Here is a 72,089-nt window from a genome sequence, read left to right on the forward strand (position 1 = left end):
TCACTCAACAGCGTCATCCTTCGCCTCCTGTGGGGAGCCAGGCAAGGCTGAGACGGGGGATCTGGAGGCAAGACCAGGTTGAGTGGCAAAACCACGTCTACCAGAGGAGCCTCACTGTCTCTCACATCACACAAAGCACCCGACGGTGGTACAAACTTCCTGGAGCTCTGGGAGCAGAGGACAAGCGCCCAGCCTGGCCCTTGAGCTCCTGGAGCACTGGGACCCCACAACCCAGCCCAGCCCAGCCCTGCTTCTCCGAAAGGATGCCCGGCCACACGTATCTCATCAAGGCTGTTGCTCCTGTGCTTGCTCTCCTTGGCCAGGTTGCTCCTGGTGGGTGTGGGAGGGCAAAGTGTGTGGATCAGGAGGTCCACTCCTTCTCCATGTGAGACCTGGCTTTGTAAGCAAAGCATCCTCAGCAATAGGATGGGAGACCACCAGGAGAGGCCAGGAGTTGGGGGCAAGTGAATGCCGAGAGGCCATCAGGGCTGCTGGCGGCCAAGTGGTAGGGCAGGACTTCCCTCAGAACTTCCCTCTCATTCCAATCTCCTTCCTTCCTTCCTTCCCTCCCCATGGCTTTCCCACGTGGGAGCGGCAATCGGGCAGGAGCAGGAGTCGTCCCAGTGAAAGGGAAGTGTTTACGGGCTGTGGGGCCACCGGGCAAGGTTCACCCAGTTGCGAACCGGTAGTAAAGGTAAGTAGAACCCACCCCTGCATGGAATCCTTCCCAAGCTCTAAGTTTGTTGAAATCGGCTCTTTTAAAATCTAAGACATTAGTCTGATTTTGTTGTATTGCAACTTCAACCCTCTATCATTTCTTCTCTGTTAGTAAGAATTAAGTCCAGTATACCTGACCCTCTAATTCTCTACCTTTTGGATGCCAAAATTGTCAGTTAGGCTTGCCTGTTTGATTTCCCACTTAATGAAGTGTCTCCCAACTGATATCAGGATAGTTGATAGATAATTCTCAATGTATGACAATTGAGCCCAACATTTCTATTGCTAAGTGAGATAGTTATTCAGTGAACTTTGCCCCATTCTTTGATCTTTCTTGCCATTGTTGTTAAATGAATAGCTGCAGTTACTAAGTTAGTAAACCGGTTATTAAGTGATTCTGGCTTCCCCATTGGCTTTTGTCAGAAGGTTGCAAAAGGTGATCATGTAACCCCAGGACACTGTGACGGTCATAAATATGATCCAGTTGGCAAGTGTCCAAATTTTGATTATATGACTATAGAAGTGCTGCAATGGTCATAAGTATGAAAAATGGTCATAAGCCACTTTTTTCAGTGCCATTGAAACTTTGAACAGTCCCTAAATGAAGTCAAGGACTACCTGTACTGTGGTATGTTTCCTGCACAAACTGATTGGCAAAATGTTCATCTATTTCTTCTGCTTGATTGGATAGCCTATAGTATACACCTATGGCAATGTCATTCTTTTTTCCCTTTATATTAATCCATATGCACTTACAAAGCTTTCATTGTTAGTTTTATGTGTTTCTATAGATATATAGATAAAAAGGGACTCCATTCCCCCGAGAAGTGAGTCTCCTATCACCAACACTTGCCTTTTTTTTTCTTGGGAAAGTCTGGGTTATTTTTCGTCTTGTCAGAGAAACACTTGATGATGTCTTTTCCAGGTGTCTCCATGCTTTCTTCCAGGGGGAGGATATGAAATTGATTGCTCAGCTCCAGTAGGGCTGCACTGGACTGGGTTGCACTAGATAACAGGGATGTTGCTCTTGGTTGTTGTTTTCTTCTATGAGTGACATGTTGCCATCAGTCTATCCCTAAAGGTTCTTTAGAGATAAGATCAATATCCATCCTCTTGCCTAAGAAGATGAGATTTATCTTATGTTGGAAACTACTGATTGAATTTTCAGGCTTGTTCTAAACAGGATTAGTAGCATAAAATGAGATGAGCCAATAACCGTAATTATACCTAACTCTAGCTTCAGAACTTGTTATTCCCATGGGCACATCAAAAGAACAACTATGACTAAAATAACAGGAAAATTGCAAAATGTTTTATTAGCAGCAAGAAGGTATCCCATCATCTAAAAAACACAAAAAGTTCCAAGGATTCTCTTACAAAAAAATGCCTATTTATGTAACACATTAAGCCCAAGCACATTTTGGTTTAGCATAAGGCGTGAACTTAGGCAATATGTGGGTTGACTTAGTGAGATAGCCATAAGGCTAGCTAAACCAGCAGTTATCCCAGTCAAGGGAAGGGAAATACAAAAATCCTTCACTTTATGAATTCAACTCCATATTTGCTAAAATATTCACCCCTAAGACATGTGAACAGCCTATGGTCTTTGGCCATCTCATATGGTTCACTAATCTCTTCCTATTGCCTGGACAATGGGAAGAATCACTGCATTGGAAGAACAATTTTCATGATGATTGCTAGATGCAACATAAAGATTCCCATAAGAATAAGAATAAGAATAATTTTATTTCTATACCGCCCTTCTCCTGAAGGACTCAGGGCGGTGTACAGCCTATTAAAAGCACAAAACAAACATCAATTAAAATAATTTAAAATTATTAAATAATTCGGCTCAATTTAAAACCCCAGAAATTTAAAACACCCAATTTAAAATTATGTTGATAGCCCGGCCTGGCGGAACAACAGGCTCTTGACCAACAGGCTCTTGACCATAGCCAGCAATTCTGACCAAAAAATACTGAGTGATGAGAATTGGTATCCTGAGCCCATTCACTGATATAACTTCAAAGAGTTATACTTGAAACCAAGGCAGACGCCCCTCAAAAAAAAGTGGGGCAAAAGACATGAAACTCATCCAGAAAGCTGCTTTGCTAAGCAGTTTTTTTCTCAGCTGGTAAAGAAATAACATAAGTTTAAACTGCACTGTCCTCACAGTATGCCCTGAACATGCATGTGAGTCTCTGCTATGTGATTGTCCATGGAGCTCTAATCACCAACATCTAAGAAATCATTATAATAAAACATGTATTGGGATGGAACTTGTACACTCCAGGTACTCTAACCATTATTTTTTCCTAATATTTTGCCACAGGATAATCAATTTACTCACCTTCATAACAGCAATATTTGTATCTTGGTAGAAATAAAATAATGTTCAGAAATAACAAAAACTGCAGTGAATAGTATTCCTCTGAAACATTTTCACATACATATTTCCATCAAGAGGTCATCCAGTTTATGGCAGACTAAAATTAGAAGTCAGAATTCTAACCTGGAATGACTCTAGGAGCCTCTAAATGATAGCAATAGAAACATAGACATACAAAAGTAAAAATGTTAATTTTATAAACGTTAATTTTAATCTTAATTATATTCAAAAAGTTGACAAACATTTACTGCTACTCAATCAAGAACCACTTGGGATTAAGTTCCACTAAATTTGGAAGATATAGTTCTGTGTAGATTTATTTCAGTGTCTATTTCAGAGCAAGCTGAAATTGAAATAGTATACTTCTATAGAAAAATAAGTAAAGATTAAGTGGATTTTATTTGATGTCCAATTTGTATTGAATAAATTCCTTAAAGCACACTATAAAAATATATAAATAATTAATAGAATCTGGGTAAACTACAAATATGTATCACATTATATATTAAATTATATCAATTGAACAATTTGTCAAAATACTTTGGAAATTAAGAGCTACAAAACTTCAAAATATGCAAAACACATATAACTAGAAATATCTTAACAAAATCACTCTCAAATTTGGTCAAACTATAATTATTATTTTAAAAAAACATTCAAAGATCATTACATTTACTCTTCCGGGTTTAATAAATCATCTAAAGGAGAAAATAAAACTGATTAATTGATTTTGTTCATTTAAGTTGCTTTGACAATTACATTTAATTTTTCCCAACTAAACTTCAACAAGTATTTTGACATATTTTAAATGACAACTTTAGTTCTAATATAGTTTGAATATATGGTCACACATTTGTATTATTTTTATCACAAGGTATTTTGAGTATTCACTGATATTTGCACTATCATTCTATTGTTATTAATATACTCTCTATTTTTTCATATTCTGAGAAATAGATGTAAAAGAAAAGAATTAAGTTCCCTCCTTACCCACCCAGGCTTTTTCCATTAGACATAGACATTTTTTCTGATTGGCAAGTCAGAATCAGTCAATGAGGGTTTACCAAGCTAAACATACCATGTTAACAAAAAGAAGCAAAGTGAGACAACAGAAAGACAAAACAGAAGGCCTCAAAAGCTTACTAAGTGTTAACAATAGCTAGCGATTCTGGCTCTCAGGGTGACCCAACCCCTAGCTTAATGACAATTCAACAGAGCCAGAGCCTTCATGCGAAGCAGAGGTTCTACTCTTTATGTAACTCTCAGGTACTGCAGCCATAGCCACAGCCTACATAGCAATGGAGCCTTCACGGAAGGTTGTTTTCCCAATCAATGCATTGAGAAGGATGGGCTGTCCATTCCTGCATTTGGATTGTGCTGTCCGGATGATGTCATCCATTTGGTCCTCATTCTTGCGTGTAAGCAACAAACCTTTCCCTCCTAAACCTTCTACCACCACATGGTAATCTGCAAAGAAAAAATCATCACTCATTAACATGGGAGAAAGCATGTTTTATGCAAATCCAACAGGGAACCTTCTCTCTAAAAATTTAGATTGGGAACTAAGTTGGCAACAGCCCCCTCCTCGACAAGCTTTGCTACTGCAGATCAGCTTTAAGTATCTATCCACAATAATGTCATAACATCTAACTTAGAGGTTTTAAGCACTGCATAAAGAAAGGGATGGAGAAAGGAATTGTGTGCATTTTTTTAAAAATACAAAGTAACACATGATACATGGGAAGAAGAGGAAGCTGGATGCAGGTAGTCCTCACTTATTGGCTGCCTTATTTAGTGACCATTCAAAGTTCGGATGATATAGAACATAGCTTTGAGACCAATCCTCATATTTACAATCCATTGCAGTTGCTTGAGTTTATGTGATTACAATTCAGGTGCTTTGTGTTGTGACTCCGACCCCCGAGCCCGTCTTATCGGAGGGAGAAGACTCCGAAGGTGAAGGAGAGGAGTTGGCCAGGCCTCCCTCTCCAGAACCCTCCTCTCTGGCAATGCCTCAGGTGTCTCCCGAGGGAGAAGAGATTGGCCAGGAGCCAGGTATCTCCGAACAGTCGCAGTCGGACAGTGACGGAGATAAGTCTTGGCTGGACCCACGCCAGCGTTGGAGAGACAAGCGCATGCAGCAAAAAAGGAGGTGTGCCAGAGATTAAGCTGAGTCATTGGACCACACCCCACAGGGGATAAAAGGGGGTGTGGTGGCCATTCAGGCTCTGTGACGGACAAAACTAAATAACTAGCGAGTCACGTTGTATCTCTGAAACTACGTCATCTGCCTGCCTTGGATTTAATATGGACTGGACTTGACAATTCTTTGACTTTGTGTATTTGTTTTGGTTTATCTGACGGAGGAGGAATACCTCCCTCTGTGAGTAAAGTTCTTGGCAAGTAGCTACTGGGTTGCTGCCAATCCTGTTATCGAAGGAGTTTATTGTCTGCAAGTTTTATTTAACCCCTGGCTGACTGTTTGTGTGCATGTGTGAGACGGGGACAGAACACTTTGCAACTGGTACACATTTACAACTGTTGCAGCATCCCACAGTCACAGGATTGCCATTCACTTGCATCCCAACCAGCTTGCAACAAGCAGAGCTAACAGACCACGGAAGTAAAATTGTAAGTTATGATCACATAATATTCTTGCTTAACAACCTAATGGAAAGTGACATCATAAGCCCATTATGGTCATGTGAGCTTCTACTTAGTGACTGCAACATTTAGCAACAGAACTCCTCGTCCCAATTTTGGTCGCTAAGCAAGGATTAACTGCATCAGATTGTTTTTATTGAATAAACAAGCTTTATAAGTATTATTTATAAATTATAAATAATACAAATTATTTATCTGTAAATACTCTAAACAAGGATGTACATACTTTCTATATTATAGGATGGAAAGCAGAAGCTTATCTCTGTAGGTGCTTAGAAACTTTTATCAACTTGGACAAAATACATCAGTGGTGAAATCCAAATTTTTTTACTACCGGTTCTGTGGATGTGGCTTGGTGGGCGTGGTGTGGCTTGGTGGGTGTGGCTTGGTGGGCGTGGCAGGGGAAGGATACTACAAAATCTCCATTCCCACCAGGGGTGGGTTCTACTTACCTTTACTACCGGTTCACAGTGGGGCCATGTGCGGAACAATTTTGATGACATCAGGGTTGGTGGGCAAAGCCTCCCACCAGTTTTACTGCCGGTTCTATAGAACCAGTGCAAACCGGGAGCAACCTACCACTGATTCCCACCCCACTCCAGGGGGAAGGATATTGCAAAAGCTCCATTCCCACCCCACTCTGGGGCCAGCCAGAGGTGGTAAATGCCAGTTCTCGGAACTACTCAAAATTTCCGTTACCGGTTCTCCAAACTGCTCAAAATTTCTGTTACTGGTTCTCCAGAACCTGTCAGAACCTGCTGGATTTCAACCCTGAAACACACGGTATATATGAAGCCAGCCTGGGAATCTGATATCCTGGTATTCATTCTAGTTTTGATCCAATAGATGTACTTAGCAGGGATCACTTCCATTTGAAATCAGATCAGAAATTTGTGACAGAAGCAGGATTTGTTTCAAGCCAAGAGGCTGAACTAAATGTTCTTTTGCTGGTCCTTCCTGAGAGCCCAGGCTCTTTTGCCTTCACACTACCTGTATTTCTAAGTAGTATAAGGCACATGAGATTATGCAGGCTATTAACTCACCTAAGTAATCCAGAGCGCAAGCTACATTGCTACCCAACAAGGGCATTTGCTCCCTGGAAATTTGAGTCCAGCAGGCATCATTCCCCACAAGGGCAATAACGGGTATCTGAAAGAGTGGAATAACTATGTTAAACTGAAAAAGTGATTAAGGGAGGAAGCTATTCTCTACTCCAGTGGTTCCCAACCTTTCTGGCTCTGTTGACCAGTCACAGTAGCAGTGGGCAGCGGTGGATGGTTTCACACATGTAACCTAATCCCACACATACGCAAATGGAGCTCTGCACGCTCAACGTCTTGCGTGGCCCAGTTACCAACGGGCCATGGACAAGTAGGCAGCCGTGAACCAGGGGTTGGGGACCTCTGCTCTGCTCTGCTCTACATTTGACTTTATTTGATTATAACTGTCCCCAATCCTGAAAAACTCTTGGAAGCTTACAACAAAATGCCAATGAAAATAATAAAATTAAACTCAAAACCCAAAGAAAGTGCTGTCTGCCAATCAGCCGAAGATAAGGTGTACTGGAATTATCCAGATTTAATTTGTTGGCAGAAAGTAAATAAGGTGGGAGCCTTACATACTTCTGGAAGGAGAGTGCTCTACAAAGTGGAGAAATGTCTACTGTCTTATTCACATCCCTATACCTCTTGAGAAGGGGAGACTTTCAGCAGGTTCTCCCGAGATGACCAGACCAGATAGGTGGTCAATTCTGGAAAGGCACTTCATGATGTATCCCAGTGTTGTTTCTATATATGATTTTAAAGATAATGACTCCTGTGTTTTCTACTGGGGCTGTTGGGTCTTTTGGTTTACTCAGGATGTTTTGGAGGACTTTAGTTGGTTTGTATGCTATGCTGATGGCATGTGGTTATAATAGTCTGTTGACTCAGCAGCCCAGAAGAAAAAACAGGAGTCATCTATGACATACAGTATAAAAACTGCAACAGCCACTACACAGGACAAATTTCATGGATGTGTTCTGCTAGCCAGAAGGCTAGCAGAACACATCCATGAAATCATATAGCAATCAGAAGACATGATGAGAGTTCTTTAATTTCACAATTAAAGACTTACCAGTAATTGTCAGACTTAACCATAGTTTAAAGTGGGAAATCATGACCATCTTAGATCAAGTCTAAAAATGCTAAAAAATTCCTGGAAGCCAGTACTCTGACAAATCAGTCACCAATAGACACACAGACATAAACAACATCTATATGTGTGAAAGAGACAATCAGCAGCCAAAAAAGAAACAAAAAGATCAAAACACTACCAGCAATCAACAATCAGATGAGCATAAATTAACACCAAGATCAACATCAAACGAATAATCAAGAAGTACACAATACACCAATTAAGAAACTGCCAAACAAGCTAACAGTAAAAACCCAACCAAAGAACCAAGACCACTCTCACCAACACTGACAGGGCAAGCCACTTAGAATATAAATTGAGAGCAAACTCCACTTCCTACTAGCACTGATGATGTTACCTAGTTTGGGTAATGAAATGTTTGCAAGAAAACCCTGCAGAACACCTGGCCTGTGGTGCATAAAGCATTGGCACATGCCAGGGAGGAATACAAGAAGTATGCACACAAAAAGAGATCCCCACAAAAGGCATTCAAAGTGGGGGATAAGGTATACCTGTACACCAAGTTCTTACAATCTCAGCAGCCTTCCAAAAAATTGGGCCCTAAATATGTTGGCCCTTTCTTCATTACTCACCTCATCAATCCAGTGACTGTGGAATTAAAAATCTCAGGTGGCTCCACCCAGTTTTCCACTGTAGTTTACTAAAACCTGCAGTCAACTCTCCTCTCTGCCCAACAACAAATCCCCTCCATTTTGATTGAGGGAGCACACTTTGAAGTTAAAGAAATCCTGGATTCTTGTATGCATAGGGGAAACCTCCAATATCTAATCCTCGTTTCTTTCTGCCCAGGTTTAGCCACGTTCCAGGAGGGGCAGAATGTCAGACCTGCCATCCCATTGCACCGACCCTGCTTAGCTAGATGCCAGGCTGTCATGAGAAATGGGGGGAGACAGCTGAGGGGTAGGATGAAGGGGAGGAAGACAGAGGAAAATGAAAGTCTTTGTGCTATCCTATGAGCCACAGGCTGTTCCAAGGTCACCCAATGGAATGCAATACCCTCAAGGTTGCGCAACTAGGGATTGTTACCAAAATAATTAGTTTGAGTATTATTGGATACTTATCAATGTCCATGGGGGGATGGGACCCAAAGGGGAATATTAACTATGTTTTGGGCATGAAACGCCAGATTCAGCTTGTTACACTGTAACCACTTGGCTTTAGTAGCCATGAGTCAGACAGTCTTTTTCTTCTAAATGATCAAGTTGGGACAGTTGACACACAATGAAATCACCCAACAGCTTTGGGGGGAAAGCACTCTGCACATGACCAGAAACATCATGAAATCATCCACCTAGCTTTGGGCGGAAAAACACCCTACACATGACTAGAAACACCATGAAAGCACTCTGCATATGACTAGAACTGCTGTCAGATCTGCCCCAGCTTGCACCTTTAAGTAAGAACAATCCTTAACTCAATTTATTGAGAAAGATATAGTCTACTATAGAGGGACACGGTGGCTCAGTGGCTATGATGCTGAGCTTGTCGATTGAAAGGTCGGCAGTTCAGTGGTTCGAATCCCTAGTGCCATGTAACAGGATGAGCTCCCGTTACTTGTCCCAGCTTCTGCTAACCTAGCAGTTCGAAAGCACATAAAAAATACAAGTAGAAAAATAGGGACCACTTTTGGTGGGAAGGTAACAGTGTTCTGTGCACCTTTGGCGTTTAGTCATGCCAGCCACATGACCATGGAGACGTCTTTGGACAGCACTGGCTCTTCGGCTTTGAAACGGAGATGAATAGCACATATGTGCGAGGGGAACCTTTACCTTTACCTTATAGTCTACTAGAAGTCAAATGAATTATAGTAATGTATTGAGACTCGCGTGCCAAAATCTCCAAGTCTAACTTTTTCCTCCCTTAGTCGCTTCTCATTAACTGGGTCCCCCATGTCCAATCAAATTCAAACAAGATGTTTTCAGAATGGTCATTTCAGGAGTAGGTTTAGTATGCAGCTGCATTCTGTTCCCAGACGGTTGTCCTTGAAGCCCATATCAGAGAGATATGGTAAAGTTTTGTTTCCCTCAAAGCATCCCACCTCCCATCTAGCCCTCTTGAGTTCATGACAGCTGATACTGAATGGTTGCAAAGCACAAGCGTGAGGTGGTAGCTGACAAACACCCTGAAATCATCCACCCAGCTTTGGGGAATGAGCACTTGGCACATAACCAGAAACATCATGAAAACACGCTGCACATTATCAGAAACACCATGAAATCATCCACCCAGCTATGTACCCTCAAATATTAACCAACATGGTTTTTTTTTAAAAAAAAATTGCAGAACAGTGGCGTGGTCTTCCCATTTTGACACCCCACTCCTTGCCTCCACGCCATTGCCTCCCACACCACTCTCCACTTCGCAAAATGGGAAGCCCTGGTTGCCACCACAGCCAAACTGTTCAATCAGTGTTTGGGCTGGAGCCAATCCACTGCCAGTGACAAGCTGATTCGCTTCCCTTATTGGCACTGTCCCGCCCATCACTGTGCCCCTAACAGCCTGCTCACTTGCCACCTGCCCAGCTCTCCATCCAGCACCCACACTGAGTTGTCCCCACAGCTGATTTCCAGTGTTGAGTGTCATGCAATGAGACAGCAGCAGGAAGTTGGCAGAGTGGACTTGGTGGTGGGGAGAAGGCTTCCCACAGCTGACCATGCCAAGCTAGTCATCAAGTCATCCTAGACCTCATAGAAACTGGGCAAGCTGATAGTTACCCTGTGTCGCACAAAAGTATCAAATTCCATGATGCTGAATCCAAGTGAGCCATCTCCATATAAGATCCACACCTGTTAACAATTAAAAAAAAGAAGGCAGACTTAGCAGCTAGAGAAACATGCTGCAAAACAGACCTAGCCTCTTATCTGCTTTTCCATGACTTATCTTCCACACTTAAGCTTCCCTCTACAATATACTAACCTCTGATTCTGGCCTGCAGAGCTTGGCTCCTAAGGCAAATCCACCCCCAACTCCCAAAGTTCCAAAAGCTCCTACAAAGAGATGAAACAAAGAAATCATGATTAAAGAAATTCCACAGGTTGTGTGTACTGATTCCCCAATAGTAATTCCTTGGCTTTCTAAAAAGAAGTGCATTTCATCTGTTTATGATTGTTTACTACATACTGTATCTGTTTTTCAGCTTTGTTGATATCTGTCATGATTGGTATGTTACACAGAACACAGAAAGGAAGGATACATATAGATTAAAATAAATCAACAAACTAATTCATGTCTCTATAATAGGACAAAACGCATACTGGAGTTTATTCATTGTACTAAAAGTCTAGCCTGTTTTACCCACAATTTAATCAAGCCATAAATTAATTACTAATTAAGGAAATATACTTTCTGAACGGGTAAAAAAAATACGATGAAAGATATAGATAAGAATGCTAGAATTGTAGAATTGTTTAAGATTGTTGAATAAAGTTTATGTTATATGTTTAAATAAAGTTTATGTTAAATGTTATGTTATGTTTATGTTATGTTATTATTCAGGCTAAAAATAATTTAAGGACTGATTATTTATTGACACTCTAGTGTAATGTTTCTTCTCTCTTTTGTGTGATTTATTTCTTTGATCCATGTGGTAATATAGCAAAGATGAAGAGCCCAAACTTCATCTGATACTACTTGGGGGATAAACATTGCTTTGGGTTGGGAGGTTTTACTGAGTGGGATGCACATTTGGAAACCAAAAATATATTTCTGGATATTTTCTAGGATGGAACATTTCTCCTGTTTCAAAGGCAGTTGAGTACCCTGTTTCCCCGAAAATAAGACCCAATTGGAAAATAAGTCCTAGCATGATTTTTCAGGATGCTCGTAATATAAGCCCTACCCCCAAAATAAACCTGAGTTAAGATTGTCAGCCAGATGGGTGCATTTAGTACCGTATTTTTCCCAAAATAAGACCTAACCAGAAAATAAGCCCTAATCCATCTTTTGGAGCAAAAATTAATATAAGAACCAATCTTATTTTTGGGGAAACACGGTACAAAGTGGAAGGCTGTGGTATGAAGTATCAACCCATTCTACATCCATGAAAAACAATTATGTCTAGACTACTGCTTTAGCTCATACCTGGATCCAGCCAAGATAGAGGTCCCCTTGGCTTTATAATATAGGCAGCACTTGCTACAAAATCACCTCCATCTGCAACTAGTAGACTGTCTTCGGGAAGCAAGTAATCTATGTGATGCAAGAGCTTCAGTGGGTTAAGATGCTGTTCTGTTGGTTCTTCTGCCTTCTCTCTGGAGATCACAAACTGATTTTATTTATTTATTTATTTATTTATTATATTTCTATACCGCCTTTCTCCCGTAGGACTCAAGGCGGTGTACAGTCAAGAAAAATATAGACACACAAACATCATAAAATTGCTAATTAAAATTGTTACTTAGTTTGGTCAATTAAATAAAACCCAGAATTAGATAACATTTAAAAAATCATTTGCATGTTTGTATGTTTAGCCCTGCCTGTTGGAACATCAGGGTCTTGAGGGCACGGCGGAAAGCACGGAGATCAGGGATATTCCGTATCTCCGGGGGCAGTTCATTCCAAAGGGTTGGAGCCCCCACAGAGAAGTCCCTCCCCCTGGGAGTCGCCAGTCGACATAATTTGACTGACGGTACCCTGAGTAGTCCCTCCCTGTGAGAACGAACTGGTCGGTGGGAGGCTATTGGTGGCAAAAGACGGTCTCGTAGGTACCCAGGTCCTAAGCCATGGAGCGCTTTAAAGGTGATAACTAACACCTTGAATCGCACCCGGAAGACCACCGGGAGCCAGTGCAGCTCGCGTAGGAGAGGTGTTACATGGGCGTAATGAGCTGCGCCCATAATCACCCGCGCGGCTACGTTCTGGACCAGTTGGAGCCTCCGGGTGCTTTTCAAGGGGAGCCCCATGTAGAGAGCATTACAGTAGTCCATACGGGAGGTAACTAGGGCATGAGTGACCGTGCGCAAGGCGTCCCGATCCAGAAAGGGACGCAACTGGCGGATCAGGCGAACCTGATAAAAGGCACCCCTGGCCACGGCCGTCAAATGATCTTCTAAAGATAACCGTGAATCCAGGAGGACACCCAAGTTGCGGGCCCTCTCTGTGGGGAGCAAGATCTCATCCCCTATTGTCAGTGATGGTACCAGCTGACTATACCGGGACGCCGGAAGCCACAGCCACTCGGTCTTGGAGGGGTTGAGTCTGAGCTTGTTTCTCCCCATCCAGATCCGCACGGCCTCCAGGCAACGGGACATCACAGCAAGGGCATCATTGGGGTGGTCTGGGGTGGAGATGTATAGCTGTGTGTCATCAGCATACTGATGAACACTCACCCCAAAACCACGGATGATCTCACCTAGCGGTTTTACATAAATGTTGAACAGAAGGGGTGAGAGGACTGACCCTTGCGGCACCCCACAAATAAGGTGCCTCGAGGTCGACCTCTGCCCCCCTGCCAACACAAACTGCGAACGGTCAGAGAGGAAGGAGGAGAACCACCGAAGAACAGTGCCCCCTATTCCTAACCCCTCCAGCCGGTGCAGTAAGATACCATGGTCGATGGTATCAAAAGCCGCTGAGAGATCTAATAGGACCAGGATAGAGGAGCAACCTCTGTCCCGAGCCCTCCAGAGATCATCCACCAATGCGACCAATGCCGTTTCTGTGCTGTATCGTGACCTGAAGCCCGACTGGAACGGATCCAGATAGACAACTTCATCCAGGTATCGGGGTAGTTGTCGCGCCACCACACTCTCAACAACCTTCGCAACAAAGCGAAGATTGGAGACTGGACGATAATTTGATAATATAGCCGGGTCCAGGGAAGGCTTCTTGAGGAGGGGCTTCACAACCGCCTCTTTCAAGGCGGCGGGAAAGACACCCTCACTCAGGGAAGCATTTATAATCCCCTGGAGCCAGCCTCGTGTAACCTCCCGGGAGGCCAGTACCAACCAGGAGGGACACGGGTCCAATAAACATGTGGCAGCGTTAAGCTTGCCCAGAATCCTGTCCACGTCCTCAGGAGCCACAGAGTCAAACTCTTCCCAGATAACGCTCTCAAGACCTGCCCCCGTCTCCTCCCCTGGATCTACCCAATCGGAGTCCAGGCCTTCCCGAATCTGAGCGACTTTATCATGCAGGAATTGTACAAAATCCTCAGCTCGACCCTTTAAGGGATCTTCCCGTACCCCCACCTGAAGTAGGGAGCGGGTCACCCTAAACAGCGCAGCTGGGCGGTTCTCTGCAGATGCAATAAGAGCGGAGAAGTAGCTAGACTTCGCCGCTCTTATCGCCACTAGGTAGATCTTAATATAAGATCTCACCTGTGTTCGGTCAGATTCAGATCGGCTTATCCTCCAATCACTCTCCAGGCGTCTTTTCCGATGCTTCATCTCTCTCAGCTCCTCGGAAAACCAAGGAGCTAGACGAGATCGGCATCGGGTCAGAGGCCGCAAAGGCACGACGCGGTCCAAGGCCCCAGTAGCCGCCCTGTCCCAGGCGACCACCAGGTCCTCAGTCGAGTCGTGAGCCAGAGTCTCAGGAAATGGCCCAAGCTCCATCAGGAACCTTTCGGGGTCCATCAGGCGCCTGGGACGGAACCATTTGGTTGGTTCCGTCTCCCTGCGGTGGGTGGAAGTGACTTGAAAGTCCATGTGAAGGAGAGAATGATCAGACCATGACAAGGGCTTGATGTCTATATCCCCTATTCTTAGATCATTCAGCCACTGATCAGAGATAAAAATCAAGTCCAGAGTGTGATTCCCCAAGTGGGTGGGGCCTTGAACTACCTGGGTCAGGCCCATGGCCGTCATGGAAGCCATGAACTCCCGAGCCGTCTCCGACATCTCACCAGCAGATGGCAGGTTAAAATCCCCCATAACAATAAGTCTGGGGGTTTCCACCGCCACCCCGGCTATAATGTCGAGCAGCTCAGGCAGGACCGCTGTTACGTGGCAGGGAGCCAGGTACGCAATCAGTAGGCCCATCTGAATCCCCTGACCCCACTTCACAAGGAGGGACTCACATCCGGCTATCTGAGGAACAGTGGCCTCCCTCGGGCAAAGACTTTCTCTAAAGATTGCTGCCACTCCTCCACCCCTTCCCTGAGCCCTTGGCTGATGGAATGCACGGAAACCTGGCGGGCACATTTCCACAAGGGGAACTCCTCCCTCCTGGCCTAACCAGGTCTCCGTAATCCCTGCCAGGTCAGCACCCCCCTCTGAAATAAGATCATGAATGAGGGGGGCTTTATTTACCACTGACCTGGCATTACATAACATCAGCCGTAGACCCAGGGTCTGAGACTCTGAACAACCCGGGAAACGAGCAGTGCTTTGGGGGTCGGAGTGGGCAATCGCTCGTAAACATCGAGTGCGCACTCCCGAAACATAATATGGCCCCCTGCAGCCGTCATATCTGCCCCTCCCACTTACTATACTAATGCCCATTGCTTCATCCCCCTGCATCCTTGTCAGATTTCTGTCCCCATCCTCCCCACCATGATTATCAGACCCATTACCCCTTTCAGTGGATTTATGGATCCCCCCAGATCCATTCCCACAATCCCTCCCAGAACCCCTTAAAATAGAACTTAAAGATTTATCTAAAAACCCCCAAAGCCGTCGGTTTTTTGCAAACCACCTCTCAGGGTTCCAAAACCCGTCCTCAAGGGCGGCCCTTGATAACTGAGAGGGCCAGACATGCGAGAGGGGGGAATCTCGCAGTGCAAGGAGCTCCGCAGTTGAATACATCAAAGATAGGAGCGAGTTGAAGGAGATGAAGGATCATTTTCTTCTAAGAGTGTTAGAGATGGTTAAGACAGGTAATTTAAAATAAGGGAGGAAATAGATGTAAAAGGGAGACCAGTAAGTTACAAATGTCAATACATCGGAACATCATCGCCCTCTCACGACGATGGGAAGTCTTGTGGTTGTAGTAAGTCCATCCAAAGGAGGTGGGGGTAGAGGTCTCAAAAGGTCGTCCTCTCACAGCGACCAAACCATTTGAAACAAACAAAGAGAAGGTGGTCTATCTCCCCATAATCCAAGACTCTCGATGTCTGTATCTCCTCCAGTCCTGATACCAGCGATGGCCGAGGATTAGATCAAAAAAGTAAGGCAGAGCCACTGGACAAAGTATTTAGGGTTAAATAATCAGGGTAATCTTGGGGGAACAGGTGGTAAATAAAGCTGCAGATCGATCTAAGATTGCAAGTTAACGCTGAGTGGTCGTAATAGATCTAGATCTGATAAAGGAGAGAGGGACAGTTGAGGGGGAGAGTAAGTCATCATCTCCAGTTTGTAATCCTCAGTCCCTATCCATCACCTTGCTCAGGCTACTTAGTTCAATTAGTTTAATAAGTCCTCAGAGTTTCAAGAAAGAGGAGTGCAACAGATCCCTAGAGGTTGAAGGGATCCTAACATTTATAGCCTTTGCAGCATTGCCCTCTCCTCTATTAACAACAAGGGCTTCCTTGCAGCCTCCTGGTGTTGCCGTCGCCGTCGCTGTCATTAGCGCCATTCCCCTCGCCATTGTAACCCCCCTTGCCATAGACATCATCGCCGCCATGTTGCTACAAGCAGTGCCTATTAGCCCAGGCATCATTATCAACACCCTATCTGGAGTCGCTGTTGCCACCGTCTCGCCAACCATTTCACCAGCTATATTAGACTCAGTGGTTGACCCGGTCATGGCAGCCAGCCATGTTGACATCCTCCCCACCGCCCTCAGTCTTTTTACTGACAAACAGCTGATCTTCGGGCTCGGCTCGGGTTTTATCCTTGGGCTCCATCCACAGCTCTATTGAGCCGAAAATACCTCAGCTTGCTGGGAGGGGGGTCTGTGGATGGTTAATTGACCCCCACACTCTTGAAAATGTCAAAACATCTCCCTCCTAGCCTCGGAGTTTCAGCTCTGAGCTGCCATTTTGTTTTGCAACTGTCAACGGATCTGAGATGATTTGAGACATACCAGTAGATAGCCATACTTTCTATATAGCAAAGTATTTAAGGTAGAGCAAATAAGAAGTATCTGCAAGCCTTGAGCTACATATGGACACATACAAAGAGTACCATTTATTATTACCTGTTTATTTTCTCCTTCCTCTGATCAGCCTTCTTCAGACTCATTACCCAATCCTGAGGACATGAATAGCCTTTCAGCTTTTGGTTTAAGCACACAAAGAACAATGCAGCATCCCCTGTGTAAAACATAATTGAAGATGGTATGAACCCTCTTCCAATGATCCTCTTCCTCTGATCACTGGTATTATAACAATGCATGCATTAAGTATCATCTTTTTATTGTCCTTTTTTCTCACCATACCAAATCCCTAAGAAATGTTGCTCACATCTCTCTTACTGTTGCCTTGAACAAGCTCCTCACCTTTTATGGCTATATTTGGTGTCCAGTGAAAATCTGCATTTTTAAACAGTTGCTCCCGATTCCTGTTAACAGCAATGATTTTGCTGTGCTTACTCAAGATGCGTCCATATGACAGGCGAAAATCACAGACTGTGCCTGAAAAGGAAAAAAGAAGATATAAACAGAAAACAATTGTTAGACAATCATCATATATACTAACAAAAATATATGCTAACCTCCCAATTCCCCAAGATTGGCCCAATGTTTTCTGAAGGTCCTCTTCAGCAAAAGACCAGTATAAAACTCTCAGCTGAGCTACCTGCCAGAATAACCAGATCTGCCTCCTTGAGAGCCTCACGCCGGTTTTGACGAATGTGAATTGGACTGTTCTTTCCTAGCATGCCACGGGCCATGCCTCCTAGGAAACATGGAATCCCGAGTTCTTCTAAAGCTTCTCTGTAAGAATATGCAGGAGGGGAAAAAGTTCGGATATCTTTGTTATCTCTTCTCACTTCTGTCTATTCATCTGAACACATGCTCATCACAGATCCTGTAATTCCTCTTTCCCATCAATGGATTAATTCTATTGAACAAGGATATTGTGCCTCAGGTCAATGGTAGCCTAATAGTACATCAATATTATAAAAGAAATCTCAATCTAGGGCAAGCAGCATATCTTACCTAAGCTTATTTGCTGGAATTGGAGGGAGGGTCACTTGACTGCCTAGCAGTAGGAGTGGCTTCCTAGCCCTGCTGATCAGCTCCACGCACTGCTGCACCTGCACAGAAGTACGTCCAGGAAAAATTGTTCACAGCAAAAGTCAATGCTTCAGAGTAGCAACCTAACCAGTATTAATTATGGGGATGCATTTATGGGGATGCAGTGATGCATAACGGGGACAATGAAAGTGATAATAATCCAGGGCTTTACTGATAATAATTTTTCTGCCTTAGGTTCATTCCCTTTTATTAGTTGGCAATCTCAAAGAAGACATAAGCAGATAATATTTTCATGACAAGCAAAACAAACCATTAACAAATAATGTTTCCAATATTTCCTCTTTGACTTTGATGAGCTTGACTAGAATCTGAAAATATTTGCTTAAAAAGGAAGTCTCACCTGTGCCTCTGTGGCTTCTGGCATATTCACTGGTAGAGGTGAAAAGTCTTGTACTTCCCAAGCTCCAGCAAACAGGTTTCTCAAATAATTGTGCAGGAACCTAGTAGACAACAGAGAATACAGGTACTGAAGGAAAACCACTGCCACTATTATGGCTGCATGGTACAAGAGGCTGTGGTCAAAACCATAGACACTGAAGAATCCTGTGTTTTTTTTATTGGCCTAATTTGTAGTGCTTACCAACTACCAAAAATGCTTAGGAATTTAATAACAGTAGATAAACTACTGTTCCATATACCAACCCTCCTCGGTTGGTATATGGAACTGAGTCAACAAATTGCTGGATCTCATGACTTAAAGATGCTGGGGGGCAGGGGAAGAGAAAGAGGCCCCATCAAAAAATCCTAAAAGCTGCTCAATCGATTGTCATATGATATAGACATCTTACCTGTCATTGACTGGTTCACTTTTATTTTTGGAGTGAGGCTGCCTCTTCTGTTGATAATTATTCTATCACATGCAACATTTTGAATATAAGTTGAATATAGTACAAGGAATTTGAATGAAAGGACAAAGCGGAAGAGGTATGAAAGGTAAATGTGTGTTTGAAATGAGAAAGATTTTGATTTAAATACTCCCCCTTCATAAATTTCTGTTGAAAGCACCAGTTGATATGGTTCTCCATATGTGTGGAGAGAGGCAATGAGGACCAATATTCATGGAAAATAGTTGGCATTTCAAACCAAATACCAAACATATCATGCTAAAGAAAACTTCAGCAGCAATATGAGAAATGCCAAGAATCTATGGAGCAAAGAATTAGCTGCCCAGGAAATTATACATACATATATGCACACATATATACATAAAAAGGGTGGCATGGTGGCTCAGCAGTTAAGACACTGGGTGTCAGCGTTCCAAGTAACGCATCCAAAGAAATCAGAAATCCGAGGCAGGCAGGTCCCTCAAAGAACATGTTTATTGGATACATCATATTGGCACAGCTACTGAAAGCCAACTTTGAAGTTTCCCATGCTAATAGCATAATTAAAAGAGTAACTGTTTCCCTCCCCAATTGTCCCAGGTCACATTGTCCAATTAAAGAAGTCTGCAGGTTCCTTAGTTACTCCCCTTCAACTGCCACCTGTTGGGATGACCTTGGTTCCAATGGGAAGGCTCGTTGTTGTGTCTGCGGACGGTCTATCTCTCCCCCTCCCTTAGAGTGTAAGGTGAGTGTGTGGGAACTATGAAGCAACTATGAAGTAGCAAAAGATGGCTTCAGTCAGGTTTGATTCAGAGTTGACACTGGGCTTATCTGCTGGAAAGCTGGCAGCCCAGGTTCAAGACTTAAGTGCCACACGATGTGGTGAGCTCCTGTCCTCACCCCAGCTCCTAGTAATTTGAAAGCATGCAGTAGTTAAATAGGTACCACTTTTGTGGGAAGGTAACAGTGCTCTGTGATGTTATGCTGGCCACATGAACAAATATCTTCATCCAGCAGTGGCTCAATGGCCTTGATGAGCACTGTCCCCTATAGTCGGCAAGTAAAATTCATAGGGATGCCTTTATCTTTTTACTTATATACATAAAAAGAGAATGCCTGTACATATAATGTGTATATGCCATATGTATAGGCCAGCACTCCAGCTATAAAGAGGAATGCACATAAATACAAAGTCTTTATCTGAGTTATACACATACAGTATACAGTTCAAATTGTTATCCATTGGATGATATTAATACAATTATCTACTATAAACTGTGTACTGTTTTAGATATTTCCAATTTTTAGAATATTTGTGCAGTAAAATACTGGAGATATATTCCAGGGAACCGGGTATATATTCCCTATTATTTATTGTTCTGACTGTTGTTTTATCAATGCATTTATGTAAGATTATATAACATAAAATGCCCAATTTTAGGTTACCTCACCGCACCTGGGAATCTGCAAAAGATTTGCCATTGCTGAATGACAATGCTTAGAGAGAAAACGTACACAATGATGGATTCTGAATTTTTCAGAGAAACTATTTAAGCCTGCTAGAATGCACATGGGTTAATATAAAAGAAAAAAGAATGACATTGCCATAGGTAATCCTCGAGATATGACAGGTCATTTAACAAACGTTCAAAGTTACAACACATATCCCCCCCTCCCAAAAAGCAAAATATGAATTTGTTTCAAAGTTACAAATTCTGCAGCACCCCACTGTCATTTGCCTTCATGACCAACCGCAGGGACACTGCAGCACTCCTACCCACCTATTTCCCTTCCATCCTGCCTGGCCTGGTCTTTAGAGGCATTGGGCCATCTTTGCAACATACTTGGTTCCGTGGACTCCTTCCCCATCCCCACTCCATCACCATTCATTTATTTATCTTTTGATGAGCTCAGGAAATCAGGGCAGAGAAGGCTGCTCCCTCGCTGGGCCAGGTGGCACAATCAAAAAGAAGAAATCGATCACTTTTGCTTCTGTTGCAATCCTTTCTTCTCCAGCCAGCATAAACTATGACAATTTTGTCTTAGCTCCGCCAGCGCTAGTTTTTTGCTTGTGGTGGTAAGAAGAAATTGTGCCTATTTTCGTTCCTTGCAAGCCTATCCTTCCCACCCAGCATAAATCAGTAGTGATTTACCCTAGCTGGGGAGGAAAGAATTGCCAAGCAAAAGAGATAGGATTTCTTCTTTGCTCTACTAGCATAAGACTAGCATAAAGCTAGGGCTGGTGGCACTAACAAGAAATCATGCCTATTTTGGATTCCTCGCAAGCCTTTCCTCTCCAGACAGCATAGCCATAATTTCTTCTTAGTGCCGCCAGCGGTAGCTTATGCTAGTCTTATGCTGATAGAGCAAAGAAGAAATTCCACCTCTTTTGCTTCTATGGCAATCCTTTCTTCCCCAGCCAGGGTGAATCACCATCAATTTACACTGGTTGGGGAGGAAAGGCTTACAAGGAACCAAAATAGGCAAAAAATTTTCTTAGAGTCACTAGCATAAAACTAGCACTGGTAGAACTAAGAAGAATTTGTTGTAGTTTATGCTGGTTGGTAAGGAAAGGATTGCAATGAAAGCAAAAACGACTGGATTTCTTTGTTGTGGTCCGCCAGCAGCCTGCGGAGCTGGCAGCAGAGTCGGACAATGAGGAGGCTGGGCAGGAACATGGGCCAGTCCTGCAGTCTGGGGAAGGCTCAGACGAGGGATCTGCGTCGGAGGCAGAGATGGGGCCAGGGCCATCTGGGAGTTATCTGCAGACTCTGGAGCCACCAGAGTCGGACAGCAGAGAGGCAAAGGAACAGGAGGAGCCTGTTCCTAGTGTGCGCATGTGCAGAGCTGCCAGAAGGCAAGAACAGTTAAAACAAAAGGGACGACTCGGGAGTAAGGCCTGGAGATGATTGGGCCCTCCTATAAGGCTTAAAAGAGGAGCAAAGGGACGTGGGTCCTTTGCAGAAAAGCAACATTGTTAATTCTGTTCAATTCTGGACTCTGTATGGCATTGCCAAGTAGGTCTTTGGCAGCGTATCAAGGAAATAAAGGTTGGTGATTATCCCGAAGGACTTCTCCCAAAGGACTTTTTGCAACTAATTGGGACTCAGCTGTGAATGAACGTAATTCACAGCTGTTGCAATAAAAGAGGTTTTTGGGACTACTCGTGTGTTTTAATGACTCAGGAAGCCTAGGTCACAACATTCTTCTCCTTGACTGTGCCACGTAGCCCAGCGAGGGAGCGGTCTTCTCTACCCTGACTTCTGAGCTCGTAAGCAAGCAAAATGTAAGCAAGCGAATGGTGATGGGGTGGAGTATGGAGGAGGCCCATATGGCTTTGGGGAAACCAAGGGACAGGAGGCAGAGCGTGGGATATCTTAGAGGGTGGAGGAGGCCTTCTAGGAGTGCCTGTGCCTATAGTAGACCTTCCTCAGTTTCTCCCACCCATGAGTCACCTAACAATCTGCACATTCATTTAACTAATGCACTGGGGAAAGCAGGGAGAGGTCATTAGTTAGGTGCTTCATTTAATGTAGTCCTTAACTTCCGACAGTAATGGACAGGCTCCATTACTGTCATAAATTGAGGGCTACCTGTACAGGTCACTCAATCAAGCGGAAGATATAGATGAATGTTTTGCTAATTTATGTAGGAAACACACCACAGTAGTAATGGAGGACTTTAACTATCCTGACATCAACTGGGAGACAAATTCTACATCAAGTGGGAGATCAAACAGGTTCCTGACCAACCTAATTGACAATGTTGTCATCCAAAAGGTAGAGGAAGGAACTAGAGAGACAGCTATATTGGACCTAATTTAACAGAGGAGAAATAATAGAGGGGGTAGCAGGAACTTTGGAGGACAGTGACCATGTTATCTAAGAATTCAACATAATGCAGACACAAGGAATAGAACATAATCAAACCAACTTTAAAAGAGCTGATTTCAACAAACTTAAAGAGAGAGTTTAGGAAGGTTTCCATGGATGAAAATCTTAAATGGGAAAATAACTTAAGACGCTTGGGAAACTGAAAAATATGTTTATAAAAACTCAGTCCAGTACAATACCACTGAGAAAGAAAAATAAGAAATCCAAAAAGAAACCAGCATGGTTGCACAAAGAACTCTCTGATAAACTGAACGACAAAAAGGATTATAAAAAATGAAAAGAGGGACACACAGCTAAGGCAGAATACCAATATACCAGCAAATAGCCCGAATCTGAAAAGATGAAGTCAGGAAAGCCAAGGCTCAGAATGAACTAAGACTTGCAACAAATGTAAAAAATAATTTTAAAAAGTTTCTTTCAACACATAAAATAAGGAAAAAGTCAAAGAAACAATTGGGCCAATAATGGCAAGGAAGTGACAGGCAGCAGGGAGAAAGCAGAGCTGCTTAATTCTTTCCTTGCATCTGTCTTCACACAAAAAGAAAAAATGGCCCAACCTATGAAAAACAGAACCATAAAAGACAAGACTAGGAATTCAAATTAAAATGGTAAGAGAACACCTGTGGCTCCGATCTTCAAAAAGGGGGAAGAAAACAGATCCAGGAAACTAGAAACCAATCAATCTGACATCAATACTTGGAAAGATCCTGAAAAAATGATCAAGTAACAGAACACCTAGAAGCAAGCAAACTAGAAGCCAACATAGGTTTGTCAAAAACATATCATGCCAAATAAATCTTATTTCATTCTTTAAGAAAGTTACTAAATTAGTGGACAAGCAAAATATTGTGCACATAGTATAGTTGGATTTCAGTACATTTGACAAAGAAGACCACAACCTACTTTTTGGTAAACTAGAAAAATGTGGGATAGACAGCAACTAGCCTAGATGGATTTGAAACTGGCTGAAAAACCACACACAAGTTAATGGAACTACAACTACATGGAGGGATGTAAGCAGTGGGGTATCCCAAGGCCCAGTACTTCTCAATATCCTCATAAACAATTTAGAAGAGGGAATAGAAGGGGAACTGATCAAATTTGCAGATGACACCAAGCTGGAAGGAATAGTTAACACCCCAGAAGATAGGTTCAATATCCAGAAGGTTCTCAACAGACTTGAACACTGGACCCTATCTAAAAAATGAAATTCAACGTAGAGAAAAGTAAGGTTTTACACTTAGGCAAGAAAAACCAAATGTCCAGATACAGGTTAGGTGAAAGTTGGCTCAAAACCAGTAATTGTGAGAGGGATCTTGGAGTCCTAGTGGACAATTATTTAAATATGAGCCAGCACTGTGCTGCAGCTGCCAAAAAAGGCAATGCAATCCTAGGCTGTGTTAACGAAGGGATAGAATCGGTGGTGGAATTCAAAAATTTTAATACCGGTTCTGTGGGCATGGCTTGGTGGGCATGGCTTAGTGTTCATGTAGCTGGGCGGATGTGACTGGGTGGGCATGGCTGGGTGATCATGTGACTGGGTGGGCATGGCCAAGCCACAGGAATAGAAACCATCAAAGCATAACAAAAAAACAATCACACTCACTACAGAAACACATAAAATCTCATCAAGTTGCACAAATTTCAAAATATAAAGGCTATAGACTCATAACATAAAATTTGCTTGCAAGCAAAATCACAAAATTAACAGTCTACAACACACCTTATAGATATTGAATTTTTTAATGCTAAATTTTAAAAATGAGCAACTTACCCAAAATTAGGTAAAGGCAGGCAGGCAGATTCAGGAGTTGCTCGCAGGCTCACAGGCCAAACAGGGCTGTTCAGTTCGGCCGCAAGCGCTGCGTGGGATGAAGCTGCAGCAGCGTAACAAGCCAGGCAAGCTGGAGCTGGGGACAGAGGGGGGGCAGCTTGCTAGGCCACAAGCGCTGCGGCCCAAGTGGGATGGAGCCGCAGTGGCAAAGCAAGCCAGGCAAGCTGGAGGATGGGGATGGGGGGAGGGCTAGGCTTACTTACCCAGGAAGGCAGATCAGGGCTGCTCAGTTGGGCCGCAGGCACCACATGGGAAGGCACGCAAGCTGCAGAGACTGTGTGGTCAACGCAAGCGATGAGCCACAGTGTGCTATGCTGGGGAGATGTGGAGTGATAGGTCAGGGCAAGGTGGGGTGAGCAGGCGGGTGGGGCAAGCGGCAACCAGTCTACTACGGCCCGGTAGTAGACTAAGGCCCAGGTGTTCTGTCCGGCACAGTTTCTTTACAAGTTGTTCCTGTTGCCATTGGCCGTACCGTGGTTATGTCACGTGCGCGGGAGATTCCCTGTTAATGATTGGCTAGAGCAGCTGAGCTCTTACTATATAAGAGCTATCAAGTGCCGGGTGGAGTTCAGCCGGCTACCAGATGTGTATTGTGAACCAATAAAGAGTTCTTGTTGATTTCACGCATCGCCTCAGTCTATGCTCGGTCATATATAACAGTGGTCCCCAACCCCCGGTCCGCGGACCGGTGCCGGGCCGTGGAGTACCTGGCACCAGGCCGCGCAGCGGCCGGGGGACATGAACGCTGCAGCGCAAAGGCTCCTGGGCCGTGCGCAAAAGCTCCTGGGCCGTGCGCAAAAGCTCCTGGGCCGTGCGCAAAGGCTCCAGGGAAGAGAGCCCCGCGCAGGTACGCACGTGTGGCCTAAAGCCCCCACCCCTGCGCGCGCTCAGCGGGCCACGGTAAAATTATCAAAGGCTGATTGGTCCGCGGCGATAAAAAGGTTGGGGACCACTGATATATAACACTGGCGACGAAGGTGGGATTTTCTGAGGCGAACAGCAAGCGGAATCAACTGTCAGCTGGCTATCTGAATTACTACAATACACAAAACACCGGCGCATGAAATGGCTCCTCCAACTTTCGCCCCATACAACGCTGCCACTGAGACGTGGGACGCGTATGAGGAGCGGTTCAAATGTTTTTTAGAGGCTAACGATTTTACTGACCTCTCCAGCAGTCGAAAAAGGGCTCATTTCTTGAATGCTTGTGGCGCTGAGGTGTTCACCACTGCCAGGGCGTTAGTCACTCCACAGCCTGTACATACTACATCCTGGGATGTGCTGAGGGAGAAACTGTGGGCCCACTACGCTCCGACCCCTTCACGTATAGCCTGCAGGTTTAACTTGAGGCAAATCCTGCAGGAGGAAGGGGAGCCTGTCAACCGGTATGTTGCCCGCCTGCGAACGGCTGCCCTGGACTGTGAGTTTTGGGATCTGGATGATGCCCTGGTCGAGCAGTTGGTTTGTGGGGTGCGCGACATAGAGTTACAGAGGCGGCTGTTAGTGAAGAAGACCCTAGACCTTCAAACAGCCATCGAGGAGACCTAGGTGGCGGAGATGTCAGATAAATCCGCCGTGGACATACGGAAGTTCCATACCCCTGCTGGCCAAGCCACGCCTGCCCATTTTGAGGACGTTGCCTCCGAGGACGATGAAGGGGAGTCAGAGGTCAGTCGCCTTAAGGCGTCCGCTACAAAAGGGAAGCGGCCAACCGAAAAAAAACCTCCTCCGTCCTCCTGCCTAAGTTGCGGCGATAAACACTCCAGAGCTACTTGCTGGTTCCGTTCAGCAACCTGCCGACGTTGCAGCAAGCTGGGCCACATTGCACGGGTTTGCCGCTCGGGAAACCAGAGGCCACCCAAAGTTAGACCCAAGGGCGCAGCGGTCAACAGCAGCGAAGACTGTTTTGCCATCTTCCGTGGCCGGCGGATCACAGAAGTGACAACCCCTCATGGCTACCCTGAGCATTTGAATAAGCTTTTCCTGACCGTAAAGATCAAAGGGGTTCCTTGTCGGATGGAAGTCGACACCGGCTCATCTAAATCTATTGTCTCCTGGACCACCCTCAAAGAAATGATGCCTAGCCTACAGAAAAATCAGCTACGCCCCTGCCCTGTTAAACTTCGAGATTATCAGGGCAACCGAATTCCCATTATCGGGCATGGTCGTTTCCTAGTTGAAAAAAAAAGTTTTACTGGCCGCCTCCCTTTAATCGTGGTTGACGGCTCCCTCCCCAGTCTGTTAGGATTAGATTGGTTTGGCTCCCTGGGCCTTGCCATTTTAGGCATCCACTCAACAACCTCGGAGAGCGATTTTGATGTGTTGGCCAGAGAATTCAGTGATGTTTTCAATGATACTCTGGGTAAATATGTGGGCTCCCCGATTTCGCTAAATTTAGACCCCAACGTTGCCCCCATTAGACTCAAGCCCCGGAGGGTTTCTCTTGCCCTCTATCCAAAGGTTGAAGCCGAGTTGGATAAGCTGATTGCTCAAGGGATGTTAGAACCCACTGACCATTCCCGGTGGGAAACACCAATAGTTATTCCTATCAAGCCAGATGGCTCAGTCCACATCTGCGCGGATTTTAAATGTACCTTGAACAGGGCGTTACAGGTAGTCCAACAGTTGCTCCACTCCCTCGGGTCAGGCTCCATTTTTGCTAAGCTAAACCTGGCCCAGGCTTATCAGTACCTCCCAGTGGATGATGCCTCAGCCGAGGCTCAAACTATTGTAACCCACCGGGGGGCCTTTAAATGCAGGCGCCTACAATTCGGATTAAGCATTGCTCCGGGGTTGTTCCAAAACTTAATGGAACGGCTCCTGCATGGACTCCCTGGGGTTGTGCCGTACTTCGATGATGTGCTCATCTCCACTTCTTGTCGGAGTGAGCTCGTCAGCCGTGTCAGGGCCGTCCTTCTCTGTTTCAGGAAGGCTGGCCTCAAATTGAAAAAAACTAAGTGTCTAATTGGCGTGCCACGGGTGGAATTTTTGGGTTACCTAATTGATGTCACTGGTATTCACCCCACTCCTTCCAAGGTGGCGGCTATAAAACACGCTGCCACTCCCACGTGCAAGGCTGACTTGCAAGCTTTCCTGGGGCTCCTCATTTTTTATAGCGTGTTTTTGCCCCATAAAGCTACTGTTGCCGAACCTCTTCACCGTCTCCTAGGTAAAGACACGCCATGATCCTGGGGCGAGGCTGAGTCCCGCTCTTTCCGAGCTGTCCAGGATTTACTAACATCATCTGCTGTCCTTGTACAGTACAGCTCTCACCTTCCTCTCGTTCTAACAGCCGATGCTTCAACTTTTGGCATAGGGGCCGTTCTTAGTCATCGGTTTCCAAATGGGTTGGAAATTCCTATTGCCTACTATTCGCGCATTCTGTCATCAATCAAACGTAGGTATAGTCAGTTAGACAGGGAGGCTCTAGCTGCTGTGGCTTCTGTCAAGAAGTTCCACGATTACATCTATGGCCGGCACTTCGAATTGGTGACTGACCATAAGCCCCTTCTAGGACTCCTAGCAGGGGACTGCCAAACCCCTTTAATACTTTCCCCCAGAATGTCCCGTTGGACTGAGTTTTTAGCTGCCTATAACTACACCCTGGTCTACCATCCAGGTAAGCAGATTGCAAACACTGACGTGCTGTCGCTGCCCTTTGCCCCTTTCCATTTTGGACCCTGCCCCGGCCTCCTCCATCCTCCTTGTGGAGGAGCTGTCCCCTCCGTTAACTGCAACCGATGTTGCGGCCCACTCAGCAGACCCCGTTTTAGCACAGGTGCTTGACTGGATGAGTAGAGGGTGGCCATTAGGACAAGTGGCCGAACGGTTCAAGCCGTTCAGGCTCCGGCAACATGAATTTTCTGTCCACTGGGGCTGCTTTTTGCGGGGGCATAGGGTGGTCATTCCCCCTGGGTTGCGTACCTCTAGTGTTATATATGACCGAGCATAGACTGAGGTGACGTGTGAAATCAACAAGAACTCTTTATTGGTTCACAATACACAACTGGTAGCCGGCTGAACTCTACCCGGCATTTGACAGCTCTTATATAGTAAGAGCTCGGCTGCTCTAGCCAATCATTAACAGGGAACCTCTCGCACGCGTGACGTACCCGCGGTACGGCCAATGGCAACAGGAACAACTTGTAAAGAAACTGTGCTGGACAGAACACCAGGGGTTGGGGACCCCTGGGGTTGGGGACCCCTAGGCAGGCAGGGTTGAGCGGCGACCGGGAGGGCAGGGGCAGTGCCAGCTAGAGGTGGTATCTGCCGGTTCTCCGAACTACTCAAAATTTCCGCTACCAGTACGCCAGAACCAGTCTGAACTGGCTGAATTCCACCTCTGGATAGAATCAAGATAACATGAAACTGCTTTATAAGGCCTTGGTAAAATTGCACTTGGAATACTGCATCCAGTTTTGGTCACCACAATATAAAAAAGGTACTGAGATTCTGGATAGAGTGCAGAGAAGAGCAACAAAGATAATTAGCTGGCTGGAGGCTAAAACATATGAAGAACAATTGCAGGAATTGTGTATGGATAGTCTAATGCAATCTCAAGGCCTATGGGCCAGATCCGGCCCGCAATATGGTCAGATCTGGCCCACGGGGCCATCTTGGAAAAGGTAAGGGGCTGGCCCATGTTGCTTTGACCCGGTCTACCTGCGTCAATTCAGTCTGATCTACCCAATGTGAACAGGAAACATCAGGCCAGCATGGCTTCAGCCCGGTCTACCCAATGCGAAGATGAAACATCGAGCCAGCGTGGCTTCGGCTCAGTCTACCCAATGTAAAGAAGAAACATGGCAGCAGTTTGGGGAGTGATGTCAAGCTGGCCACACCCACCCAGTCAGCCACGCCGTGATGGTGTCAAGCTGGCCACGCCCACCCAGTCAGCCACACCCACCCAGTCAGCCAGGGCTGCCCAGCCCTCCTGATGCAGCCCTCAATGAAATTGAGTTTGACATCCATGATGTAATGAAAAGAAGAGTGACAGGATAGCAGTGTTCCAAAATTTAGGTGGCTGCCACAAAAAAGAAGAGGGAAAACTATTTTCCAAAGCACAGTAGGCAAGACTAGAAGCAATGGTTGGAAAATAACCAAGGAGAGAAGAGGCCTAGAATTTAGGAGAAATTTCCTGATAGTGAAAACAATAAACAATGGAATGGATTGCCTTCAGAAATTGTGGATGCTCCATCACTGGAAAAGTGACGAGACTGGACAGCCATTTGTCTGAAAAAGTGCTCTTGTTGCTTACAAAATTATCGAATTCTGATTTAAAGTTATAGAGGAACTGCCAGCACCCTGAAAATAACCTGGAAATTAACTTGATTCCCCTGCAACTGGAACAAAATAGCTGCTGCATGCTCTGCTTCTGCACCTATTGGAATTTTGAATCTAGCCTACCTGTAGCTCACCTTAGAACAGACCACAAAAATCTAATTTAAAATGATTAAAAATGGTTTATTGATTTGAACTAATTATTTCAAATAACTTCACATCTGGCAGATTAGTCTAAACTGGTAAACAGCATTCCTTGTCACTACTGTCAATCAGGATGCTCAGTTGCTTTAGAGATGGTATTGGCTCCTTAAAGCTGCAAATTTTCCTGGGCTCACAAAGTCACCATGTTATCCCAGGAAATTATGCCTTTAAATTAAGTGGATGCCAATAGCATCTCACATAGAACATAGAATCCAAAGCAAGAACAGGAAATATGCAGAATCTATTATTTCTACAATTTGGAGAAATATGTTGCATTTAAGTATGCACTGTAAGACAGTTCTCTTAAAATACTCAGCCAAATTTAGAAACTGTCCTATAAAAAGGGTTAAACAAGAGAAATTTTTCAAATTTTATGCTTGTTTTAGTCTAGAGCAGTGGTCTCCAACTTTTGTGGCTTGGCAGCCTGACTGAGGGGGGAAAAACTGGGCCATGTGAGTGGCAGTTGACGCACACGTGCACACAGTCCTTGCACAAGTAGCGGGCCACTGCATGTGCTCCGGCCAGCCATTTGTGCAGTCAAATTCCAAACAGAAGATGGCCTGGTAGTAGACTAAGGCCCAGGAGTTGGAGACCCCTGGGATAAAGAGATTGTCAGGAAGATCTAATTTTAAAAAAATCTAAGAAAAATAATGTAGGTTACCTGGAATTGTATTAGTCTTTTTTCGTACTTTCCCTGAACAATCAGAAACAAAATCCAGAAATGATCAGAAACAGTATGTGTTTACATGCATAGATGTATGTATGCATAAGGGACACAGTAGCTAAGACGCTGAGCTTGATCGAAAGGTCGGCAGTTCAGCGGTTCAAATCCCTAGTGCCGCGTAATGGGGTAAGCTCCCATTACTTGTCCCAGCTTCTGCCAACCTAGCAGTTTGAAAGCATGTAAAAAATGCAAGTAGAAAAATAGAGACCACCTTTGGTGGGAAGGTAACAGTGCTCCGTGTGTCTTTGGCGTTTAGTCATGCCGGACACATGACCACAGAGACATCTTCGGACAGCGTGGGCTCTTCGGCTTTGAAATGGAGATGAGCACCACCCCCTAGAGTCGGGAATGACTAGCAATATGTGTGAGGGGAACCTTTACCTTATGTATGCATACATATATATGACAAAAAATATTCCATAGCAGCATCTAATGCACATATTAATGAACTTCCCCTTGATTTTCTATACTGCAACAATCTATCATTGGGCTTTCTTTGAGCCAACTGATCCATTAAAATCTTTCCTGATAGCAAAAATTCACAACTCACCAGTTCAAGGCCTTTCCTTTCAGGCTCTTGGGAAAAGCATTCCTAAGTATCTCTCTCTCAACCAAATGATAAGGATATAGAATATCCAAAGGAAACTCTACAAACACAGGGCCTGTAAGATTAACAAAGTTTTTAGTGGAAGATATAATGTTAAAAGAAAAATCTGTAGTTAAATGAATAACCGTATCTTATATAGCACTATTATGTCTTATACAGTCACTTAACCTTATGTCTTATACAGTCACTTAATCATGAGGCGGGTGTAAACAAACAAAATAAATCAAATTAAAAAAAAATCCATTTTACAATGTCAACATGCTAGAAAAATATGGTTTTCATGAGACCATTCAATGAGTATTCATTCCTACTGTCTTAAACAATTTACCAGCTGTCACATACTGTTCTAAAAATTATCACTGATGGAACATTTGATTTTTTGCCCTCAATTGTTAAGAACCATCAGTTATTATTAATACAGAAAAGGCAATTCTAGTATCTTCTGTGAAGCAAGATGACAAAATAAAGCTATTAAAAAGTCAAACAATACATATTTTGTTTAATTTCTTCATTGGATCAGACAATTGCGCATCCAATCTTTATTATTTGTTACCAAGCAAAGACATTTATAATCAATTTTTTTTTATATTACTGTGTTTCCCCGAAAATAAAACTCGGTCATTTATTTTATTTTGCTCCAAAAGACACATTAGGGCTTATTTTCGGGAAAACATGTTATCAGGGTGATCAACCAAGCCAGGTGCCACCCCCTCAGTGCGTGTACAAGAGAAGGCGAGCGCATGGGGGCCAACAGTGTCCAGCAGCAGCCGCAGCACCAGCCCCTTGGCCAGCACACTCTGAGGCTACGCAGCCCATACAGCGCAGGTGAATTCGAGTGCTACAACTGCCAGGCTGGCCCTCAAAGCAGCAGGCGGAGTCAGAAGCACGGGGGAAAGGCACACGATCCGACCCACCAGATGCGCTGCATGGCAAGCAGACAGATGGTGGGACGGAGCGGGCGGATGTGTCAGATCCGTGTATCTACCATTCTTCATGGAAGAAGTGGGGTGGGGATTTGGAGTTGTCACATTTAGTTCTTTTCCTAAGTGTCCTAAGTATCCAATTTCTTGCCTGATCCTCTTTGTATAAACTTTAACCTGATTTATAACCATTTCCTGGCGCCAGGAATGCCTAAAGAATTCTCACACCCTGAGAAATGAAGAGAAAGGTGGGGGGGAAATGAGTGGATTGTAAAATGACCCTGAGAAGCTCTTTGTATCTGTTTCTCAGAGAGGCTTGGTACAATTTGTATTTACATAGCGGATTGGTCAGAATCCACACTGGAAGGTGAGGAGGGGGTTCCTAATTTTCTTTATCCTGAACTGCATGCCCTGAGGGACCCCAGAGCCTGCTTTGAGTTTTGACTTGCTTTCATCCCTTTCAATAAAAGGTTCCTTTTGAAATACAAAGTTCTCAAGAGTTCATACTTTCTTGGAAGGGGGGGGGAGAAGCTAGTCCTCACAGGGTGGCTGCGGGAGGCTTGTCCCGTGTGTGAGGTGGAGCTGGAAGACGATTCTCCAGATTCACCTGTGAGTGCATATTGCATACATTCATGTGACATGCATGTGTCTTTCAGTGGAGAAAGGTGACTAGTCCGATCACTAGGAAAGCAGGCTGAAAGAAATGTTGGATTTCCACCCATCTCCCGGATTCTTAACAAGGTTACAATATCAGCACCGATGATCCCAGGCTTCATCCTCTACTAACCAGGAAAGCCCGCAGGCCACCCCGAAGAACCCACAGCAGTCCCAGTTGCTGCAAGCAAGCGACGAGTGCATTGAAAGCGAAATGCGGAACTCGCCCAGCACCCCTTGCATTGCAGAAGGTGGCGAAACATAAAGAACCACCCTTCCTTTGGGAAAAAGCCACTCATTCTCATGCATGCGCACATGTTGTGTTTGTTGTACCCAGACTCTCTGCCTGACTAGAGGCGACGCAGGGGTCTGGCCAGGGGTGGGGCCATGCCGCCACCTTTGTGTGCTTGGCCCCCGTTTAGGATTAAATAAGGGTCAATGGTATTCAAGGAAGGTTGGTGGGAGGCCGAGCGTGCACGCTCTCTCTCTCTTTTTAAAATAAATCCTGCAGTCTCTTGCCGCCGCCATTAAAACCCCAGCATGGGCAATAGGAGCTGCGCCTTCTCCCTTCCAAAACACGCTGGGATGTCATCTGAATAACAACTGGCTTGACCTGCTATTAAAACACCTCTTGGCTCTTTCCCGAAGGGAAGGTGACTCTTCTCTACATTTCGCCGCCTTCCGCAATGCAAGGGATGGCAGATGAGTACTGGTTTTCTCTTTTGACGCGCTCACCACTTGCTTGTAGCAACTGGGACTGCTGCAGGCAGCACCGGCAGCAGGCGGAGGCATGGGGCCGCCCATTCCATGTCCAGCAGCCGCTGCAAGAACATTTCAGGCAGCCATGAACTCATCTGGCTCTCGGTCCCTCCCAAGCCACTGACAGGAAAGAACCTTCAGCCAGAGCAGCCTGGTGCAATTTAATGCTTTTAATTTACAAATAGAAAACCTGGTTACTAATACTACTTCTTCTCCTTCTCCTCTTCTTTTTGGCCTCATTTTCTTACTTGTCATCTTTCCTCTCCTACTTACTCTCCTCCTTTTCCTGCCCCTCCTTTTTCTCGGCATTTCTGTTGGCAATCTTGTTCTACAGTACTATCACTGAGGTTCTACAGTACTATCACTGAACAGAGAAGGCAAGGCAGATGGCAGGGTGAGGGTGGTGCCATGCCGTGGCCCCACGTGCTTGGACCCACTGTCCAACATCATCCTCCAGCTCCAATGCACAAGCAGGATGAGTCTCCCATTGCCAGCTACCCACTCTGTCCCACCATCTGTCTTTCCTTGCCGCACATCACATCTGGCAGCCGGATCACATGCCTTCCCCCAGCACCATTGCCTCTGCCTGCTGCTTTGAGGGCCAGGCCAGTGGTCACAGCACTCGGACTCACCTGCACTCTACAGATTGCACAGCCCGGGGGCATTGGCCAAGCGGCCAGCAGGCAGCGGCCAGACACTGTCGGCCCCCAAGTGCTCACTGCTTCCTGTGCTGGCATGCCCACCCACCAAGGGTTGACAATCTTAACTGGGATTTATATTAGGAGCATTCTAAAAAATCATGCTAGGGCTTATTTTTGTGGAAACACAGTAGTAAGACTCTTTTTAAAGATGGAATATCTTTTACCTTCAATAAACATTAAGTAAGCACACTTTCCTGCCAAGATCATGACCATTCTTATCACAAAACTGCTAAAACACGTGGTCTGTCTTCCATTGGACAATCTTCACCAATGTTATAAATGCTCAAAGGCTGGAAACCAGACGGTAGTTGCCCAATACCTCCAAATCCAAGAAATTCCAGAAATGTTAGTTTTGGAAGTGTGAATTTTCTACTGGGTAGCTATGGCATTTCTCTGTATCTGATCTGAGGCATGGGTCCTCAAACTATGGCCCGCGGGCCGCATGCAGCCCACTGAAGCAATTAATCCGGCCCACGGAGCACCACGAGGTTGCACCGCCCACATTGCCCCACCCACCCTTCAGCAGAGCGCAGGACTTGCCTTCGGGAGGCAGGGAGGTGGAGCCGATTAAGTGGTTCCGCCCCAGGTTCCTAATGGACCCTGAAGGGTTCCAGAAGGAGCTTGGGGAGATACCTGATTCCCTTGTCCACAGTCCGGCTGAGTCCCTGGTGGCTGCTTGGAATAGGGCGGCATCTGGGGCACTGGACCGAATTGCGCCTTTGCGACCTCTCCATGGCGGTAGATCCAAGAAAGCTCCCTGGTTTACCGAGGAGCTCCGGTAGATGAAGCGCCAGAAGAGATGTCTAGAGCGACGCTGGAGGACCAGTAACTCCAAATCTGACCAAACACTCTTAAGAACCTTTATTAGGACTTATTTAGTGGCGAGATGGGCGGCAAAATGTTTGCATTTTTCCGCACTTATTGCATCCGCTGATTCACGCCCGGCCTCCCTATTTAGGGTGACTCGCTCCCTCCCTAATGTAGGGGGAGTGGAGGAGCCCTTGCACGGTAGAGCTGAGGAATTTGTGCAGTTTCTGTCAGATAAAGTCGCTCAGATTCAGATGGACTTGGACTCTGATTGGGCAATTCCAACCGAAATGATGGGGGCAGGTCTTAGTCCCATTGTGTGGGATGAGTTTGAGCCTGTGACTCCTGAGGAAGTGGACAAGGCTGTAGGAGCGATGAGTTCCTCCACTTGTTTGTTGGACCCGTGCCTCTCTGGCTGGTTTTGGCCAGCAGGGAGGTGACACAAAGCTGGCTCCAGGCTTTCGTTAACGCGTCCTTGAGGGAAGGGGCCTTCCCGCAACCAGTAAAGGAAGCGGTTGTAAGGCCCCTCCTCAAGAAGCTTTCCCTGGATCCAGCAGAATTAAAGAACTTTCGTCCAGTCTCCAACCTACCCTTTGTGGGAAAGGTTGTAGAGAAAGTGGTGGCACTTCAGCTCCTGCAGTCATTGGAGGAAACGGATTATCTAGACCCTTTTCAGTCTGGCTTCAGGCCTGGCTACAGCACGGAAACTGCTTTGGTCACGCTGATGGATGATCTCTGGCGAGCCCGAGATGGGGGTCATTCCTCCATCCTGGTGCTACTTGACCTCTCAGCGGCTTTCGATACCATTGACCATGGTATCCTTCTGGGACGACTAAGGGAGCTGGGAGTGGGAGGCACCGTGTTACGGTGGTTCTCCTCCTATCTCTCTGGTCAGTCACAGTCGGTGTTGGTAGGAGGTTAGAGGTCGACCCCTAGGCCCCTCGTTTGCGGGGTGCTTCAGGGCTCGGTCCTCTCTCCTCTCCTATTTAACATCTACATGAAGCCGCTGGGTAAGATCATCCAACAACACGGGGTGAGGTATCAGCAATACGCGGATGATACCCAGCTGTATATTCTACCCCGCGTCAATTCAGTGATGCGGTGGATGTGATGTGCCGGTGCCTGGAGGCTGTGAGGGCCTGGATGGGAGTCAACAGGCTCAGACTTAACCCAGACAAGACCAAGTGGCTGTGGGTATTGCCTCTTAAAGACTATGTTGATTGTCCATCCTTGGTTCTGGGGGGGGGGAGAAATTGTCCCCCTCAGAACGGGCTCGCAATTTGGGTGTCCTCCTAGACTCACAGCTAAGATTAGAGCAACATCTGACAGCTGTGGCTAGGGGGACCTTTGCACAGGTTCGCCTGGTGCACCAATTGTGACCCTACTTGGATCAGGAGGCTCTCCTCACAGTCACTCATCCCTTGTCACCTCACGGTTAGATTATTGCAACACGCTCTACTTGGGGCTACCCTTGAAAAGTGTTCGGAGACTACAGTTGGTCCAGAATGCAGCTGCGCGAGCTATCGTGGGTGCACCTAGATGCACCCACATTACACCAATTCTCCGCGAGCTGCACTGGCTCCCTATTGGACTCCGGGCACAATTCAAGGTGTTGGTTATTACCTTTAAAGCCCTACATGGCTCAGGGCCAGGTTATCTTCGAGACCGCCTTCTGCCGCATAGCTCCCAGCGACTGGTAAGATCCCACAGAGTTGGTCTCCTCCAGGTCCCGTCAGCTAAACAATGCCGGCTGGCGGGCCTGCGGAGGAGGGCCTTCTCTGTGGCTGCTCCAGCTCTCTGGAACCAGTTACCTCCTGAGGTCCGGACCATCCCCACCCTATTGGCCTTCTGAAAAGTGGTGAAGACCTGGCTTTTCTGGCAGGCCTGGGGCCGTTGATCTCGCTCTTGTGATCTGGCGAGATCCGGCCATGAATGGCGTGAATGAGTTTTTAATGTTTTTAATTTTTTAATGTTTTTTTATAATGATTTTTTAAAATGTATTGTGAGCCGCCCTGAGTCTTCAGAGAAGGGCGGCATATAAATTGAATTAATTAAATTAAATTAAATTAAGCTCAACAATCTTGGTCTACAGAATGCTTGTGGAGGTGGGGGGGGGTGAAAGGAGGTAAAAAACCAGGCAAAAACGGCCTGTTTTTGGTCAAAAAATGAGCCGTTTTTGCCTCATTTTTTTAGCCTGCAGAATGCTTATGGAGGTGGGGAGGGGGTGAAAGGAGGCAAAAATCCAGGCATAAATGGCCCTTTTTTGGCCAAAAAACAAGCTGGTTTTGCCTGTTTTTAGCCTGCAGGATGCTTGTGGAGGTGGGGAGAGGGAGAGAGAGAAAGAAAGAGAGAAAGAAAAAGAGAAAGAGAGAAGGAGAGAGAAAGAAAGAGGGGGAGAGAGAGAGGAAGGGAAAGAGGGAGAGAGAAAGTGAGAGAGAAAGAGAGAGGGAGAGAGACAAAGAGACAGAAAGAGAGAGGGAGAGGGAGGGGGAGAGGGAGGGAGAGAGACAAAGAAAGAGACAGACAGACACAGAGAGAGATAGAGAGAGAGAAAGAGAGAGAGAAAAGAGAAAGAGAAGGAAAGAGAGAGAGAGAAAGAGAGATTTCTCAAGCTCCTTGGGGCTGAGAAGAATTGCTGCAAAACTGAGTTTCCTGAAGTGGACCACCAGACTCCTAAACAACTGAAAAAACGATCTAGTAAAAAGAAAAGGCAACCAAAAGAGCAACATGCAAACAAAAGGAAATAAAACACCCCCAGGAGCAAAACAAATTAAAGTTTGTGTGCATTGTTCAATGGACTGTTAAATTGGCCATGCCCACCTAGTCACATGACCACCTAGCCACGCCCACCCAGCCGATCCGGCCCCCCAATTGTCTGAGGGACCATGAATTGGCCCTGTTTAAAAAGTTTGAGGACCCCTATTCTAAGGCATGGCATAAAGCTACTGAAGCAATTTTACAACAGAAGAGAGGGAAGATTGTCTTGAAATGTACTTCAATATACCAATGTATTCCTCCCAAATACACAAATAATGTCTCCAGACTTGTTGAGAGTCTACTTCTGAGCATTAAATGGGAAGATTAAGAGCCAAGGAGATGTGTGAAAGGTGTGCTGCAAACCCCAGACCGAGTTGTTTTTCAAATGATGGGCAAACACACTGCTGGGAGTGGGTACTATTCAGAAATAAAAAGTGCTATGCTAAAATAAAAGATGTGTTTCTTCAAAGCGTCTCCAAGTTGCTATGGGTAAATTCTTGAAATTTTTACTTTGTTTTAGCTTGTACCGGTATATAACAATGACACTGGCCTAAGGGAAAGACTTCCTGATTTCCAAGATAGGTAACGAAAGCAAAAAGAGATCTAAATCAAACATCCTAGCAAACGGGACAGAAGTATGCCAGCAATCACTCCTACCAAGCTACTCCCTCTGCTTAGAAACTGTAATTATGGGCAAACAGGCCAGATTAATTTCAAGTCAGTAGAACAAGGACATACCTGGCGTATTACATTGGGCAACAGCAATTGCTTTTCGCAGCACAGGAGCAATATCTTTGACAGTGTTCACTGAAGCACAGAATTTGCAGAGTGGCTTGAATAGAGATAATTGGTCAATATCTTGGAGAGCTCCTCGGCCCTGAGAAGAGGAAGAATGGAGAGAAAAAACTGAAAGCTCACTCTTATACTAATTTCACATAGAAATAGCTGGCACACAAATATTTATAAAAAGTGGCTTGTTTACCACACAGATGCTCTGCAAAAGCTAATTTAGGTGTGGAAGAAAGCCTAGGTATCTAACAAAACAAATCAACAATATTAGCAAACTGTGCCTTTGTTCTTTTTCAAACTTCAGAGCCAGTGGCTGGAGCAGTCTACCTTCTGCAATGTGCCTGCTGCCCCTCCAATCAGCAACACGGGAGATTCTGCCATTTGGGCATTTTTCATAGCTGTCACAGTATTTGTTACTCCAGGTCCTGCTGTCACTGCAGCAACTCCCACTGTTCCTGCAACATAAAAATTCAAACAAAGTGTCATTGGGTCTGTGTATTCCTCCCACAGAAAAAAGTAGTACAAAGCAATACCTGAGAGCCTGGCCACTGCATCTGCTGCAAATACAGCAGTCACCTCATGCCTTGTGTCCACAACACGAATGCCCAATTTCTCACTAGCCACCAAAATGGGGGAGATGTGTCCACCCACAAGCGTGAACAAGTAACGCACACCATGAGCTTTTAGCACCTCTGCCACTATCTCCCCACCATGCCGGGTACTTTTAGGGTCCACCTAGAAAGGATAAGGACACATGTTGATGCTAACAGAAGTCATACAATAAAAATCTGGTTGCCACAATTCTCTCTAATACAGAGCCAGCGGAATGAACTGCAGATATATAAAAACTAGTTTTAATTTTTTACTTTCTCTTAAAAGCCACCTGCTAAAAATATTTAATTATCTGAATAATTTTTTCAAGAATACAGCTTCCACTGAGGATGCATTGGATATGTATGATTCCAGATGTTTTATTTCAGAAATTTGTTGTAAAATGGCTTTACCTGATGCCAGAATTGATAAATGAGTCCTAGTTTGTGCACCAGTCCAAGAACAGTTACTGTAAAAGTTCCCAACAGTGCCAGCACCCATATTGAGGAGCTTTCCAGGCCTAAGGTTTCAGCTACCATGATGAGATTTATTCAGCATCAGCTAGGGATACACTTCAGTTCTGAAAAAGGAAACAGACACAGAAATGGCATTCCATTAGCTATATATTTCATGCAGCAGATTTTTAAGCCATACTAACATTAAAATTGTAATTAATTTCAGATGCTATTCAAATTATGGACAAAAAAATTAGCAAATATAAATGTAAATAATGCTATTAAACACAGTATCAACAGTAGAGACCTTCAAATTTCTAGGTTCTACCATATCTCACGACCTAAAATGGACACCCAACATCAAAAATGTCATCAAAAAAGCACAACAAAGAATGTTCTTTCTGCGCCAACTCAGAAAGCTCAAACTGCCCAAGAAGCTGCTGATACAGTTCTACAAAGGAACTATTGAGTCTGTCATCTGCACCTCTATAACTGTCTGGTTTGGTTCTGCAACCCAACAAGACAGACACAGACTTCAGAGGATAATTAGATCTGCAGAAAAAACAATTACTACCAACCTGCCTTCCATTGAGGACCTGTATAGTGCACGAGTCAAAAAGAGGACTGTGAAAATATTTACAGACCCCTCGCATTCTGGACTGTTTCAACTCCTACCCTCAAAATGACCCTATAGAACACTGCACACCAGAACAACTAGACACAAGAACAGTTTTTTCCCCGAACGCCATCACTCTGCTAATCAAATAATTCCCTCAATAATTCCCACTGTCAAACTAGTTACTAAGTCTGCATTACTATTAATCTTCTCATCGTTCCTATCACCCATCTCCTTCCACTTATGACTATATGACTGTAACCTTGTTGCTGGTATCCTTAAGATTTATATTGACTGTTTCCCTATGACTATCATTAAGTGTTGTACCTTATGATTCTTTTTTTTTATTGAAAAGTTTTAAAAAGTTTACATATATATCCCCCCCTTCCCCAACCCTCTCCCTCCCACCCACCCCCTTCCCTACTTCCCAGAGCAAAATACAGGGTATAACATTCAACAATCATAATTTAACATAGACTAATTAATTATAACCTCTTACATCTCTCTAATACTTTAACTCCCCATTTACTAAACTAAATTTGAATACATAATAACATCTCTCTATCTATTCGTAAGCTATTTGAAATTTTTTAGTCCGGTATTTATTTTGAATATAATCTATCCATCTTCTCCATTCTATCATATATTTCTCATTTGAATAGTCCTTCAAATACGCTGAGATCTTTGCCATCTCTGCTAAATTTGCTACTTTTAATATCCATTCTTGAGTAGTAGGCAAATCTTCCTTCTTCCAGTACTGCACCACTAACAATCTTGCTGCAGTTATTAAATTCAGGATCAAATTAGTCTCTATAACCGTACATTCCGTGATTATACCCAACAAAAATAACTGTGGAGTAAACTTTATCCTCTTTTTAAGAATATTTTGAATAATCCACCAAATTTTTATCCAAAATGCTTTAACCTTTTTACAAGTCCACCATACATGAAAATAAGTAGCGTCGTCACAATCACATCTCCAACATTTAGATTGTACATTCGGATACATACAAGCTAACTTTTTGGGATCTAAATGCCATCTATAAAACATTTTGTAAAAGTTTTCTCTCAAATTTTGCGGTTGTGTAAATTTTACATTTCTTACCCATATCTTTTCCCATGTTTCCATCATTATTGGTTGTTCAAAGTTTTGTGCCCATTTTATCATACAATCCTTAACTAACTCTGGTTCCGAGTCTGTTTCTATCAATATGTTATACAACCTTTTTATATGCATTTGACTCTGGTCTCTAATTTGTTTTACCAAATTTTCTTCACTTTGTATAATACCAATGTTCTGATCTTTTCTCCATCTAGTTTGTAATTGTACATACTGAAACCAAGTTTGGATTACCCTTTCTTCCCTTAATACTCTCAAGGGCTTTAACTTTAATATACCTCTCTCTGTGTTAAGAATTTCTTTATATGTAATTACATCCTGTCTTTGTTCTATACTTATATTCTCTATCGCATATCTGGGTACTGCCATATAGGTATCTTGTCATTTTTATATTTATATTTCTTCCAGACATGCAATAAAGCATTCCTTAATATATGACTTTTAAAAGTCCTATCAACCTTCTTGTCATACACTAAATAAGCATGCCAGCCGAAAACCAAATCATATCCTTCTATATTCAATATTCTTTCATTTGTTAAATTAATCCAATCACTAATTGCTGATAAAACAGCTGCTTCATAATGTAATTTTAAGTTGGGCATTTTCAAACCTCCTCTTTCACGTATATCTTGCATTATTTTTAGTTTAACCCTTGGTTTCTTCCCTGCCCAAACAAAATTATTAATGCCCTTCTGCCATTCTTCCAAGTTCGCATCCTTTTTAAGTATTGGTATCATTTGAAAAAGGAATAAAAACTTAGGCAAAACATTCATTTTTACTACTGCTATTCTACCCAACAAAGACAGTTGTAATTTTTTCCAATTATCCATCTCTGTCTGTATTTTATGCCATAACGATTCATAATTATACTTATATAATTTCCCATTTGAAGTTGTAATATAAACTCCTAAATATTTAACCTTTTTAACTATCGCACATCCTGTTACTCTTTCTAATTCTTCTTTTTGATTTGTTGTCATATTTTTAGTTATCATCTTTGTTTTCCCAATATTTATTTTAAACCCAGATACTTGAACATAGTGATTAATTATTTCCATTAAACCTGTAGTTGATTTCACTGGATGAGTTAAGGTTACAACCAAGTCGTTTGCAAATGCTCGTAATCTATAGTCATAATGCCTAATCTTAATTCCCCATATTTTATCAGAGTCATGTATTTTGTTCAACAATAATTCCAACATTAAAATAAACAGTAATGGGGACAGGGGACAACCCTGTCTTGTTCCTTTTTCTATTTTAAAAGTTTCTGTTAAGCTACCATTAATTATTATTTGCGCTGTCTGTTCCTGATATATTGCCTTAATAGATTTTGTAAAACATTCTCCAAACTGCAACCTCTGCACCATTTTCAATAAAAATTGCCAGTTCAATCGATCAAACGCTTTTTCTGTATCCAAAAATATAAGCACCGCAGGGACTTGGTTGTTCCTTTCCAAATACTCCAATATATTAACAATTTGCCTTACATTATTTTTCATTTGTCTCCCATGTATAAAACCAGATTGATCATTATGGATCATTTGTTGCATAACTGACATTAACCTATTTGCTAATATTTTAGCAAAAATCTTATAATCTGTATTAAGTAATGATATTGGCCTATAATTTTTTGGCTGGGTATGATCTTGATCTTCTTTCGGAATCAGAGAAATGAAGGCTGTTCTCCAAGATGGTGGTACCCCTCCTCCCAATTGTATTCTAGTAAATAATTCCCTAAGGGGTTCTACCATTTCCAATTGTAAATTTTTGTAATAAACCGCTGTCAATCCGTCTGTACCAGGAGCCTTACCAACTTTTAACTGCTTAATTGCCAGTAGAATTTCCTCCTCGGATATTGGTTGATTCAATCTTTCCCTTTGCTCATCTGTGACTGTAAGAATATTCTCCTTCTCCAGATATCTATCTATATACCTTGTATTTTATCATCAGTATTTAATCTCGTATAAAAATCTAAAAAAGCCTTTTTAATCATATTTTGTTGATACACCTCTTTACCCTTATAGTCTATTTTCTCTATAGTACAAGACTTTTGTTTTTTCCTCAACATAGATGCTAACCATCTACCTGTCTTATTTGCATTACAAAAGGTATTATGTTTTGCATATTGCAAATTAGTTGCAACCTGATCTGATATCAACATATTAAACTGCCCTCGCAATAAAATAATTGCTTCTTTTGTTTTCTTATCATCTGGGTTATTTATTAGCACCTGCTCTTTCTTCTTCATTTCCTCTTCTAATTCCCTCTGTTTTTCCCCCTGTCTACATCTATATGCATTATTCAAATTTATTAAGACACCTCTCATATATGCTTTGCTTGCATCCCAAACCATTTCCATGGATGTTTCCTTATGCATATTTAAAACAAAGAATTCTTTCATTAATTTTTTACATTCTCTCACATTTCCCTCATATCTAAATAAATTTTCGTTTAAGCGCCAAGATCTCTTAGACACCTCTCCATGTTCCAATTCCATCCACACCGGATTATGATCTGTTAGAGTTCTTGGACATATCTTCGTCTTCTTCACCCTAGAAAAAAAATCATTTGTAATTAATATAAAATCAATTCTAGAAAAAGATTGGTGCCTATCTGAGAAAAATGTAAAGTCTTGTTCTTTAAAATTCCGTTCACGCCAAATGTCTCTCAGCTCCATATCCTCCATCTCAATCCTGCAATTCAGCTGAGGCTCTGGTGGCATCCTGGGAACGGGTGGCTACTGACGCCTTGGACAGAATCGCACCTTTGCGGCCTCTAACCCGACGCAGATCCCGGATTGCTCCTTGGTTTTCCATGGAGCTCCAGGAAATGAAACTTCGGAAAAGACGCTTAGAGGAGAGTTGGAGGTCCTCCCAATCTGAATCTGACCGAACACAGTTAAGAACCCATATTAGGTCTTATCTAGTGGCGATGGAAGCGGCGAAATGTCACTACTTCGCCGCACTCATTGCATCTGCAGAAAACCGCCCAGCGGCCCTGTTTCGTGTGACCCGCTCCCTCCTCAATCAGGGAGCGAGGGAAGACCCTTTGCAGGGCAGAGCTGAGGATTTTGTAGTTTCTGCATGATAAAATCACTCAGATCCGGATCGGATTGGACTCTGACTGGGCAGAATCCAATCAGAAGACTAGGGTGGGTCTTGAGAATAATATCTGGACTGAGTTTGACCCTGTTTCTGTCAAGGAAGTGGACAGGATTGTGGGCAAACTTAGTTCCTCCACTTGCTTATTGGACCCTTGTCCCTCCTGGTTGGTTTCGGCTGCCAGAGAGGTGACTAGAGACTGGATCCAGGCAATTGTCAACACTTAGTTGAGAGAGGGGAACTTCCCCACCTCTCTTAAGGAGGCGGTGGTTCGATCTCTCCTCAAGAAGCCTTCCCTGGATCCAGACTCACTTAATAACTATCATCCCGTCTCCAACCTTCACTTCATTGCGAAGTTTGTTGAGACTGTAGTGGCTCAACAGCTCCCACAATTCCTGGAGGAAACGGAATACCTTGACCCGTACCAATCAGGCTTCCGACACGGTCACAGCACGGAAACGGCATTGGTCACTCTGGTGAATGATCTCTGGCGGGCTCGGGATGGGGTTTGTTCCTCCATCCCGGTCCTACTTGACCTCTCAGCGGCTTTTGATACCATCGACCATGGTATCCTACTGCAGCAACTTGTGGGGTTAGGGGTGGGAGGCACTGTCTTACAGTGGTTTTCCTCCTACCTCTCAGGTCGCTTTCAGTTTGTATGGGTGGGAGGGCAGAGATCCACCCTGAGGCCCCTTAATTGTGGGGTGCCTCAGGGGTCGGTTCTCTCCCCCCTGCTCTTTAACATCTATATGAAGCCACTGGGTGAGATCATTCATGGCTTTGGGGTGAGATATCATCAATATGCTGATGATACCCAATTATACATCTCCACCCCAGACCACCCCAGAGATGCCCTTTCCATGATGTCCCGTTGCCTGGAGGAGGTACGGGCCTGGATGGGCAGAAACAGACTCAAAATCAATCCCTCTAAGACTGAGTGGCTGTGGATGCCGGCCTCTCGGGTTTCAGAGGCTCCATCACTTTTGATAGATGGGGAAAAACTTGCACCCGTTGATAGGACTCGCAACTTGGGTGTCCTCCTGGATGCTCGGCTATCCCTAGAAGACCATCTAACGACTGTGACCAGGGGGGCCTTCGCACAGGTTCGCCTGGTGCGCCAGTTGCGCCCTTTCCTGGACCGAGATGACCTTCGCACAGTCACTCATGCCCTGGTTACTTCCCGCTTGGATTACTGCAATTCCCTCTACATGGGCCTGCCCCTGAGATGCACCCGGAGACTCCAGCTGATCCAGAATGCAGCTGCACGGGTTGTTATGGGAGCCCCTCGTTACTCCCATATAACACCTCTCCTGCGTGAGCTGCACTGATTACCAGTGGTTCTCCGGGTCCGCTTCAAGGTGCTAGTCCTCACCTATAAGGCCCTTCATGACTTAGGTCCAGGATATTTGCATGACCTTCTCCTGCCTGCCTCTCACTGTCCTGTTTGCTCACATAGGGCCACTCTCCTCAGGGTTCCGACGGCGAGCCAATGTCACCTTGCTGTGCCCAGGGGTAGGGCGTTCTCTGTGGGTGCTCCCACCCTCTGGAATGAATTACCTACTGAGCTCCAGACGGCTCCTGATCTCCGCTCCTTCCATCGGGACTTGAAGACTTGGCTTTTCAAACAAATAGGCTGAGACTGATTCCGGGCTTTATTATTTACTACTAATTAATTATTTGGATTAAATTATGATTTTATTGTACTTGTTTCTTAACTTGCGTTCGCCGCCCTGAGTCCTTCGGGAGAATGGCGGCATATAAATAAATATTTTACTCTTGATCTTTAAGCAATAATATGGCTTATTAGTAAGTCAAAACTTTATTCTTTTAGTCCCAGAGTCTTAATTCTTTAAAGCAACGTCCATTAGAGTTAAACGGGGCTGACAGCTTTAACAAGTTAACAAGCACTTTTTTCTTTAACTTTCACTTTCCATGCCCTTAACAAGCCAGCGCCATTTTCTTTCAACTTTTTCCCGTTCTCATCAGACCCAGAAAGAAACAGTATTCAGCTGGAGTTAAAATTTGTTACTTGCAGTTATAATGTCTCCTGTCTTTGCTCTGCGTGCTTTAGTCCAAATGTTGTTACAAAGTTGCTTGCAGGGATGGTCGCGGCGTCTTGTTCTGCATGAAGCAGACACGTCCCGGATTCGGAGCTCTACCAGGTTCCTGGGGAGCTCTTACCCTTCGAGCTCCAGGATTGTTCCTGGAGCTCTTGGGAAGCTGTACCCTCACCCAGGTGCTGTCTTTCCCCTCTTTTCCTGAGGGAAAAGTTTCCAAGCCGCTAGACAGCTAATTTCGCTGTTCTAGCGGCTTAACAAAGTCACGGGGCTAGCACTCCCAAAGGAGCGACCGCTGAAGCCTGAGGAGCCACCGGAAGTTCCGTACCTTATGATTCTTGACGAATGTATCTTTTCTTTTATGTACAGCGAGAGCGTATGCACCAAGACAAATTCCTTGTGTATCCAATCACACTTGGCCAATAAAGAATTCTATTCTATTCTATTCTATTCTATTCTATTCTGTTCTGTTCTGTTCTGTTCTGTTCTGTTCTGTTCTGTTCTGTTCTGTTCTGTTCTATAATTTAATAAGACTTTGTCTAAGATAGCCTGCATTGTACTAAAATGGTCGGCAAGTGAACTTCTAGCATGACTTGCTGAATTGCTCTAAGTCACAATGGAATACTGTGGGGAGTAGAAATAACATAGACCTAAGAAAGGAAGGACCACCCATTTATGAAGGCAATAAAGCAAAGGTGGCATTTTTGATCAGAGAGCAGGAGAGAAGTGGAGAAAGGAATAACTGTTACCCGGATACATGAAGGTATCTGAAAATGAAACCTGGGAAGAACACTATATTGCCAGAAGCATTAGCTAACACTATACAGAAACAACATTTAATATATTCTATTTGAAATAATCTGTTCAATCTTTTGACAGTTGACCTTCCATTCTAGTTTATTTTCTCTAATTGCTAGGAAATCATTATGAATTGCAATGTAGCCTTGACATAAAGAGGAAAGACTAATGGTTTACTTGATCCCAGAGGCTGAAAGGCAGGATGAGAGAAATATATGGTATATATTGCTTAACTAGGGCAATCAAGATTTTCTAAAGTGAGATAACAATAATGAGAGAGTGGTCAACTCCCAAGCCCCGCAGAGATCTAAGTTCACAGTTTGCAAAATGGAAGTTGTGCAATTTGAGTTGCATCAAAGAACCAAAAGAAAATTGACTTGGTAATCCAAGAAGTTAATATTGTAAGTAGATGGGGCAGCGTGTCAGTGCAAAATTGGTATGCTGCATGTGGAGGGGTGCAATTTCCTAGGTGCAAAGGAACTAGATCATTATTTTGTTTCTAGAATGGCTTGGGGTATGAACAATGCCTAAATGAAGAGGAAATAGCCACACTGCTGAAAGTAGGCCATTGCTGCCATTGGCTGGTAGCTGAAATTTTGGCTTCAGTGGTTGGGCAACTATCTCCTGTATAAACAAATATTACAGGGTAGCTGAACATTGGCTGCCTAAATAAGATTTTAAGTTACCTTCCTAGGTCATACCAAAGCTATCAGGGTTCCAAGTAACACCCCTAACCAAGTAAGACTCCAAGGCAGGCAGTTCCTCTAAGATCCATTTTATTAGAGATGTCATATTGGCACATCTGGGAAAACCTGAATATGAAAGCTCCCGGGTTTTACCCACCCAAAAGAAAGTCAAAGTCCCTTCCCCTGCACCCACATGTTCATCACATGGTCCAATAAATCCATTGTCCCAACTGGAGATACCTTCCAGTCACGCCACTACAGGTGCAGGCTGAAAGTCCTTGACTCTCAGAGAAAAGAATGTTATTACAGCTAAATAACTCTACCAACTCCATGCAACCCCCCTCCCACTTTCCCACAGCACTAAGTGTGGCAGCCCTGAAGATCCAAAGAAAAGATGGCCTCCAGGGCTGACAAAAGCTTTATTTACCACTAAATCGTTGACTATTTTCCATTACAATAATCAGTTAGCATATGTATGTATTTGATTAATTAACAATCAGAAAATTTGATTTAAATATTTTTTTGTCAAATATTTTAATTCAACCTTTACAGAACTCAAGTAAAATATGCTCTAGATTCACCTTTCTGCTGCTGCTGAACAAATTAAAAATGACAACTTTAACCTTTTCTGCTCTTGACCAATAAAAGAAATATCTGAGCCTACATTTGCCTAACCATACTTATTTTCAGGGTGGATAAAAATCAATGATTTTTTTTAAAAAAAAATCAAAAAAATCAGATTTTTTAAATTTAAATCGGATATTTTTGATTTAAATTGGATTTTTTTGATTTTTATCGAATTTATTTTAATAAAAAACTTTTGGGGTAAAAATCTATCGTAAGATAGTTTTCTATTTAAGATACATAAATAATTTAGTTTATTTAGCATGAAATGGAGCTTAGTTATGTAGCATGAGGCTGTATATTCTGCAACACTGGGACTGTATATTCTGCAACACTGGGACTATCGGTGAGTCAACAGTGGGTCAAAGGAGTAGCAGAGATGACAGTTGCTCTCTAAAAATTATGATTTAAATCGAGTTGATTTAAATCAAGCCTTTTTACTAGTGATTTAAATCATGATTTAAATTGTGATTTAAATCAAATCCACCCTGCTTATTTTAAATATTTATAAGACATAAATCATCCCAATCCTGATGGGACTCAAGATGACTACATACAAATCAAAATGTTAAAATGTTTTATATTCTCTTTTTATGATATTGTAAGATGCACAGAATTAATACAAGTTATTGTATAGTGGGCTTCAGTAGGCAAGAACCAGACCAGCATAGCTACAACAGGATTTATTGACTCAAAACTAAACATAATGCTTGAAAAACCCGCCCATGAATGGAAGGTTTATGCCTGTTATTGAATAGAAGAGGGGTTATATCGGTCACCGATATTTTTTTTGAAATGTCAAAAATGTTGATTTGTAAATTTTGAGTTGTTTTTTTATTTTCACCTTAACAGATGAAAATAAATGAGTGATACGGGGAAATTTTTTTTTTATTTAGTTGCATAATTTTGCACACTAATAGTTGCCCAATAATTGTGTACACATATTCTGTAAGAAAGCCAAAAGCTCACTTTTACTTCCTTAAATATTTGAGGTTTATTAACATTTTGGATTGACTGAGAGCACTGTAGTTATTCAATAATAAAATTAATCCTCAAAAATACAACTTGCCTACTAATTGTGCACACAGTGTAGAGAAGCTTCATAAGCAGTTTTAAAGCTAACAGTCAGCTCTCTGAATGGGCATATAAGCCTTTTGTCAATCATTAGCTTCAACACCTGGCTTACTAGTTAACCCACTAGGAGTCAAGCCATTGCATTTTGTACCACCTGTTGCCTGCAGGTCATCTCCAAAGACAGTGTGTTGCAGCAGACCAGTTCAGTGGTGATCAGAGCTAGATAAATTTTGATATATGCCATAACAAACTTCTTATAGAAGAGGAATCAATCTGGAATCCTTACTGTAGTTCCCACATGCATCCAAGTAAATTCCTACCCAACCGAAATTCCATTAATTCTTATGTAGTGCCAATTTAGTCCTGACCTTGGGCAGTAGAGCAATAGCAATAGGCTTGAGCAATAAACCTTAACTAGAACCAGTGATTCTGATTCTTCGCACCTGACACTTTAGTATGAATTACTATACTGTATCCTTAAACTACACTTCATCAGTCGTAAAACACTAATAAATTCATCTAAGAAAGAACTCAATTTGTCAATGGACGGTGACCACAGCCACTGAGCATCTGAATCCACCATGATGGTAGTTTTTTAAAGTGGGAGATGTCAACTTGCCCAAAATAAAGTTCATCCTACATTTTCTCACTTCCACCTCTCTTTCTCCGAGGAATTGGCTGGCTGCCTAGAATCTCAATTTATAAAATCAATCGACTCCGCATTTCTCCGACCAGTCTTGCTGGGAACATCGTGTCTGGTGGAAAAGCTGCGGGATTGTGAAAGGCAGGGAAACAGTTGGCATTATGCGTCTCTGCGAAGAGTGGCAACTCCACCGCCGGAGGAATGGAAAAACGCCCATGTGGCAGAGGAGGTCATTCGCGGGGTACAAATTCCACTGCGGTATTGACTATGGAATTCAGACTCTTACAAATCTGCCACGCCAACCACGAAAGTCTAAGGGTGGCTTTCCCTCCACTCCGGCACCCGATTCTGGAAAAGTGAGTGACATTCGAAGCCTTCAACTTACCAAGCCAGGAACGCCGGAAGCTGGAGAAAGCAGGCACCGGACCAGTGGCGGAGGAATTGGCGGTGGCGGGCGAATTCGCTGTGTGGGTAAAGGCTTGAGGCCAGCCCCGCCTCCTCCGGCGCACGCCCCTTTCGCCCCGCCGGCAACAAGACCTGGGGAAAGAACTGGCAACTTGATTGGCAGCTGTTGCTGCCACTCATCAACTCGGCTGCATTGCTGCGGCGGCCGGGCGATTTTGCACGCCTTTTCTCCGCCTATGAAGGCCGGCTGCAGTCTGTTCCCAGACCGGGATCTCTCGTCTATAAAATAGACTGGCTAAGGGCTGCTGAAAATCCAGATGTTTCCAGCCTCGAAAAATAAAAATCATACGACCCTCGTCCCCCTGCGACAGGAAGCGCAAGGTGTCAAATAAGGCTGGAACGTCACCGCTTTAAACGGCTGCGACAAATGGCTTTCAGTTTGCGGCATAAGCAAAGCCTAGGTCACCATGGCTTTAGGACACAGTTCCCAACCTTTCTGGGTTGGCGGCCGGGAGGGGGGAAAGGGGATGATTTTGTGGGCGGGGCAAGCGCGTCCTCTGCCCGCGACAACGCGATCAGAGTGGGGCCGCGCGCACCAGCCGGACTCTTACGCGGCCCAATGTTGATTAGGGACCCCTACTTTAGGGTATGCTTGGCCCACAACGCGACCATATTGTTTTAGCCCCCTGTTCTGAGGGCCGTTGAGGTGTTTGGCACGCAGTCCACGGCAAGATTTTCGGGGGTCACGTGTGGGAAGCGCCCCCCTCCCACCTGCCCAAGAATGAAATATTTTGGAGGATATTCAGGCAAAAAGCAGCCCCAACAGCCGCCAGCAGATGCCTGAAGTCTTTATTTTTTTTAAAAAAAAAATAAATTTTCTTTTAATACAAACATTTCATCTTTCATTAAATAGTGTGTCGTCTGAGTACATATTTTTGTGTCATAGCAATTAAAATTTACCACCACATTCATTATTTGTATCCTTGTATTAATACTGAAAGGCCATATTGATACAAATCAATCTAGAACTAAACATCTGATAGACATTTAGTTCTAGTAATTAAAGTTTTTGCACTGAATTTATTTGCGAAGGATGATGGTGTGAGTGTGCGTTTATCGATTTGTGCGTGTCTTCTTTGGTAGACGCTGTAAGGTCCCAAAATACACTTGAGTCACCAGAATGCCAAAGAGAGAGACTCAAGACGAGGCTTGCAAAAAAACAGATTTTATTTATGGCCAAAAACAAAATACTGGGTGGAACTATATCCAGAACATACAGATACAATGCATGAGAGGAGATAGCCACACCTTGGGGAAGGTATGGCGTCCTTTTATACCCTCAGAGACGTCAGCTTAGTACCCAACTCTGGCCTCCCAATCCAGGCCCGTGCATTCCTTGTTGCCCTGCAAGGGGGAATAGAAACTTCCCAATTAGTCATCTTGAGCATTTCTTTGTTTACTCAATTGGCCACTTAGGCCCCCTGGCCCTGGAAAGTAGGAGTCTATCCAGATCAACATAAATTAAGACTGAGATAGTACCATGCTCTTAGATGGCACAAGAAAGAAACAGGGAGAAGATTAATATGGGTTCAGGTCAAATGGCAGGGACATATGTTTGACAAATACCAGATACATTACAGGCCTAATAACAGAATATGTTTGTTACAGGAGATACAAATATAAAGGCATAATATATGTGATACAAATACAAAGGCATATGTGTATTACAAGAACCTAATGGTTACAGAATCTAGTATACCAGTATATCATATCCTAGCATTATTTATTATATCCTTATTATTGTTTCCCTTCAACGCTATGTCCTAGGGTGCCATCAGTTTTCTTGTATATTAATACATCTAAGAATGGGAGTTGATTTTCAATCTCCATTTCCATAGTGAATTGTATCTTCGGATGCATTTTATTCAAATGTGCTAGAAAATTGTTTAGCTTGTCTTTTCCATGGGGCCAGATCACAAACGTATCATCTACATATCTGAGCCATAATTTTGGTTTATAAGTAGTTTGTTCCAACGCCTTAATTTCTAATCCCTCCATGAACAGATTGGCAATAACTGGAGAGAGCGGTGATCCCATTGGTGCCCCTTGCATTTGTTTATATCTTTTCCCTTTGTACATGAAATAGGTGTTAGAAAGGCAATGCTCTGCCAATTTTATGATGTGGTTTGGTGGTTGGTATTTATTTTTGATCGTTGCTAGAGCTTCTATAATGGGTACTTGGGTGAATAATGAGACCACATCAAAGCTTACAAGTAGGTCACCCTGCTCTATGCATTGGTTTCTCAGAATTTCTATGAGATGATATGAGTTCTGCACATAAGAAGCAATCGATTCCGCAAACGGTTGTAGTCGTTTGGCTAAATATCTAGCCAAGTTTTGTAGCGGAGAGTCTATGGAGCTAACTATGGGTCTGAGAGATATGCCCTTTTTATGTATTTTTGGGAGGCCATATAGTTTTGGAAATTTCGATGACCTCTCTAGGGATGATTGTTTGTTGAACTTCTTTATCTATGGGACTGGCCTTTATCTTGGTTTTGGTAGTTTTTTCTAAATATGTGGTTGGGTCAGTACTTAAGGGTTTATACGTAACGTCTTGGAGGAGCTCAAGCAACTTTTTGTCGTAATCTACCGTATTCATTATCACCGTAGCATTGCCTTTGTCTGCGGGCAGTATGATTATGCTGTCATCCTTTCTTAGTTCCTACAATGCTCTATATTCTCTGGGCAGATTACTTTTAGGGGGTTTACTAGTGCAGATAATATTAGGCATGAGGTTACTAATACACAATAAAGCAAAAGAATTGTAGTATGAAAACATATGCCTAATTGGAGAGTTTTAACATGATTATGGATGTGAAAAAAGACTATTGAAGCAATAAGAAAAATAAAACAAAGAAAAAGACACTACCAGACACATTTCACAAGATGACACAAGAATTATGCCTACAAGATACATGGAGGGAAATAAAGAAAAAAAAACAATACACATTCTATTCTAGTCCACATCAATCGTCTAAGATAGCTATGGTATGGATGACCACAGAACTTAGAAAGGAAATAGAAGAAGTGGAAATAATGACTAATACATGGGCGGATCATAATCCATTAAGAGTAACACGGAAAGGCCAGAAGAAAAGAAAAAGTTGGATGTTGAACAAAGAAATATTAAAAGATAAAGAATATATCCAAAGAAAGAAAGGGAAGGAGGGAGGGAGGGAAGGAAGGAAGGAAGGAAAGAAAAAAGAGAGGAAGGAAGGACTACAAACCTGGCACTAGACGCAGCATCAGAGTATAATCCAGGGCTGGAAGGGACCTTCTGGGTGCGATTCAAGGTGCTGGTCACCGCCTTTAAAGCGCTCCATGGCATAGGACCTGGGTACCTTCGAAATCGACTTCTGCCACCAATAGCCTCCCACTGGCCAGTCTGCTCCCACAGAGAGGGTCTCCTCAGGATGCCATCGGCCAAATTATGTCAGCTGGCGACACCCAGGGGGAGGGCCTTCTCTGTGGGAGCCCCTGCCCTGTGGAATGAACTGCCCCCAGAAATGCATAAGATCTCCGACCTCCGTGTATTTCGCTGTGCCCTCAAGACCCTGCTGTTCCACCAGGCCGGGCTATCGATGTAATGATTTTAAATTGGGTGTTTTAAATTTTTGGGGTTTTAAATCTGAGCTGAAATTATTTAATAATTTTAAGTATTTTTAATTGATGTTTGTCTTTGTGTTTTTAATAGGCTGTACACCGCCCTGAGTCCTTCAGGAGAAGGGCAGTATAGAAATAAAATTATTTATTTGTTTTTATTTATTTATCTAGTCCAGCTCTGCTCCAGCAGGACATTCTTAGTGAGTTTCTGTCTTTTGATCCCCCAGTCACATGGTTACAAAGCCACACCCACCAGTCACATGACCCCACCAAGCCGCGCCCACAGAACCGGTAGGAAAGAAATTTAGATTTCACCACTGCAAAAAGGCAAATAAAAAACAATATGACAATCATAATAGACGTATTAGAATATTATGAAGTAAATCCAGACAAACAAATGGCATTAATATTTTTGGATGCACAAAAAGCCTTCAATAATTTAAACTGGAGATTCCTTATTTTACAATTAGAAAATATGAAATTCGGAGACAAATTTGTAAAATATACAAAAAATATACTCAACCCAAATAGACCCATACCAATTGGGTTTCAGGCCCGGACACAGCACGGAAACGGCATTGGTCACCCTGGTGAATGATCTCTGGGGGGCCTGGGATGGGGGTTACTCCTCCATTCTGGTGCTACTTGACCTCTCAGCGGATTTGATACCATCGACCATGGTATCCTACTGCGACAGCTCCAGGGGTTGGGGGTGGGGGACACTGTTTTACAGTGGTTCTCCTCCTACCTCTCAGGCCATATGCAGTTTGTTTGGGTGGGGGGTCAGAGATCCTCTCTAAGGCCCCTCACTTGTAGGGTGCCACAGGGGTTGGTTCTCTCCCCCCCTGCTCTTTAACATCTACATGAAGCCACTGGGTGAGATTATTCGCAGTTTCGGGGTGAGGTATCATCAGTATGCTGATGATACCCAACTGTACATCTCCATCCCGGATCAACCCAGGGATGCCCTTTCCGTGATGTCTAAGTGCTGGAGGTGGTACGGGTCTGGATAGGTAGGAACAGGCTCAGACTCGACCCCTCCAAGACTGAGTGGCTGTGGATACCGGCATCTCATGATCTAGTATCCGCATCACTTCGGATGGGGGGGGGAGTTGCTTACTCCCTCTGAAAGGGTTCGTAATCTTGGCATCCTCCTTGATTCACGGCTGTCCTTGGTGGATCATCTGACGGCCGTGACAAAGGGGGCTTTTGCACAGGTTCGCCTGGTGCGCCGGTTGCGCCCTTTCCTAGACAGGGATGCCCTCCATACAGTCATTCATTCTCTCATTATTTCTCGGTTGGATTACTGCAATGCCCTCTACATGGGGCTGCCCTTGGGGTGCACCCGGAGGCTCCAGCTGGTCCAGAATGCGGCCACGCGGGTTGTTACGGGAGCTTCCCGTTACTCCCGTGTAACACCTCTCCTGCGCGAGCTGCACTGGCTGCCGGTGGCCCTTTGGATCCGCTTCAAGGTGCTGGTATTTACCTATAAAGCCCTTCATGGCATGGGCCCGGGGTACTTGGAAGATCACCTCCTACCGGCCTCCCACTGCCCAGTGCGCTCACATAGGACTGCCCTCCTCCGGGTGCCATCGGCCAGACAATGTCGGCTGGCAGCCCCCAGGATGAGGGCGTTCTCTGTGGTTGCACTGACCCTCTGGAATGGGTTACCCACCGTGCTCCGGACGGCCCCCGACCTCCGCACTTTCTGCATCGACCTGAAGATATGGCTTTTTCAGCAAATTCCCTGATCTGCCACAAGGTTTTAATTGTCTGGGGATTTTAAATTGGCTTGTTTTAGCACTATTTTATTGTTATGTTGTTTCTATTCTGTGAGCCACCCCGAGTCCTACGGGAGAAGGGCGGAATATAAATTCGATAAAATAAAATAAATAAAATAAATAAACAGCAAAGATAGCATTAAATGGAGATACTACCAAACAATTCAAAATAGCAAAAGGAGTGAGACAGGGATGTCCTCTATCCCCCTTATTATTTATCTTAACATTAGAGAAATCGTTAAATAAAATCAGAAGTGAAAATGAAATAAAAGGACTGAAAATAAAAAAAGAGGAATATAAAGTCCAAGCCTTTGCTGACGATCTGGTCTTCGTTTTAGAGCAACCAATACTGACAGGACCTAAATTATTAATGCAAATAGAAGAATATGAAAAAGTAGTGGGACTTAAAATTAATAAAACTCAAAACAAAGGCATTAACGAAAAACCTCATTAAGCAGCAGGAGAAACAATTAGAAGACAAAATGGGTATCCAAACAACAAAAAAAATAAAATACTTAGGAATATGGTTAACAAATAAAAGTTTGTTGATTAAAGAAGACAACTATAATAAATTAATACTACAGATAAAGACTTGGAAATTTGGAGTACATTACAATTATCCTTTTTAAGAAAAATAGCAGCGATTAAAATGAACGTGTTACCATGAATACTATTCTTATTCCAAGTAGTATATAAAATTAGGAAAAAACTTTTTTAAAGACCTAAATAAATTAATAGTGAACTATATTTGGCAAGGAAAAAAATCAAGAATCAAAATACAATCACTGTATGATAGTAGAGAAAGAGGAGGATTTGGACACCCAGATTGGGAAATTTAAATCACTTATATGGATCAAAGACTGGATCGAATTAAGAAACAAAAGAATTTTAACATTAGAGGGATAAGATTTACAGAGAGGGTGGCATGCCTTTTTATGGGAAGGAAAAAATACACAACATAGCTATTTTCAATGACATTTAATCTGAAATGCACTACTACAAACATGGCAAGGGAATACTCTATGACAGTGGTTCTCAACCTTCCTAATGCCACGACCCTTTAATACAGTTCCTCATGTTGTAGTGACCCCCAACCAGGGGTGGGTTCTAAACTTTTTTACCAACGGTTCTGTGGGCGTGGCTTATTTTGTGGGCGTGGCTTGAAGGTCATGTGACTGGGTGGGCGTGGCTAGATGGTCATGTGACCGGGTGGCCATGGCTATGTGTATAGGGACTACTCAGAGGGTTGAAAAAAGTCATTTCTGACAGGTCCTCGCACTTTTGACTGGTCCTCACACTTATGTCCATCCTCACATTTATGCCCCTGCAGCATTCTTAACAACCATGTCACTCATTTCACAACTGCTTCTTTTCACCATGGTGATAAGATAGGGCAAAAAACGTAAAATGTGAGGACAGTCGTAAATTCGAGAACTGGTCAAAAGTGCGAGGACCAGTCAAAAATAACTTTTTCAGCCCTCTGAGTAGTCCATGTGCACAAAAGGACTACCCAGAGGGCTGAAAAAAGTGATTTCTGACAGGTCCTCGCACTTTTGACCAGTCTTCGCACTTATGACTGGTCATCATTTATGCCCATTGTAGCATTCTTAACAACCGTGTCACTCATTTCACAACTGCTTCTCTTCACCATGGTGACAAGATAGGGCAAAAGATTTGTTAAATAGTCAAGGGGAATTGAAAACAAGGCAGGAATTAAAAGAACAGGGTATAGACATTGATTGGTGGCCTTACATATAAATAAAATCTAGATATAAGACAGATTTGATACAATATGGATTCCAAAGAGAAGTACACGAATTAGATAAAATCCTCCAAGGCACAGAAGATAAATTGATTTAAAAAATTATAATTATTTCTTAAGATACAAATTGGAAGAGGAGATAGTTAAGGAAAATATGATAATTTGGGTGAAAAATTTCGGATATAACATTGGACAAATGCAGAAATTATGGAACAAAAATTATAAACTGACAATGTCTGTATCTTATAAAGAAAACATGTACAAAATATTTTATAGGTGGCACTTGCCACCAGCCAGACTGGCAAAGATGTTTCCCAATACTTCACCAACATGCTGGAAATGCAAACAGCAAAAGGGAACGTATTACCACATGTAGTGGTCCTGTCATAAAGTGAAACAATATTGGAGTAATCAGATCACAATTAGAAGAGATAACCAAACAACATATAGAGATGAGACCAGAAATATTTTTATCAGGAATACTCCCAGGGTCATATGAACAAGAAATACAATATTTAATTATTCATATTATCACAGCAACAAGAATAATCTACACACAGAATTGGAAAAACAATAATATACCAACCGAAGATAATTTGATCAGAAAAGTTTTGGAATGTGCGGAAATAGACAAAGGAGATACAAGAAAAAGAGGAAACAGAATATTACTTAGTGTGGGAGAAATGATATGAATGGCTGGAGGAGAGAAATAAAAGGCAAGGAAGAATCAAATAATGGTCGAAATAAGAGTAGAAGTACAATAACAAATATGAGGAAACAAAAACTGTAGAAATGAAATTGTGTACACGGTTATTTATATGTATATATGCAAATAAATAAATTAATATTAAAAGTATATGTACAAAATATATATTAGAATTAGGGGAAAAATGTATGAGTAAGAAATCCTTTACCGACGCGAACCTGTTGAAAAGGAAAAATTGTTAAAGCTTTATTTTTGTTTTTAAAAAAAATGTTTAATACATTTTTTTAAAAAAAAAGAAATTTTGAAGACTTTTTGATATGCTAGTTATCCGTTATTACATTATTGCCTTCACAAATTTTCTCAATCATTCCCTTTTCCCTTTCCTTTCATAGTTATGTTCAGTCTTGGTCCTAATAATCTTCAACATCTTCATAAATGACCTAGACAAGGGGTTAGAAGGGAACTTTCTCAAATTTGCAGATAATGCCAAGCGGGGAGGGGAGGGGGATAGCTAATACTTTAGAAGATAGGTGTAGGAGATGACCAGGATGAGCTTGAGGAAAAAGTGAAGTCTAAGTGCACCTCAAGAGATCGAAATCCAGCCTACCTTGGATTCCATTAATTCTTATCTACTGCCAGTTTGCTTTGACCATTAGTAGTTCAGATTCTTGTAGACAGCATAAGCATGCAATAAAACTGTGTTCATTTGAACTGCCTTGCTTAAGATTTTGAGACCCTGGAAAGAATGCATAGGGAGCAACAAAGATGATAAAGGGTCTGGAGGCTAAATCATATGATGAATGGTTGAAGAAGCTAGGTATGTCTGGCCTATTGAAAAGAAGAATTAGATGGGACTTGTCTTCCAGTCTTCCAGTACTTGAGATGCTGTCACAAAGAAGAGGGCATTGACTACAGATTAACTGTTGTTTTTAGTTTCAGTTCTCATGCTGCTTCTTTTTGCTGGGAGGTCCTTGTGAGGTCCAGCAGCCAGAATATGTAGATTATTTAACTGTGACCAACTGATTGCCCAGGGGCACCACAAGGAGACTAGTCTGCATTGCCTCCCAGGGGATTTATTTATCAAAGCTTATCAAAGAAAGATACAACACAGAAGCAAAATTCCTTCTGAAAGAGGAAGTTTTCAAAACTAGACCAGACAATTATTTGACTAGGATCAGTGGTGGGTTGCTACTGGTTCGCCCAGTTTCAGGCAAACCGGTAGTATTGGTGGCGGGAGGCTCCACCCCGACATAATCAAATATGCTCTGCGCATGCAAACCGGTAGCAAAGGTAAGTGAAACCCACCACTGACTAGGAATGGTATAAGACTCCTCCCTTGAGAGAGGGTTGGACTAAAAAATCTCTGACATCCCTTCCAGTCCTATCATTCCATAGTTTCATTAGGCAATAAGGTTTGTCTGGCATGATCTGTTTTTAACAAACATATGCTGGTTTCAACTAATCACCTTGCTCACATCTAGATGCTCACAAATCCTCCCCTTTGATTATCTGTTCCAGGATTTTCCCAGGTATCGATGACAAGCTGCTTGGCCTATGATTTCCTACATCCATTTTTCCCCTTTGTACAGATTGGGACGCATCATCTCTTTTCCAATCCTCTGGTAGTTCCCCTGTGCTACATGAGCTTTGAAGATTATATTCAGTGGCTCCAAAATTACATCAGCCAGCCCCTTCAGAACTCTGGGATATAAATCATTTGTTCCAGGTGATTTGTACTCATCCAGGATAGATAGGTATTATCTTACTAATTCCTTGCCTATTTTGACTTGTATACCTCTTCTATTCCTATAGAAAAGATGATGGAACTTGTGAAGATGGCTAAATTAACAGAATAATAGAATTGGAAGGGACCTTGGAGAGCTTCTAGTCCAAACCCTGTTCAAGCAGGAATCCCAAAGACATTTCAGATTTCAGCTGTTCCACTGATTAATTGTGCTGTCAGGAAATTTCTCCTTAGTTCTAGGTTGTTTCTCTCCTTGATTAGTGTCCATCTAGTGCTTCTTGTCCTGCCTTCAGGTGCTTTGGAGAATAGGTTGACCTCCTCTTCTTTTTGACAGCCTTTCTAGCCTCCCTCTCTCACTTTAGGCTGGATTTTTTCCTCCTTTGGCAGGCCTCTAATAAAGTAAAGGTAAAGGTTCCCCCACACATGCATGCTAGTCATTTCCGGCTCTAGGGGCAGTGCTTTCTAAGCCAAAGAGCCATCACTGTCCGAAGACGTCTCCATGGTCATGTGGCCGGCATGACTAAATACCGAAGGCACACCGAGCGCTGTTACCTTCCCACCAAAGTGGTCCCTATTTTTCTACTTGCATTTTTTATGTGCTTTCGAACTGCTAGGTTGGCAGAAGCTAGGACAAGTAATGGGAGCTCACTCCGTTATGTGGCGCTAAGGATTTAGAATAGAATAAAATAACAGAGTTGGAAGGGACTTTGGAGGTCTTCTAGTCCAACCTCCTGCTTAGGCAGGAAACCCTACATCACTTCAGACAAATGATTATCCAACATCTTCTTAAAAATTTCCAGTGTTGGAGCATTCACAACTTCTGCAGGCAAGTTGTTTCACTTATTAATTGTTCTAACTGTCAGGAAATTTCTCCTTAGTTCTAAGTTGCTTGTCTCCTTGATTAGTTTCCACCCATTGCTTCTTGTTCTACCCTCAGGTGCTTTGGAGAATAGTTTGACTCCCTCTTCTTTGTCTCCTAATCATATTTGTTGCTCTTCTCTGCAGTCTTTCTAGAGTCTCAACATCTTTTTTACATCATGGCGACCAAAACTGAATGCAGTATTCCAAGTGTGGCCTTACCAAGGCATTATAAAGTGGTATTAACACTTCACGTGATCTCGATTCTATCCCTCTGTTTATGCAGCCCAGAACTGTGTTGGCTTTTTTGGCAGCTGCTGCACACTGCTGGCTCATATCTCAATGGTTGTCCACTAAGACTCCAAGATCCCTCTCACAGTTACTACTATTGAGCAAGGTACCAGATATACTGTACCTGTGTATTTTGTTTTTCTTGCCTAAATGTAGAACCTTACTTTTTTCACCATTGAATTTCATTTTGTTAGATAGCGCCCAATGTTCAAGTCTGTCAAGATCCTTCTGTGAAGAATTTGAAACTGCCAACCTTCTGATCGACAATCTCAGCATCTTAGCCACTGAGCCACCGCTTCCCTCTTGGCAGGCCTCTATCACTCTGCAAATGCAGATATGTCCATTATATCATATAGAATGGAACCTCCCATACCTAACCATTGTATCAAGCTGTTTGAATCTTGCTTAGGTAAATATCTCCCTAAGATGTTTTGGCAATTGTAACTTTAAATAGTTGTCTATTTGAAAAGTATGTTTATATTTACTTAGCCATTTCAAGTTACCAGCCTTACTGAGAGTAGCTATATCATTTTGTGCTTCTATGTCCATGATCCTTTGAGCAACTTGTCACAAGTAAATGCGTTATTCTCTAATAGGGGAATTGTATATACACGGGGTATCAGGGGTTAATTTATTCTTCCTCCCTTAATATATTCATATGTAACCACTCCCATCCTTTACTCCGCCTTGTTAATATAAAAGGGGATGTATGCACCTCCTCCTTGCTTCTATCTACAATCATTCAGAGAATATAGAATGCCTACTGTAAATAAATAGTGTTATGTTTGAATACTTCATTCTTGAATCACTTATTGAGTCTGATCCTTAAAATTACGCAACAATCTGGTAGCAGAGGATGGTTGGATTGACTCAATAAAAATCAGATATGCCTAAGAGAGAAAACTCCAGAAACAAAAGAGAAAGACCCAACACCAGGGCACACAATAAAGAGATGGAAACGGATCAAGAAATGATCGATGAATCCACAACTATAATAACAAAAGAATCTGAAGACTGCACTACAGACAACGAGGAGATAATCGATGAAACTGATGACCAGGAAGAGAACGAGATAGAAAACAACGAACTCAGATCAGAGATACTGAGACTTTTGAAAAGCCAAAAGGATGACGAAAATCTCATCGCGAACCTCCAAGACATCATAAAAAATAGCGGAGCAGCGAGAGAAAAACACATCGTAACAGATGAATCTAAAGAACTAAAAATGGTGAGCGAATTGCCTGTAGATAAGAATATAACAAAAAAGAAGACTAACGGTCCTGCACAAAATTTTGAATGGCAGCCATCTTGGTTTCAACAGACCACTAAGATGAGCGAAGCAGAGCCAATCAGAAAACAGAATTCAAAATGTCTGGCACGAAAAGCCCTACATAATGCAAAAAGCAAAAAAGAAAAAATCTACTCTTCAGAAGAATCTGACACAGACATCGAAGAAACTTCAATCAAAATGCAAATAGAATCAGCAATGAAAACTCTCTTTGCGACATTCGGTCCAAAATTAAGAATTACAAAAGAATCAACAAAAGCTAGCAATCAAGGAATAAAGAAAAGACAAACAAGCAAGCAAACATCTCAGAATCTACCCACTTCTATCCAAACGATGAGAGCACCGACGCCTGAACCCAGAGAACCCTGTAAATACTCCCCCACGCCACAGACGATTCCAGGAACCAGAGACCTCAACAAGAATTATTTCAGCGAAAAGAAACAAGCGCCAGTCGTCACCTGGACACCCAAGATCGAACCGGAGACCGAGTCATCGGAAGAAGAACACTACGAGGGAGCTGCAGCAGCGAGAACCTCTCCCGACAGCTTCAGAAGCGAAATGAGCAACGCGCATGCGCAAACACACGCAGACAACTACGGAGGACATGAAGAGCAGAGAGAGCCATTCAGACTCATTGCAAGCATACCCACACCATTCTGCAACTATCAACATTTGCAAGATCACGGACTACCTCCAGTTGTAAGTAATGGAACAAATAATATTGGGAACTTGCCCAATGATTTCCCAAAACTGAGAATAGATGGTATTAATTTGCAGGAATGGTGTCAACAACTTCAGGTTGTTTTTCTAAAAGAGAACTTATTATTCTTTATAACTAACCCCCCCAAAAGGCCTTGGACTCTAAAACTGGACTGCCTGCACCACAGAGCATTCTACTGATTAATATCTAGTATATCTCCTGCTATGTACCATAGTATTAAGCATAACTTGACTGTCTCAGAAATTATTCAATGCATGTTTAAATTGTTTCATAGTGAAAGTGTAGCAACCACTACAAGAATGTCTAAAGATTTCTTCTCAGCTAGGATAAAACCTGGGGTTACTATAAGTGAACATTTGATATCTCTAAACAAAATCAGAGCAGAGCTACATTTAAGGGGAGAGATAATTTCAGATCAAACAATGAAAAGTGTTATCATTAATTCATTAGACCCATCGTGGGATAACTACATATCACATTTAGACACAATTAATTTAGGATACTTATCCATAGAGAATTTATCAAATAAGCTAATAGCTGAAGATAATTCAAGAAGGAGTCGCTGTAATAATCACATAGAACATAGACAAAGTAAGAGAGTAGTATTTCAAGAAAAATATCGAGAATCAATTGAATGTCACAATTGTGGATCCAAAGAACATTGTAGAAGAGATTGTCCTAAATTTCTTAGAGAAAGGCAAAAACATGACTATAGAAGCAGATACCATAACAGACAATCATCCATTGATAGACATAGATATAGAAACTCACCTAATTATAGAGAGCATAGAGGGGGCAGAGATAATTCGAGAGATAGAAAGTCTGGATCACTAAATGGATTAGATAAACATAATATAACTAACATACAACATTCAGGGGATAATGATTGGCTCATTGATTCTGGGGCAACTAATCACACAACACATAACAAAAATATATTATCTTCCTTTATAGAAGATAAATTTGTAATTAAGGTAGCCAATCAAGAAAAAGTTCAAGTTATTGGTAGAGGAAATGTAAACTTACCCGGTCTAGGAAAAATAGAGGGGGTATTATTAATACCAGAAATACCTCATAACATACTTAGTGCAATAAAACTAAGTAGAGATTCTGACATAAATATAGTATTCTCAAAAGGAAAAGCAACACTAGAGAAAAACAAAACAAGCTTGGGTAGTGTGATTATCAAAGGGGGTCTACCATATTTGATCATAAAAGAAAAATGGTTACACAATATTGACTCTAACATGGAAGATGACACTAACATAGAAAATGAAGACAATAGCAATAGTGATAATGAGGAACATGAAACAATTCATAACCACAAAGACACATCTATTAATGACACATTCAATAACAAAAAACCTACAATTGGAAAACCAATCCACGATGAATGTGCACATATTTTACATAGAAAATTGGGACATGCCAGTTTTCCTGTAGTACAAAAAATGATTGAACATGCTGAAGGTGTTAAAATAAAAAATTGTAAAAATTATTTGGAATGCTCAGTATGTAAGTCCACAAAACTCAGAACTAATCCCAAGCCAAAAAAGGCAACAAGATCAACTAATCACATTTTTGATCTGGTACATATGGATCTGGTTGGTCCATTAACACCATCAATCACATATAGAAAACGATACTTTCTGACTATTGTAGATGACTATAGTCGTTATGGATTTGTCTATACTTTGAAACACAAAGATGAAACATTTCAAAAATTTAAAGAGTTTTACAAATGTGTAGAAACACAACATAATATTAAAATAAAACAAATCATGACAGAAGGTCTGAATTCATGTCAAAAGAATTCTCCCAATGGCTAAAAAACAAAGGGATGCTACACTTCACATCTAGCCCTTTCTCTGCATTCCAAAATGGAGTGGTAGAGAGAAAGAACTCGACACTACAAACCATGATTAGGTGTACATTAGAAGATGCTGGCTTAGGAAAACAATTCTGGTCAGAAGCATTACTATATTCCAATTATACACAAAATAGAACTTGGTCCAGCATCATAAACAAAACGCCATACGAATTAATGTACAATAGAAAACCCAAAATAACACACATGCACATATTTGAAGTCACAGTGGATGTACACATACCAAAACAATTGAGGCGTAAAGGAGAGAACGTATCCAGAAGACTTAGATTCATGGGATACGAAACAGGCACAAAAGGGTACAGATTTATTGATAATAACAACAAATTCATAATCTCTAGAACAGCTGTATTTCATGAACAGGCCAATTGGTCTAAAATACATCTTAATGAAATATTCCCAACCACAAATTTAGACACTGAGCATCAAGATAAAATAGATAAAAAAGAACTCAATCACAACACACATGGAAACAAAAATAAAACATGGACAAATAGTCACCACAGAATAAAAACAGATTCATTAACAAAAAAGGAGGCAAGATACCTACACGATAACGATAGCAAACCAGAAAAAACAATCAGATGTAACAGAAATCAAGTGCCAAGTAAATACAAGGATTACATAATGTACATGAATAATGAAGCATCAACACCAAACACATATGAGGAAGTATTAAAGCTCCCCATTGAAGAAAGAAAAAAATGGGAATTAGCCATGGCCAAAGAGATGGACAGTTTACGAGAATTAAGTGTATTTACACCTACCCCTGCACCTAAGGACAAAACTATTATAGGCACCAGATGGATATTCAAAATTAAAAATCTGGAAGAAGGCAACACATTATATAAAGCTAGATTAGTTGCACAAGGTTATGCTCAAAAATATCCTGAGGATTACACAGACACATACTCTCCCACAGTAAGGACTGAGAGTGTTAAGACAGCTTTAGTTATAGCATCTGCACTTAACCTTGATGTATTTCAATATGACTGCGTATCTACACGCAAAACTTGATAAAGAGATATATGTAAGAGCACCTCATAGCCAATACACAAACAAAAATGAAACTTGGTTATTGAATAAAAGTTTGTATGGATTAAAGCAATCTGGCAAACGTTGGTATGAATGTTTAGTCAATGTACTCAAAACTATAAATTTCAATGCCATCACTGCAGACAACTGTTTCTTTGTCAAAAAAGAGGGTGATTCTCTAGAATTTGTGTTAATTTATGTGGATGATATTTTATATATCGGTAAACATAAAGAGAAAAGAGATACATTTGTAACAAAACTAAATGAACATTTTTCTTTAAAATCATTGGGAAAGGTAAATAAATATCTTGGAGTTCAAATCAGTAAAACCAAAAAAGGATTTAAACTTTCTCAGAAAGATAAAATTATAGAACTCCTAGACAAATGTAATTTGAATGATGCTAAGACTTGTGATACTCCTATGCAGACAGATTTCTTAAGAAACATGGATGAATCATCCCCTGAATTTAAAGATAATACACTTTACAGATCAGTTATTGGTTCCCTTTTGTATATTTCTAATTGGACTAGACCTGATATTGCTTTACCCCTCAATCTGTTATCCAGGTATGTTAGCAAACCTTTAATGTATCATTGGGAAGCCGTTAAACGAATATTAAGGTACTTAAAGCACAGCTTAGACTTCTGCCTACTACTGGAACCTAATAATGTTAAAGAGCCCATTCTCACTTGTTATGCTGATGCGGATTGGGCAGGTGATACTAAATGCAGAAAAAGCACATCAGGTTATATATTTTTTCTTAACGATTGTCCAGTCTACTGGTATACTGGAAAACAGGATTTAGTAGCTACATCAACAACCGAGGCAGAATATGTTTGTTTGTCTAAAGCCTCCAACAATCTTGTATGGTTTTTTTTAATTTTTTTTTATTTTTTATTTATTTGATTTGTATACATAAATACACAAAATTTAAAAACCCGATAAAATCAAATTAAACTTTTTGGCCCAGACAAATTAAAATACCCCAATAATTTAAAAACAGATTAAAATTTACATATTTAAAAAGGGAAGAGATCAGGCCAAGCCCGCTTGATGGAATAAAAAGGTCTTCACAGCATGGCGGAAGGAGCGCAGATCCGGGATCCTCCGTATCTCCGGGGGGAGCTCATTCCAGATGGTAGGTGCCCCCACAGAGAAGGCTCTCCCCCTAGGGGCCGCCAATCGACACTGTTTGGCTGACGGCACCCGGAGGAGTCCCTCTCTATGAGAGCGTACTGGCCGGTGGGAGGCTATTGGTGGTAGTAGGCGGTCCCGTAAATAACCAGGCCCTAAGCCATGGAGCGCTTTAAAGGTGGTAACCAAAACCTTGAAGCGCACCCGGAAGACCACCGGGAGCCAGTGCAGCTTGCGCAGGAGAGGTGTTACATGGGAGCGCCATGTCGCTCCCATTACCACCCGCGCGGCCGCACTCTGCGCCAGTTGGAGCCTCCGGGTGCTCCTCAAGGGGAGCCCCATGTAGAGAGCATTACAATAGTCCAGGCGGGAGGTGACGAGGGCATGAGTGACCGTGCGCAAGGCGTCCCGGTCCAGAAAGGGATGCAACTGGCGAATCAGGCGGACCTGATAAAAAATCCTCCCGGTCACGGCCGTCAAGTGCTCTTCTAAAGACAGCCGTGAATCCAGGAGGACGCCCAAGTTGCGAGCCCTCTCCGTGGGGGCCAATGATTCGCCCCCAATAGTCAGTGATGGTGTCAACTGGCTATATCGCGACGTCGGAAACCACAGCCACTCGGTCTTGGATGGGTTGAGCCTGAGCCTGTTCCTCCCCATCCAGATCCGTACGGCCTCCAGGCACCGGGACATCACTTCAAGGGCATCGTTGGGGTGATCCGGGGTGGAGATGTACAGCTGGGTGTCATCAGCGTACTGATGGTACTCCACCCCGAAACCACGGATGATCTCGCCCAGCGGCTTCACATAAATGTTGAACAGGAGAGGTGAGAGGACCGACCCTTGCGGCACCCCACATATGAGGGGCCTCGGGGTCGACCTCTGTCCCCCTGTCAACACGGACTGCGACCGGTCAGAGAGAAAGGAGGAGAACCACCGCAACACAGTGCCTCCCACCCCTAACTCTTCCAACCGGTGCAGCATGATACCATGGTCGATGGTATCAAAAGCCGCTGAGAGATCTAACAGGACCAGGACAGAGGAGCACCCCCTGTCCCGAGCCCTCCAGAGATCATCAACCAATGCAACCAATGCCGTTTCCGTGCTGTACCTGGGCCTGAAGCCCGACTGGAACGGATCCAGATACGTCGTTTCATCCAGGTGCTGGGGAAGCTGTTGCGCAACCACACTCTCAACAACCTTTGCCACAAAACGAAGGTTGGAGACCGGACGATAATTTACCAACATTGTCGGGTCCAGGGAAGGCTGCTTGAGGAGAGGCCTCACCACCGCCTCTTTCAAGGCGGCAGGAAAGACACCCTCACCCAGCGAAGCATTTATAATCCCCTGGAACCAGCCTCGTGTCACCTCCCGAGAAGCCAGCACTAACCAGGAGGGACACCGGTCCAATAAACAAGTGGTCGCGTTCAGTCTACCCAGAATCCTGTCCACGTCCTCAGGGGTCACAGGATCAAACTCATCCCAGATAACATTCTCAAGACCTGCCCCAGTCCCTCCCCCTGAGACTATCCAGTCGGAGTCCAGATCTTCCCGAATCTGAGCGATTTTGTCATACAGATATTGGACAAAATCCTCGGCTCTACCCTCCAAGGGGTCCTCCCGCGCTTCCTGGTGGAGCAGGGAGCGGGTCACCCTAAACAGGGCGGCTGGGCGATTATCTGATGACGCAATAAGAGCAGCAAAATAGCTACATTTCGCTGCTTTTATCGCCACTAGGTAATTCCTAATATGAGCTCTTACCAGTGTCCGGTCAGATTCAGAAAGACTGGCCCTCCAACTACTCTCTAGGCGTCTTTTCCGGCGCTTCAACTCCCTCAGCTCCTCAGTGAACCAAGGAGCTAAATGAGATCGGCGCCGGGTCAGAGGCTGCAAAGGCACGACCCGATCCAGAGCTCCAGCGGTCGCCCTATCCCAGGCGGCCACTAGGTCTCCAGTCGAGGCGTGTGCCAGAGCCTCAGGGAATGGCCCAAGCTCCATCTGGAACCTATCCGGTTCCATCAGGCGCCTGGGGCGGAACCATCTTACCGGCTCCGCCTCCCTGCGGCGGGGTGTAGCGGTTCGAAGGTCGAGACAAAGGAGAGAGTGATCGGACCATGACAAGGGCTCGGTGACTATATCCCCTATCTCGAGATCACTCAACCACTGTCCAGAGACAAAAACCAGATCCAGCGTGTTTCCCCCCGTGTGGGTAGGGCCATGAATTAACTGGGTCAGGTCCATGGCTGTCATGGAAGCCATGAACTCCCGAGCCACCTCAGATGCCTCACCAATGGACGGCAAGTTGAAATCCCCCATAAGCCTAGGGGTCTCAACCGCCACCGTGGCGATGACACTGAGTAGCTCGGGCAGGGCTGCTGCCACATGGCAGGGAGCCAGGTATGTGATCAGCAAACCCATCTGAACCCCGTGGCCCCATTTCACAAGGAGGGATTCACAGCCGGTTTAATGATTTATTATCAAATATTTGGAAAAATCCTTCATTACCATTTATCATACATGAAGATAACAAAGCTGCTATTGAGATATCTAGATCTGATGCTATTGGTCAAAGATCCAGACATATAGATATCAAATTCAAACACGTAAGACAATTATCTCAAGATGGATTTATTAAAGCCGTTCACTGCGAAACATCAGAACAAATAGCTGACATATTGACTAAGCCTTTGCCATCTAAACAACACAAATATTTAACTTCTAAATTACAAGTTTTGTATTGTTCTGAATCTGAATGTAATTATTGCTGTATATCGAATCGGCATTTAGAGGGGGATTTGTCACAAGTAAATGCCTTATTCTCTAATAGGGGAATTGTATATACACGGGGTATCAGGGGTTAATTTATTCTTCCTCCCTTAATATATTCATATGTAACCACTCCCATCCTTTACTCCGCCTTGTTAATATAAAAGGGGATGTATGCACCTCCTCCTTGCTTCTATCTACAATCATTCAGAGAATATAGAATGCCTACTGTAAATAAATAGTGTTATGTTTGAATACTTCATTCTTGAATCACTTATTGAGTCTGATCCTTAAAATTACGCAACACAACTCTTTTTAAACTTGTTCTCCTGTTACACAAGAGACAAGAAGGCCACAGCTCTTTACAAAATTTGTCAGTTTAGTAATACAAGAGGTTTGTAGTTGTAGTTTTATCTGCTCTAGTAGACATAGCATAGGGCAATGATGGCTAACTTTTTTGCTATCACGTGCCAGGAGCGCGGGGGGGGGAAGGGGGGTCACTCACACGTGTGCCCATACCCATAATTCTATGTGCCCCTAAAGTGAATAAAATAATAAGGTGAATAAGGTGAATGTGAATAAAGAAGGAATCATACAGAGTCAGTTACATGAACCCTAAAGGACACTCTCTATTCACATTGTTATAAGGGAGAAAAGTGCTTGGAGATTATATTAAAAATCAGCTAAGTCCCATTATTGGTAATATATCTCCTGATGAAGCCTAGCTGTCACGGAAGGACAGCCATATGGAAAACATTTAAGAAGCCTCACTGTCAAAGACACAAGGACATATATGTTACAAAGAGTTACTTAATCCAATAAATTTACCTAAGGACAGCAATAAAACTCCTGTATTAGTAATTACAGAACTAAGGAAGGTTGTCTAGCTAAAGATAATCTTATAAACTAGAAACTAATGGTTTAGTAATTAGGAAGTGTCAATTATCATATAACAAGTGTATGTTAACCATATATGGAAAATGCATGAGCTCACCGAATCCTTTGTCTTGGATATGTATAAAAACAGTTGTATCAGAACTCTTCCTTTGTTCAGAATTTCAGATACAAATCTGGCTCTGAACCTGCACAATAAACTGTATCTGGCTGACCCAGGAATGTTTTTCAGTCTTTCATTCCATAACACCCTGGCCCTGCACATGCATGCACGACCCCCCGCTACCCCACTGCTCCTGGCACGCGATGGCACGGTGGGCCTGGTAGGCCCATTTTTTGCTTTCCCCAGCCTCCAGAGCCTTTCTAGGAGCCTGGGGAGGGCAAAAACGGCCTTCCCCACCCCCGGAAGCCCTCCGGAGGCTGGAAACGGCCCAGAAGGCCCGAAAATCAGCTGGCGCTGAGCTCGCATACCCACCGATATGGCTACGCATGCCACCTGTGGCACGCGTGCCATAGGTTCACTATCACAGGCGT

At 43.1% G+C, this 72,089-nt stretch overlaps 1 protein-coding gene across 6 annotated transcripts; it reads right to left on the reverse strand.

The window, feature by feature from the left end:
- Nucleotides 1–2,047: 2,047 nt before the first annotated feature.
- Nucleotides 2,048–51,471, reverse strand: ILVBL (ilvB acetolactate synthase like). Of its 6 annotated transcripts, XM_070938292.1 has the most exons (17): nucleotides 51,007–51,092; nucleotides 44,061–44,190; nucleotides 39,861–40,027; nucleotides 39,390–39,591; nucleotides 39,184–39,311; nucleotides 38,806–38,944; nucleotides 31,413–31,524; nucleotides 18,444–18,543; nucleotides 18,005–18,102; nucleotides 17,643–17,779; nucleotides 17,345–17,479; nucleotides 17,045–17,159; nucleotides 12,047–12,216; nucleotides 10,883–10,953; nucleotides 10,681–10,752; nucleotides 6,814–6,919; nucleotides 2,048–4,573 (listed from the first exon to the last, which is right to left on the reverse strand). In XM_070938292.1, the coding sequence occupies exons 3-17, from the start codon at nucleotides 39,984–39,986 to the stop codon at nucleotides 4,395–4,397; spliced, it is 1,890 nt and encodes a 629-aa protein (XP_070794393.1). In that variant the 5' UTR covers nucleotides 39,987–40,027; nucleotides 44,061–44,190; nucleotides 51,007–51,092; the 3' UTR covers nucleotides 2,048–4,394. The 6 variants fall into 6 exon arrangements, with proteins under 6 accessions (XP_070794393.1, XP_070794391.1, XP_070794390.1 ...); XM_070938290.1 differs by having other exon boundaries at nucleotides 39,184–39,591; nucleotides 44,115–44,190; nucleotides 51,007–51,455; XM_070938289.1 differs by having other exon boundaries at nucleotides 39,184–39,591; nucleotides 51,007–51,455.
- Between the last annotated feature and the right edge of the window lie 20,618 nt (nucleotides 51,472–72,089).

Source organism: Pituophis catenifer, unplaced genomic scaffold, assembly GCF_029215685.1.
Source record: "Pituophis catenifer annectens isolate HBS135680 unplaced genomic scaffold, rPitCat1.0.hap2 SCAF_2, whole genome shotgun sequence".
In the NCBI taxonomy this organism is placed as follows: domain Eukaryota; kingdom Metazoa; phylum Chordata; class Lepidosauria; order Squamata; family Colubridae; genus Pituophis; species Pituophis catenifer.

What these genes read in the sequence shown, in the direction of transcription:
- ILVBL (XM_070938291.1), bottom strand. Translation starts at nt 39,986, where the DNA reads ATGGTAGCTGAAACCTTAGGCCTGGAAAGCTCCTCAATATGGGTGCTG. An exon ending in TTTATCAATTCTGGCATCAG is followed by an intron (nt 39,592 to 39,860) that starts GTAAAGCCATTT and finishes TATCCTTTCTAG; the next exon opens with GTGGACCCTAAAAGTACCCG. An exon ending in TTGCGCTCTGGATTACTTAG is followed by an intron (nt 4,574 to 6,813) that starts GTGAGTTAATAG and finishes TTTTCTTTGCAG; the next exon opens with ATTACCATGTGGTGGTAGAA.